Raw genomic sequence first — 60,948 nt, 5'->3', positions numbered from 1 at the left:
TCTTTATTTATTTTTTTTAAATAGAAAGGGACACATGAATTTTTATCAAATCATTGATCTAAAAACAAAGCCCATGGTAACAGAATGCTATTCTATATTTTCTAGTAATGCTTTATTGCTAACATTTTCTTATTATCCTAAAAAGTACTTACTTCTCTTCTGATTTTATGATAACATAAAATCATTGGTTGAAACAGTATTATGGCTGTTTCACAGCTGATGATTTATTTTGGGACTGGAGTCATGTCTTTTAGAAAAACATGATTTTATATTCATAGATGTTGATTTCTTAACTAAATCTTTTAATTTTTAAAAATAATATTTTAATTCTTTCATTTGCTTGAATGTTGGAATCATTGATAAACGTATGCTTAGTGCTTAGATGTCATTGTATTTAGGACAATAAATTTCATATTAATAATTCAGGGATCCCCATCTAGTTGGTCCTAATAAATTGTAAAGTCTCACTGATTGAAGTCTGGGTGGATGTTGTGTTATGATTCCCTCTCTCTCTGTGGCCAATATTTTATTTTTAATTTTTGGAAGTTCAAAGATTTCTTACAGATCCCAGAAACCAGGAACAGGGAAAGGGAATCAGTGAGCCAGGGCAAGGGCAGCCCTCTGACCCAGTTCACATGTGAACAGGATGCGTGCATGCATGCTAAGTTGCTTCAGTTGTGTCTGACTCTTTGTGACCCCATGGACTGTAGTCTGCTAGGCTCCTCTGTCCATGGGAATCTCCAGGCAAGAATATTAGAGAGGGTAGCCATGCCCTTCTCCAGGGGATCTTCTGCACTGCGGGATCGACCCCATGTCTGTTACATTGGCAGACAGGTTCTTTACCACTAGTGCCACTTGGGAAGCCCGTGAATAGGGCAGTGAGAAATTATTATGTATAAGGCGGTTGGGGTGCAGGTCACTAACTTTATGTGGGTTTAACTCCAAGCGGTCATTTTAAAAGGTGCCTCAGGAAAAGCAAGTGGGAATTTAGCACAGGAGTTCTAAACTAAGATCCTTATTTAAATGTCCAGACTCTGGGTCATTAATACTGTAAAATGCCTAAGCAGCAACTCAAAATAGTTGTTTTCTCATTTAGCTCAGAAATTGAGGGCATGACATTTGGGTGAAAATTGATCAGGGTGCGGCCAGTATTTTATATGGAAGTTCAGTTCAGTTCAGTCACTCAGTCGTGTCCGACTCTGTGACCCCATGAATTGCAGCATGCCAGGCCTCTCTGTCTATCACCAACTCCCGGAGTTTACTCAAACTCATGTCCATCGAGTTGGTGATGCCATCCAGCCGTCTCATCCTCTGTCGTCCCCTTCTCCTCCTGTGTCCAATCCCTCCCAACATCAGAGTCTTTTCCAGTGAGTCAACTCTTTGCATAAGGTGGCCAAAGCACTGGAATTTCAGCTTTAGCATCAGTCCTTCCAGTGAACACCCAGGACTGATCTCCTTTAGAATGGACTGGTTGGATCTCCTTGCAGGCCAAGGGACTCTCAAGAGTCTTCTCCAACACCACAGTTCAAAAACATCAATTCTTCGGTGCTCAGCTTTCTTCACAGTTCAACTCTCATATCTGTACATGACCACTGGAAAAACCATAGCCTTGACTAGACGGACCTTAGTTGGTAAAGTAATGTCTCTGCTTTTGAATATGCTATCTAGGTTGGTCATAACTCTCCTTCCAAGGAGTAAGCGTCTTTTAATTTCATGGCTGCAATCACCATCTACAGTGATTTTGGAGCCCGAAAAAATAAAGTCAGCCACTGTTTCCACTGTTTCCCCATCTATTTCCCATGAAGTGATGGGACCAGATGCCATGATCTTTGTTTTCTGAATGTTGAGCTTTAAGCTAACTTTTTCATTCTCCTCTTTCACTTTCATCAAAAGGCTTTTTAGTTCCTCTTCACTTTCTGCCATAAGGGTGGTGTCATCTGCATATCTGAGGTTATTGAGATTTCTCCCAGCAATCTTGATTCCAGCTTGTGCTTCTTCCAGCCCAGCGTTTCTCATGATGTACTCTGCATAGAAGTTAAATAAGCAGGGTGACAATATACAGCCTTGACGTCCTCCTTTTCCTATTTGGAACCAGTCTGTTGTTCCATGTCCAGTTCTAACTGTTGCTTCCTGACCTGCATATAGGTTTCTCAAGAGGCAGGTCAGGTGGTCTGGTATTCTCATCTCTTTCAGAATTTTCCACAGTTTATTGTGATCCACACAGTGAAAGGCTTTGGCATAGTCAATAAAACAGAAATAGATGTTTTTCTGGAACTCTCTTGCTTTTTCCATGATCCAGCGGATGTTGGCAATTTGATCTCTGGTTCCTCTGCCTTTTCTAAAACCAGCTTGAACATCTGGAAGTTCATGGTTCACACATTGCTGAAGCCTGGCTTGGAGAATTTTGAGCATTACTTTACTAGCGTGTGAGATGAGTGCAATCATGCAGTAGTTTGAACATTCTTTTACATTGGCTTTCTTTGGGATTGGAATGAAAACTGACCTTTTCCAGTCCTGTGGCCACTGCTGAGTTTTCCAAATTTGCTGGCATATTGAGTGCAGCACTTTCAGAGCATCATCTTCTAGGACTTGAAATAGCTCAACTGGAATTCCATCACCTCCACTAGCTTTGTTTGTAGTGATGCTTTCTAAGGCCCACTTGACTTCACATTCCAGGATGTCTGGCTCTAGATGAGTGATCACACCATGGTGATTATCTGGGTTGTGAAGATCTTTTTTGTACAGTTCTTCTGTGTATTCTTGCTACCTCTTCTTCATATCTTCTGCTTCTGTTAGCTGCTATTAAACTCCATTCCCTATGAACACTTCTATCCTTTCAAGTGATTATAATGTTTTGATGAATTAAAAAGCAGTTCTCACAAAGATGTGTAACTGGAAAAGAAATTCATTCATTCATTTATGGATCAGTGAACAAATCCTTGTTCAGAATGGGGCACCACACCAAGTCATAGCTGTCTTAACTGAGGTTGCTCTCCCGCAAAGCATGGACTTTATTGGTAGGGAGTTTTATTCCAGGGAATAAGAGTGGGAACTGAAAACAATGAAACAGGAAGGAAGAAAAGTGTTCCTGAGCTGACTCACCACTGTGGTCAAGGAGGGTTCAGTCCCACTGTGCACCTTCCAAGAAGCTGTATAGGATGCCCCTCAGAATTATCCACCTTCAGGAACCCTCCTACACTGTTGGTGGGAATGTAAATGGATATGTCCACTATGGATGTATGGAGAGCAGTACGGAGTTTCCTTAAAAAACTACACATAGAACTACCATATGACCCAGCAATCCTACTCTTGGACATATATCCTGAGAAAACCATAATACAAAAAGACACATGTAGCCCAATGTTCATAGCAGCACTATTTACAATACCAGGATATAGCAACCAAATGTCCATTGACAGATGAGTGAATAAAGAAGATGTGGTGTATATGCACAATGGAATATTACTCAGCCATAGAAGGAAAAAAATTGGGTCATTTGTAGTGATGTGGACGGACCTAAAGTCTGTCATACAGAGTGAAGTTAAGTCAGAAAGAGAAAAACAAATATTGTGTGCTAATGCATATATGTGGGATCTAGAAAAAGGGTATAGAACCTATCTGAGGGGCAGGACTAGAGAAGTAGAAAAGAGACATACAGACACAGAGGAGAAGAGGAGAGTGGGACGAATTGAGAGGGTAGCACTGACATGTAAACGTTCAGTTCAGTTTACTCGCTCAGTCACATCTGACTCTTTGCGACCCCATGGACTGCAGCACACCAGGCCTCCCTGTCCATCACCAACTCCCAGAGCTTACTCAAACTCATGTCCATTGAGTTGGTGATGCCATCCAACCATCTCATCCTCTATCGTCCCCTTCTCCTCCTGCCCTCAGTCTTTCCCAGCATCAGTTTCTTTTCCACTGAGTCAGTTCTTCATATCAAGTGACCAAAGTATTGGAGTTTCAGCTGCATCAATCCTTCCAATGAATATTCAGGACTGATTTCCTTTAGGATGGACTGGTTGGATCTCCTTGCTGTCCCAGGGACTCTCAAGAGTCTTCTCCAACAACACAGTTCAAAAACATCAATTTTTTGGTGCTCAGCTTTCTTTATAGTCCAACTCTCACATCCATACATGATTACTGGAAAAACCATAGTTTTGATTAGATGGACCTTTGTTGGCAAAGTAATATCTCTGCTTTTTAATATGCTGTCTAGGTTGGTTATAACTTTTCTTCCAAGGAGCAAGCATCTTTTAATTTCATGGCTGTAGTCACCATCTGCGGTGACTTTGGAGCCCCCCAAAATAAAGTCTCTCACTGTTTCCATTGTTCTCCCATCTATTTGCGATGTCCAATAAGTAGTGAGAATGTTGGGACTGGAATCTTTGCAAGATATTTGAGCTAGAATCATAGATTCAAAGTCACTGGCATATGGGTGGCACTGGCATGAATGAGGTCCTTCAGATCACAGAGTATAAGAGAGAAGTAAGGAAGAAGAGCTTGATGGTGCCATAGGGCACACTAACATTTCAAATGTGGAACGAAGATAAGCCCATAGAACAGAAAGTAAAGGAAGATGAGAGTGATACAAAGAACCCCAGGAGATAGTGATACCTATAGCCAGGAAGGGGAGAGATTCAGGGTCTAGTGGAGTGGTATGAAACAGTATGGACTTCAGAGTCAGACAGCCTTCATTGCCAGTTCATGTTCTCAGTTCAGTTCAGTAGCTCAGTCGTGTCCGACTCTTTGCGACCCCATGAATTGCAGCACGCCAGGCCTCCCTGTCCATCACCAACTCCCGGAGTTCACTCAGAGTCACGTCCATTGAGTCAGTGATGCCATCCAGCCATCTCATCCTCTATCGTCCCCTTCTCCTCCTCCCCCCATCCCTCCCAGCATCAAAGTCTTCTCCAATGAGTCAACTCTTCACATGAGGTAGCCACAGTACTGGAGCTTCAGCTTTAGCATCATTCCCTCCAAAGAAATCCCCGGGTTGATCTCCTTTAGGATCTCCTTTAGGTTGGATCTCCTTGCAGTCCAAGGGACTCTCAAGAATCTTCTCCAACACCACAGTTCAAAAGCATCAATTCTTTGGCCCTCAGCCTTCTTCACAGTCCAACTCTCACATCCATACATGACCACAGGAAAAACCATAGCCTTTCTAATCATTGCTAATTGTGTGATCTTGAAACCAAGCAGGACCCTGTGGGGCTCTTGGGCATGAAAGCCTTTTTGTCTCCCATTTCTTGTAGGTAAGACTCCAGCCTCTATGACTTTTCCCGAGTTCCAAAGGGCAGATTCAAACGATTACTAGTCAAGGGAGAAACAGTCAAGAAACCATCTTGAGGCAAGATTAAAGGAACTGGAGAATCTCAACAAAATTAGGAGAGCAAACTCCTCTTAGTCTCTTCGGAGACTGAGATTAGGGACTTCGGGGCCCTGCACACACCCTAATCCTTATCAGCAACCCCATCCTTGTCATAAAATCCTCATTAAATCTTCCTGGATTGGAACACAATTTTGTGAGGCATGAGCCTGCTGTGTCTCCCTTTGCCTGGCAAAGCAATAAAGCTATTCTTTTCTACTTCACCCAAAATTGTCTCTGAGATTCAACTGGGCACCAGTGCTGAGATTTTGGCAATCTCAGTCAATTTATTTGGCCTTCCTATGTCTCACTTTATTTCCTAAAAGTGAGGAACATTTACCAGTCTGTTTCCTCCTTTTGAAAATGGAGACTATACTAGTACCTACCTCAACACTGTTTTGAAGATTAAATGATGTATAAAAGTGCTTGGCACAGATACATTTCTCAAGTGTGGTAGCTATCATATTAATATATATTAGAAGTATTTTCTCAGGAGTGTCTGGAGATTCAGATCAATCAGAAGGATGACATTGAAAAAGTTTGGAAAACATCCCCTGGACTGCAATTCAAGGAAGTCTTTGGGAACCTTGATGAGCTTCCACAGTGTGGTGCAGGTAGAAGCCAGAATGGTGGGGGTGGGGGTGGGGTGGAAAGCCGTAATGAGTGCGGAAGGGGACTGGAGAGGGAAAAATGGATTGTGAAGAGGTAGGCGATGATGGGCATACAGGAATGCACTGTACTCTTCCTCTAGTTTTCTGGATATTTGAAGAGCTCATAATAACGATTTTTAAAAAGACCAAAAATCTATCCATTCACAGAAAAGACAGAGACATGCTGACAGCACGTTGCAGAATTGAACCTTTGGAAAGTAACTTGGTTTAGATCCAGTCATGAGGGCGAGCCTCTAGTTTTCTTTAAAAAAGGAAAAGAAAGTCTTAAACTTCACTCTCTCTCCCTCTCTCTCTTCCTCTCTTCACCATGAGATTACACATCAGGAAGCCAAGCCAGCACTTTTTTGGTGGTCCAGTGGATAAGAATCCATCTGCCAATGCCAGGGACATGTATATTATCCCTGGTCTGGGAAGATTCCACATGCTGTGGAGCAACTAGGATCACAAGCCATAATTACTGAAGCCACTGAAGCTGGTGCGTCTAGAACCTGAGCTCTGCAGCAAGACAAGCCACCGCAAAGAGAAGCCCACACATGGCAACAAAGAGTAGCGCCCCCTCGCTGCAACTGGAGAAAGCCCTCGCACAGCAAGGAAGACTCAGTGCAACCAGAAAGAGAAAGAAAGGAGAAAAAGAGAATCCAAGCCAGGAAGCAGTCATCACCAGGAAACTTTCAAACCTGCTGGCACCTTGATCTTGGAGTTCCCGGCCTCCAGAACTATGAGAAATAAATTATCTGTTGCTTAAACCACCCCGCCTATATAGTATTCTGTATATAGTATATAGCAGCCCAAACAGATTGACAACACCTAAAATTATGTGTATATAACTTTGATGAAAATGGAAACCAAATTTTGAAATGACCATGCATCGACAATAAATTAAAAGGATGATTAAAAAAAAATTTTACTTTTCCTCCAAAATATACACTTGATAGAAATAGCAGAAATAGTAGAGGACTCAGCCTTTGCCTGAGGGAGAGAAGCTGTCTGTAGCCAAAGTAGAAAGATTTCCAGAGGGTAAGATATTACCAAAGGGAAATTCAATTGTTTGTACCTATCAATCAAACTCAAGGTATGTATGTACCAATCTTCACACCAGTGTGGGCTTTGGAGTTAGATTGCTCTGTTCAAATCCTGGCTCCACCAGTTGGCAAACCATGAGATCTTGGTGACATACTTTACCACTCCATGCCTCAGTTTTAGAAATTTATAAAATAATGGTAAGAGCTCATACTTCATGTGGTTGTTATGAGCTAATCCATCAGGTAATGCATAGAAGGTGCTTAAAATAGTGTCAGAAACATAATAAGTGCTCAAAAATGCTTTATTTCTTTTTATATATAATTCTATCTTTAGCTATGTAAGCTAACACTTTTCCACTTAAAAAAAATCTTATATGAATTTTTTTTCCCTAAGGGAATTCAGAAGTGATGCAATCTTTCTCACCATCGCCCCTCTCAGGACAGAGGCAAGTATCACAGTGACATTTCTCATGACGCATACGCTTACACCCACCACCACATACATACACATCACAAAAACACATTTCCTCCACCCCAACCATTACTGAAGCTGTCAACCTTCAAAAGTTTCTATTCCACCTTCAAAACTGTCAGAGAGATTTGTGGTAGGTGCCCAGAGATAGGTCCATTCAAGTGGGAAACAGATCTTTTTGGCCTAATCCAAGTCCCTTTGGGGGGTAGGCATTCACACAAACCCTTGAAACCTGGCTGGATGGAGTCAAGTGTGGAAAGGAAGAAATTCTTTCTAATGAGTAATCCCATGGAGCACCTATGCTCGTGATTTGTGACTATTCACATGCCAACCCCTCTGCCCCCAACTGTGAAGGGAGGATTAAGCTGAAATGGATGGAGTACCTTTTATTTTCATCAAAGAAATGTGCTTATTGAGTTATACTATTTCTCATGATGGTCAGCCTGTTCCTCTGGTGTGGCATGCTCACTCGCCTTTCCTCACCTTACAAATCCTATCTATCCTTTAAACTCAAGTCGTAAGTGTGAGGAAATAAGTCAAGGAAACTTTTTTCCCATTGATGTAGGAATCACACAAAAAAGTTCCCCTGAGACAGACATCCCTTCATTGATAAAGTTCTCAAGTGTGGTAGCTATCGTATTAACAGCTAGGGAGGATTGAGCTGAAATTGAGCACCCTGCTAGTCAGGATAGGCCATGCTGTGCTGCAGTGACACGTTAGCCCCTAGTTCTCAGGGCCCAGCCCAGAAAGCTTTCTCTCTTGCTCAAGGAGCACTTTCAGCATGAGTAGCCAGTGGTGGGGCACAGGGTGTGGGGAGGGTGGTGGTGGAGCTCTGGCTCGTACACTGGTTCAGGGACCAGTCTGACAAGCTCAGCTTGTCCCTGCAGCACAGGAGAGAGAGCAGGGAGTGGCTGAAGGGTCGCTGAGTCTTGTCACTCACTGCTTAAGCCTTCAAGTGACACAAGTCACTGCTTACATTTTATTGGCCAGAACTACTCACACAGCCCCATCTAACTGCAAGAGGACTGGGAGGTGTGGTCTTCTGAATGTCCAGGAAGAACAACAGATTTGTATGTGGGTGAGAAAGGGCAGAATCTATCAAAGTACATACACATTCCGGCCGCTGGGTTTGCTGCTCAAAAGTGGAGGAGTGACGTGAAGGATCGTGGGTTTTGTTCTCAGAAACAACAGAGACGCTGTTGAGTCTTTTGGGGGGCTGGCAAAGTATACTCAGACATGTCTGGCCTTTGGCTAACCTAGTCTTACAATCCATGGAAGCCTGAACCCTCAAATAGATGGCTGAGAATGGGCTGTGCTACCATATAGGTTTATTAGGGCCTTCAGCAGAGGAAAGCCAGGATCACCCAGTCCTCAGTCATGGGCCACAGGAAGAGTTCCGAGCTCCAAAACCAGGGCGCTAAGGCATTACTTTTTTGGTGGGTAGTTTGTCCTTTACCATAACATTTGGCTTCCATTGGCAAACAGTGACTCTGAGCAATAATAAATCAGCTGTCCAGTAGTTTAGATGATGAAATTTAAATGTAGGCAAATGCTAATTTATTCATTTATGCTTGTCTAACTGCTAAGACATGGAAATATACCCTTTCTTGAAAACAGAAAATAGCAACCAAAGTGCCCTTGGCAAAGAAGTAGCTCCTCTCTTCCCTAACAAGTAACTTCCAAATAGGACCTGAATTGGCTTTGAATATTTACATTAAAAGTTTAGACAAAACAAAACAAAATATAAGTTAAAAATATTATTGAAAGATGAACCAGGAATGAAGGAAGTCTGATCAGGGTGGGTGGTGTTGTTAGTAGAAAGCATCTGGATAATTTCATTACCTAAGTGAGCCAAGAATTCTAGTGGTGTGGAATCTTTAGAGGCAGTGTCCTTTCTGAGCAGAATTCTCTGTTCTTTAATGACATGATTTTTTTCTTTTTTGCTATTAAAGAATGTTAGTGAGGAGCACATGCCCTGCCCAGTAGGAAACCTACCTGGAGTGATGTGCGGGCCCCCTCCAGTGTGTCAATAAATGATAACACATCCATCTGATTTTTTTTCTTTTAAATTACCTACAGCCTGGGACCCTAGGGGTCTCAAGAGAGTGTTAAGGGGGTCTATAGACCATTTACTGCTGAAATGACTAGAAATGTAATTTCTTTCTTTCTTCACTTTTAAACATGTGAATTTGAAGCAGTCTATTCTAGATGAGACTCTGAAGCTGATCCCATGCAAAAAATGAGCTGTAACCCCAGCTGACTGCATTTTATGTTTTCACCAGGGCTTTTCTTTTCCATGTGGCTGGCAGAAAGAATACATTTAACTGAGCCTTATTATTTGTGAATTATCCATGTCAGTATTCTTGCAGACCTAAAAATAAAACCTCAGCAACTACTTGAGCTGCAGACATCTGAGCTGGAGGGGTTGACCTTGGGCCTAATCAGATGGAAACCTTGGCCAGTGGAGAGAGATAGAAGTTATGATCTGATGGGCAGGCATGGCTCCCATGGTGAGGAAAGTTTGAACTGGGGATGGATTTCACAGGTGACCAGTTCATTCATAGATTATTCCTAGTACTAACTACTTTTGCTCCCTTTGTAACTGAGGTCTAGAATAAATTCTCTGAAAGCAAAGACTAATAGTTCATGATACATCTGCTTATGTTCCATTCCAAGGCAAGTCACAGGGCTGTTTCCAAGGTACATTCCAACAGTGGAGATGATGGGGGAGGGAGGGAGGGGTTCTGAGCAACGATCTAAACCAGCATAGCACAGATGGGGTGCACAGAAACTGCCCCTCCACCCACTCTGCAGCTCATAATGTGAGTAGGGGCAAGTCCTGGGGTAGTGGGGAAGGATGGAGAAAGAGTTTTAGGGGTCCCATGTGGACCAGCTGTTCTGTTGAGCTGGAACTCTACACTGCATGTTGTAGACATGAACAGCACTTGGGGGACCAAACATTTTTAGTCTATATAGTAACTATTAATATGCCAAGTCTATATTTATATCAATGAGTGTCATTTATTGAGCTACTACTGTGCCCTGTGCTAAATGAATTTCATGCTCATTTTAGAGGTCAATCAGCTTCTTCTCCGGAGGGTCACACAGTGAATATTTCAGGCTCTGCAGGCCATGAGGCCTCAGCTGCAAATAGTTGACTCTACTGTTGTGTGGACACAGCAGAGACAATACAAAATGAACAAGTAGTTCTGTGCTCCAATATCGGCTCACGCGTTGAACTCTGAAATTTAAATTTTATACAATTTTTGCATCATGAAATACATTTAAAAATGTAAAAATTGACCTGGGAGGGAGGCTCAACAAGGAGGGGATATATGTATACATATAGCTGATTCACTCTGTTGTACAGCAGAAACTAACAACATTGTAAAGCAATTATACTCCAATTAAAAAAAATGTGAAAACCATTCTTATGTTGTGGGCTGTTAAAAAAAAAAAAAAAGGTGGTGAGCCAGATTGGACTTAGAGTCCTTACTGTGCTCATCAACCCCTGCTTTATCTCATTAAATCATCACAGTAAACCTCATGAGGTGAAGGAAATGGCAACCCACTCCAGTATTCTTGTCTGGAAAATCCCCAAGGACAGAGGAGCCTGGCGGGCTACAGTCCATGGGGTCACAAAGAGCCGGACACGACTGAGGGACTAAGCACAAACCTCGTGAGGTAGTTATATTATCCCTGTTATAGATGAATATTTCAGAAGTTTCCAGTCTCTGGCAATCAGATACTCTCATACCAAGAAGTTAGTGGGATGTTTTTTGGTTTGACTAACAACATGTTTGTAATATGTTACAGAATAATACAAAATTTCAGTGTTTTCTGAGGATATTTTAAATGTCACCTAAACCGCAGAAAGAAAATCCATTTATCTTTCTTTTTGGCCACACCATGTGGCATGTGGGATCTTAGTTCCCCCACCAGGGATTGAGCTGGCACTCCCTCCACTGGACTGCCAGGAAAGGCCCAAGAAAATACATTCATCTTATTTTTCATGTTGTGTTGTGAAAGTTGCATATTTGTGTGGGACTCTTTGCAACCCCATGGACTGTAGCCTGCCAGGCTTCTCTGCCCGTGGAATTCTCTAGGCAAGAATACTGAAGTGGGTTGCTATTTCCTTCTCCAGGGGATCTTCCTGACCCAGGGGTTGAACTCACGTCTCCTGCATATCTTGCATTGCAGGAAGAGTCTTTACCGTCTAAGCTACCAGGGAAGCCCACTGAAGATGCTTAAATTATTTGACTATGCTGCTGCTGCTAAGTCACTTACTTATTTTAGACTTCTCCTCCATTTAATTGTGTTTTGTTTAATGTTAAAATGTACTGATTTCTCCTGAATATGTTCTGAGGAGGAAGGAGGGTGGTTGTGAGGAATGGCCAGTGATGTGCAGACAGATATGAATGCATGTGCATACACACACACCACACACACACGCACACACACACACACCACACATACACACACACCACACACACACGCACACACCACACACACACACCACACACACACGCACACACACACCACACACACACCACACACACACGCACACACACACCACACACACCACACACACGCACACACACACCACACACACACACACCACACACACACACACACACCACACACACAGACACACGCACACACACTTTCTCCAGAGAATCAATTCCCTTCCTGAATTTGGTAAAGCCTGGAAAGCATACAAAAGGAGATTTTTTTGTCTTTCACATACTCAGTATGGCACATTACTAACGCCTCAGTGAGTTTAAACAAAACAACTGGACTCATAAGAATTCATATGTATTTCCAGCATATTACATTTTGTACTGTAATAAAATTCCTTTATAATATGGATTTTTTGGTTAAATGGGTTTAGTTAGAATATAAGTCAAATAATGTTCTCTGAAACACAGTCTCTGTATACAATAGAGATCTGACCCACCTCAGATATTAGTTTTAGCAGCTAGAATACTCCTATATTAAAAAATCTGAAACTTCATACTTAAATAATAGGCAATTAAAAAATTTCAGAATGCATCCATTGCATATGACCATGGCGTTTAGATCTTAAGGACTACAGATAATGAATGAGCAGATAAGGACTACAGATAATGAATAGCTACAATTTGCATATTTAAAAACAATGTAACTTTCCCAGCATGGCTGTGTCTAATTGCATATCACAACATCAGTGGGTAATCGTGCTTTCTATGAGAGAAATTTGTTCCAAAGTCAAAATGTCATCTTGCTGTCAAATAATCCCACTGATAACTATAAACAGAGCTGGAGAAATTGGGCTGTGACTGAGAAGATGTGATACGAATCCTGTTCATTACAGAGGCATGACTTCCATTGTAATTATGTACCTATCATAGCAGTTTCCTTCTGCCATCTCCTGCTTACCTGCTGCCACACACACAACTCATTAACATTCGGTTAATACGGGACCATCCATACAGTTAACCTCTGAGCAAACTGAGGTCATTACTTCATTAAGATGGATTCTGTAATGACACAGCAACTTGCATCATGGATTAATATTTCCCTTTTCTTCATTTATGGCTAAATAGTAATTAGTCTAACACCTGGGTTCCATTATATTCTTGTAGGTCGGATCTTGTGTTGAGAATTCAATTGGCTTAGAGGAAACTTCAGAAACCTTTTGCCAAGGAAGAGCTACATTCCTCTCCAGCTATGTCTACTCTAAAAAAGTAGAAAAATATTTGGCATCAGGTCTGGTGATGAATATGAAACTCACTGGTGATGTGAAATGAACCAAAGGAACATATGGTCTGGAAAGTCCATTGCGGTCTTTGAAAACTGAGATTAGATTAAACTAGATGAAAGTTCTAACCGCTTTATTGCAATGAGAAACTTGAGTCTGAGTTCATCCTGGTGTTTCTACCCAAAGAGTACAGATCTCCAGTTGGGTTTTCATTTTCACAGTCCTTTAGAGCAACATCTCATTCCATTGTTAAACTGATGTCAACAGCTGCATTCTAAATAGAGAAGTGGTTAGTTTTCCTAAAAGAAGTTATTTGACTTTTTAAGTTGAGAATAGAATTACAGCAAGACATTTAAGAAGAAAGCGAATTTCACTTAAAAAATATATCTCATTATAAAGAATAACAAAATTCAGGGAGAGGCAGCAAGACAGCTAAAGTTTCTGAGAATCTAATCTATTAACCTTTGGTGTCTGTGCCCATTAGTGTCCCCTCCCCCCACCCCCCGCCAACAACTCTGGGATATTGTTTAGAAATTCTGCAATAATTAGTGGACCATTTTACAAAGCTTTATTTTATGCTCCTTGACTGTCTTTGGAATGAAAGTTTGAATTAACTTGGCATGCTTACAGTGTTCACCATGGGTGGTTGAATAAAATTCCTAAAGACATGAGAGCAGCAAAAATCATAGATCCAGGCCATATTTCAAAGTAGGTACTTTCTCTGGGGAAATTACTCTAGAAGATGGTCCTGATAGTTTTTTTTGAAACTCTGCAAGGTTATTGTACCAGTTAGAGATGAGGAAATGGAAGCTTCTAGAGATTAAATGTTCTGCTTAAAGCCACACACCCAGAAAATAATGGAGTCAGAATTTAAAACTGGGTCAGCCCCAAAGAGAACCAAAACTCTTTCCATTATGATATATCTTACCAGGCTATTCATTCATAAAACATCCAAGCAGAAGACGACAACAACAACTGCATGCTTATCTCAGAAAGAAGAAATAAAGGCAAATACTAAGAGGCAAGAATTTAAAGTGAATAAAATCAATTGAATGTATGATTATATACCACAGCATGCACCAGACTTATATAGAGCATTATTTAACAGGGGTAACTTTTAGTGCTCTAAATAGATATTCAGGTATCTTCTAAGTGCCAAGATTTCAGAAAGGATAGACTATACTTTATTTTTCAGAACCTGGAGTTTCACACTTACACGGTTTCAAATTTTTTTGGTTGAGGGGGTTCATTGCATTAGAAAGTTGCAACCCTTTGAAAAGTATAGTAGTGCAGTTCATCAACAGGTTATGCTGCGAATATTGCACCACATAAGAAAAGAGGGCGTGTCGGTCATCAGTTTATTGCTTTTCAGCTTCAAATCCATCCATTATTGCCTGCTCTGTGAAAGTGGAGTTGTTGTTTAGTTGCTCAGTCATGTCCAGCTATTTACAATTCCATGGACTGCAGCACGCCAGGCTCCCGTGTCCTTCACTATCTCCTGGAGTTTGCTTAAACTCATGTCCATCGTGTTAATGATGCCATCCAACAATTCCATTCTCCATTGCCCCCTGCTCCTCCTGCCCTCAATCGTTCCTGGCATCAGGGTCTTTTCCAGTGAGTCAGTTCTTCCCATCAGGTGGCCAAAGTATTGGAGCTTCAGCTTCAGCATCAGTCCTTCCAGTGAATATTCAGGACTGATTTCCTTAAGATTGACTGGTCTGATCTCCTAGCAGTGCAAGGGACTCTCAAGAGTCTTCTCTAGCACCACAGTTCAAAAGCATCAATTCTTTGGCGTTCAGCCTTCTTTATGGTCCAACTCTCACATCTATACACGACTACTAGAAAAACTACGGAAATATTTGAAATATTTCATGGAAATACTTGAAATATTTCTCCCGTGCCACTGGCATGATGTTCATCTTGTCGGTAGAGGGCACTAGAGGGATACTGGATGGGGAGAGGGGAGAAGGTTTGTCTCCTTTCGTTTCCTTCCTCACCTCTTTCCTCCCTTTCTTCTATTTTGGTCCTGGTCCAGAGTGTTCTCTCAGCAGGGGTCTGCTCTCGTTGTGACTTCTGTCTTACAGGTTGGCAGCACAGGGTGCAGCTTTCTTCAGTACTCAGTTTCTGCAGGTGGTTCAGCAGGTAAAGAATCTGCCTGCAACGCAGGAGATACAGGTTCAACCCCTAGGTCGGGAAGATCTCCTGAAGGAGGAAATGGCAACCCACTTCAGTATTCTTGCCTGGGAAATCCCATGGACAGAGGAGCCTGGTGAGCTACAGTCCGTGGGGTCACAAAGGCTCAGACACGATAGAAGCGATGGAGTATGCACGCATGCAGTTTCTGCAGTGAGTGGCTGCTCCAGCATCGGCTCCTTTAGTGAATGGTTCCTCCAGTGCTTGGCTCCAGCAATGAGCGCATGACAACCGACAGCATCCAGCAGCTTCCTCTGGTAGCTCCCTGTGCAGCTTTGCACCTCCCTGTGAATGGGTTCCTCTGGCCTAGGAGGGTGGGTCACTAGCAAGTTCCAACAATAACGGCCCCTCAGCACCTCCCCTCAACCCACTGAGCGATGACTGTACTCTTTCTGACAAGATACACAGCTCAGCCCTAGGAGAGGGGGAGCTCTGCCTTGGAACCTCTATTTTAGCCCTAAGCATGGTCACTGCTCCTTATACCTAGATCAATTCCTATATGCTTTTGAGTTTTCGTCACTCCTTACTGGTTATGCCCCATTACTGTAATCTTCTCTTACAGTTAAACTTTCCTTGTTAAAATTACTGTGTGATTTCTGTCTCCCAGTTGGACACTGACTGATACAGTTGAGTAGCAGCGCTTGAGGAGTGAGGCAATGCCTGGATACTGCAGAGATTTTCAGTTCTGTAGGATGTGTATAGATAGGCTTTGAGAACTTGGGGGCAAAGAATGTTTTGTTATTGGATATATTTTGGAATGGAAAAATGATTTGAAGTAAGATGAATTCTTGGTGGGAACATTGATTCTCTGCAGTGTGATTTTCCCATCTCATTTAGAGAAAAAGCCAAAGTCTTCACAGTGGCCTACAAGGCCTGTCGTGGCCCGATCACACTCTCAGTCTGACCTCACCTCCAACCCCTCTCCTAGGGCTCACTCCAGTGGCTCCAGCTACACTGGTTTCTTCGTGGTCCTCGAACACCCCCAGTGTACCCCTGCCTTAGTGTCTTATACCTGCTGTGCCTTCCTGGGGTACATTCCTCAGGTACCTGCTCACTTACTTCATGCTTCCTGCCAGTCTTTTCTCCATTGTCACCTCAGTGAAGCCTTTCTTTTTAAGAAATATATGTTTATGGTTCTGCTGAATCTTGCTGGATGTGGGCTTTCTCTAGTTGCGGCAAGCGGGGGCTACTCTCCAGTTGTGGTATACAGGCTTTTCGTCTTGGTGGCTTCTTTTGTTGCACAGACCCTAGGTTCCCAGGTTCAGCAGTTGCAGTTGTGAGCTCATTAGTTTCAGCCCACTGGGCTTAGTCACTGTGTGGCATGTGGGATCTTCCTGGACCAGGGATCAAACTCATGTCCCCTTCATTGGCAGGTGGCTTCTTATCCACTGTACCACCAGGGAAGTCCACGCCTTTCCTTAAAGGAAAAAAAAATTCTTTTGGTTCCAATCTGAAGGATAGAACCTGTGCCCCTGCATAGGAAGATGGGATCTTAACCACTAGACTATCAGGGAAGTCCCAGTGGGGCCTTTCCTGATCACTCTCTTTAAACTTGAAACTTGACCTGGCACTCCCTATCCTCTATCGACCTTACCTTATTTATTCCTCACATGTCAACTTCTAAGATGCTACAAAATTTACTTATTTATTTTGCTTATTGTTTCTCTCATTCTCACAACAGTGAGGCTAGGATTACATTTTTTTTCAGTCCTGTATCCTCAATACCTAGAATTGTGCCTAAATACTTGTGGATAAATGAATGGATGAACTCCTTATATAATTACGTCAAATATAATAGAAACTTAACACACTTTATCTGTAATTTTTACAGATATTTGTATGTGTGTGTGTGTGTATCTGTTCAATTATATAAGCAGAATTAAATAGATGACAGACTTAGTATTATAGACAGCCTCTTTTTCTTGAATGAGGAACTACTGTGATTGACTTTCTTTTAAGTTATATTTTAAAATTAATGATTTCACAAAACTGCAAGGTATTGGTGCAAAAGCAGACATATAGATCAGTGGAACAGAAAGGAGAGCCCAGAAATAAACTCATACATCTACAATCAATTAATCTTCGACAAAGGAGGCAAGAATATACAAGACAGCCTCTTCCTAGCAAATGGTGTGGGGAAAGCTGGACAGCTTCGTGTAAATCGATGAAGTTGGAATACACCCTCCCACCATACACAAGAATGAACTCAAAATGGCTTCAGGACTTAAACATAAGACAGGACACAAGACAGGACATCATAAAACTCCTAGAAGTGATTGTAGGTAAAACGTTCTCTGACAAGTCATACCAATGTTTCCTTAGGTCAGCCTGCAAGGCAATAGAAATAAAAACAAAAATAAACAAATGGGATCTAATCAAACTTAGCAAGCTTTTGCACAGCGAAGGAAACCATAAACACAATGAAAACAATCTACAGCATGGAAGAAAACATTTGCAAATGATATAATGCACAAGGGCTTAATTTCCAAAATATACAAACAATTCAAACAGCTCAACAACAAATAATCCAACTGAAAAGTGGGCAGAAAATCTAAATAGATGTTTCTCCAAAGAAGAAATACAAATGGTCAATAGGCACGTGAAAAGATGTTTAATGCTGCTAATTATTAGAGAAATGCAAATCAAAACTACAGTGAAGTACCACCTCAGACCAGTCAGAATGACCATCATTAAAAACTCTACAAGTAAATTCTGGAGTGGGTATGGAGAAAAGGGAACTCTCCTACACTGCTGGTTGGAATGTAAGTTGATACAGCTGTTATGAAAAACATTATGGAGGTTCCTCAGAAAACTAAAAATAGAATTACCATATAACCCAGCCATTCCACTCCTGGGCATCAGTTCAGTTCAGTTGCTCAGTAGTGTCTGACTCTTTGTGACCCCATGAATTGCAGCATGCCAGGCCTCCCTGTCCATCACCAACTCCCGGAGTTTACTCGAACTCATGTCCATCGAGTCGGTGATGCCATCCAGCCATCTCATCCTCTGTCGTCCCTTCTCCTGCCCTTAATCCCTCCCAGCATCAGAGTCTTTTCCAATGAGTCAACTCTTCACATGAGGTGGCCAAAGTACTGGAGTTTCAGCTTTAGCATCATTCCTTCCAAAGAACACCCAGGACTGATCTTCTTTAGAATGGACTGGTTGGATCTCCTTGCAGTCCAAGGGACTCGCAAGGGTCTTCTCCAACACCACAGTTCAAAAACATCAATTCTTCGGTGCTCAGCTTTCTTCACAGTCCAACCCTCACATCCATACATGACCACTGGAAAAACCATAGCCTTGACTAGAAGGACCTTTGTTGGCAAAGTAATGTCTCCGCTTTTGAATATTCTGTCTAGGTTGGTCATAACTTTCCTTCCAAGGAGCAAGTGTCTTTTAATTTCATGGCTGCAATCACCATCTGCAGTGATTTTGGAGCCCCCCAAAATAATGTCAGCCACTGTTTCCATTGTTTCCCCATCTATTTCTTATGAAGTGATGGGACCAGATGCCATGATCTTTGTTTTCTGAATGTTGAGCTTTAAGCCAACTTTTTCACTCTCCTCTTTCATTTTCATCAAGAGCCTTTTTAGTTCCTCTTCACTTTCTGCCATAAGGGTGGTGTCATCTGCATACCTGAAGTGTTTGATATTTCTCCCAGCAATCTTGATTCCAGCTTGTGTTTCTTCCAGTCCAGTGTTTCTCATGATGTACTCTGCATATAAGTTAAATAAGCAGGGTGATGATATACAGCCTTGACATACTCCTTTTCCTATTTAGAACCAGTCTGTTGTTCCATGTCCACTCCTGGGCAAATATCCAGATAAAACTTTAATTGTAAAAAACACATGTGAAAAAAAAAGATAATGCATCCTTATGTTCATAGCAGCACTGTTCACAATTACCAAGACATGGAAACCATCTAAATGTCCATCAAGAGATGAATGGATAAAGAAGATGGGGAACATATATGAAATGAAATACTACTCAGCCATATAAAAGAACGAAACACAGAAAGTCCCCTATATAAGAACAATTCCATTCCAAGAGCATGTTTGTAAGGCCAACAAAGTTAGTCTAGGTACCCAGCTAACCCAATTTGCTATATAATACTGCTTCCCCAGGACTTCCCTGGTGGCTCAGACAGTAAAGCGTCTGTCTACAATGTGGGAGACCTGGGTTCGATCCCTGGGTCGGGAAGATTCCCTGGAGAAGGAAATGGCAACCCACTCCGGTACTCTTCCCTAGAAAAATCCCATGGACGGAGGAGCCTGGTGTCCATGGGGTCACAAAGAGTCGGACATGACTGAGCGACTTCTCTTTGGAGCTCGTGGTAAAGAAACTGCCTGCCAAAGGGAGGTTAGATGTAAGACATGTGGGTTCAGTCCCTGGGTCTGGAAGATCCCCTGGAGAGGGGAATGCAGTCTACTGCAGTATTCTTACCTGGAGAATCCGGTGGACAGAGGAACTTGTTCATAGCCTGTTCAGAGGCTACAGTTCATAGGGTCACACAGAGCAGGACACAACTGAAGTGACTTAGCACAGCACAATAGGTTTATAATACTTTCCACACAAATAATATATAAAACACAAAGACAAAAAATAAAGAAAACATTTTTAATCTTACAGAAGAGTACCTTCAAAAGCACAGTGGTACAGTACGATAGCTGGCATACAAGGGCTGGCCTTGAGTGAACAGGCAAGAAGAGTTACTGACTAGAGGAGGTGGGAGATGGTAGAGCTGAAGGATCATCAGCAATGGGAGATGGAGGGCAAGCTGCAATTTTACTCACACCTGACATTGATGGAACACATGTTCACATCTTTGAAAGTTCACAACGTGAAGATTTGTATGTAGGGGACTTATTGTAATGTCGTCTGCAGCAGCATGGATGCAACTAGAGACTATCACGCTGAGTGAAATAAGTCAGAAAGAGACAAACACCGTAGGATATCATTATATGCGGAGTCTAGAATATGACACAAATGAACCCATCTGTGAAACAAAAGCAGACTCATGGACATAGAAAACAGATATAGTGGTTTCAAGGGGAAGAAGGAAGAGGGAAGGAATGAGCGGGAGGTTGGGGTTAGCAGAAGTAAGCTATTATAACGTAGAATGGGTTAACACCAAGGTCTAATGTATAGCACAGAGAACTAGGTTCACTATCCTGTGATAGACCATAATGGAAAGTAATATTAAGAATGTACATATGTGCATACCCGAATCACTGTGTACAGCAGAAATTAACAAAACACTGAAAATCAACTATGCTTCAATTAAAAAAAAAGAAAAGTAAAATTCGTGATTTCAGTGGAGTTTGTCATTTTTGCCCCCATCTGTTATTTCCCTTCTCAACAGCACCCCAGTTTTGCTTTGATGGACTATTGATTAGTGACATAATGACTCCTGACATAAGCCAGATGGCTGGAGGTATTTACATTCCTGAAAAGAGTGATATAAAGACCCCAAATGGCCAACACTATTTACTTCTGCAGCATTTCTCAAAGTGACCATTCATCAGGTCTGGCTAGCTCCTATTTTCTCTGAGGTTGTGCTGCTGCTGCTACTGCTGCTAAGTCGCTTCAGTCGTGTCCGACTCTATGTGACCCCATAGACGGCAGCCCACCAGGCTCCCCCGTCCCTGGGATTTTCAAGGCAAGAACACTGGAGTGGGTTGCCATTTCCTTCTCCAATGCATGAAAGTGAAAAGTGAAAGTGAAGTTGCTCAGTTGTGTCTGACTCTTAGCGACCCCATGGACTGTAGCTCACCAGGCTCCTCCATCCATGGGATTTTCCAGGCAAGAGTACTGGAATGGGGTGCCATTCCCTTCTCTGGAGGTTGTGCTAGGTCCTGCCCTTTCTGAGTGTTTAGTCCATATTTTGTTCCATTTTGTGAGTTACCCTCTCTTCTTTCCATACAGTCTTTTTCTGTTTAAGTTCCCCAAGCAGTTTCTATTTAACTGATAAAATTATTTCTATTTGCTAACAGATTATCTTAACTGATAAAATTATTTGTTTTGTCATTAGAGGAGAACCTGTATCTTATTATACAGATTGAAAATAATATGCCCAGAACACTTATTCTGTAGAAAATATGCCTTTAAAGATACTGAATATTGAACATAAAATGACAACTTTTGATAGTGTATTTCAATCCTGATAGACTAGAGGCATTTAGGCACATGAGATCAAGAAGTAGGAATGATGTAATCTCTGCTCAAGTTATATTAGATACAACATATTATTTTTTGGATGCCTCCTCTAGAAATCTGGTGATTTCTTGTCACCACCGGTAGTTTTAGAACACGTGATTGATAGACTTAGATGCAATTATAGGAGAGCTTAGTAGTAGAGGAATGAGAATCTGCAGTGAATTTATGCAGCAAAGTGGCATGTTACAGACTGTCTTGCCACGCAGAGAGCATCTTCGCTCTATAATAGCTAGAATAAATTTTAAAGAATAACGGAGACATGCTCCACATACCTCATCTCCAAAACAATAGCAAAGTATACGCTGGCTTAATGAGAAGTTTAAAAAATCTGCTGGTGATGAGGTTAAGAAAGTTGGCACATTTTTCAACTCAAATTAACTCAAGACATCATCATAATAAATAATGTGAATCATCGTTGAAATGTCATAAAATCTGGAAAATAAAATCTGATACTTATAAAAAACCGAGTATTAGGAAAAAATGTTCCTTTTTTTTTTTACTGAGGAGTAATTGACAGATAACATTATGTTAGTTTCAGGAGTACAACGTAATGATTTGATATTTGTATATATTGCAAAATAATACATTCTTGATAACAGAGGCGTTGTTTTCAGAACAAAGAACTGATTTTTTTCCCTGAAAAATTGATAGAGACGCTCAGCTGATAGTGCATATAAAATAAACTTTTGGGGGTGTGTGTGTGCATTCAGTTGTGTCTGACTGTGGCTCCATGGACTGTAAACCGCCAGGCTCCTCTGTCCATGGAATTTTCCAGGCAAGAATACTGGAGTGGGTTGCCGTTTCCTCTCCAGGGGATCTTCCCGACTCAGGGATCGAACTCACATCTCTTGCATCTCCTGCATTAACTGGAGGTTTCTTCCACAACTTTTAGTGGGTTAGCTCCTATTTTAATAATAATGGTTTTCAAAAAAGCCCAGGACTATACAAACATGTGTGTGTGTGCTAGTTGTGTGTTGTGAGTTAATAATAAATCTAAGAAGCGTTTCAAGAGAGGTTGCCTACAGTTGCTAGTACAGGTTTGGTGTGATGGTGCCTGTGTCCTTCCTCCTGGAAGGTCTCAACAAAGATTTCTGCACCTTCGACTTTCACTTGAATCCTGCTTATCAGGGTGTCCCGTTCTACTTTCCTCCAAGTTTTCCAAGGACGCTGCTTCCCTGGCTACTCCCAGAGGCAGTTCTGGTCTGATACTGCACCCTAACCTTTAGTACTGCATCTGCACTCACCTCTTCTGATCTGAAGTTGTGGTCTTTCCTGGGCTGTGCCTCAAGTGTCCACGGTGGGGAGAGCAAGGGCCCAAGAGGCCAGGGAGGCTGAACTCTGTGGTAGGCTCTGAGTGGGCACCTGAGCTCCTCCCAGCAGCTTGACACCCTTCTTGACAATGCTACTGACAGAAATGTGACTGGGATCAAGCAGTGGTTAGTGTGCATTAGAATCAGCTGGAGGGTTGTTAAACCAGATTGCTGGCATCCACCCCCAGAGTTTCTGATTCAGTAAGTCTCAGGTGGGGCCTGAAATTTGCATTTCTAACAAACTTGCAGGTGATGCTGCTGCTGCTGGTCTGGGGACCACACTTTGAGAACCACTGCTATAACCTACCCATCCTCAGCTTATGATCAGCACAAGACTAACCTTGTTTCATTTATATCACTCACTCACATTCCCCTCCTCTTCATATTCTTTCATCCAGAAGCTCTTGTGAATGCGTCTGTAAAACAGAGTTTCACAAAACCCATGCAGTTGCTGTTTTTGTAAAGAACATAGCTGCAGCCATTTATTATGTGTTGTTTTGTTGGCTACTTTCAGGCCGCAATGACAGAGCTGAGGAGTTGCAACAGACTAAAAGATTATCTGGCCCTTTATTGGAAAGGTTGCTGACCTAGAAATGTAACCTATGTGTCCTAATATCGCCAAATATCTAGCAATACTCAGATTTCCTTGTAAAATTTTTTTAAACTATTGGTTCATTCAAATCAGGGTTCAAATCAGCTCTATGTATTTGCATTGGTTGTGTCTTTTTATGACTTTTAATCTATCAATTCCCTAGTCTATTCTCAATCTACTCTCTTTCTCTGAGTTTTTTTTTTCCCCCTAGATTTCACATGTAAGTGATATCACACAGTATTTATCTTTATTCAACTTATTTCACTTAGCAAAGAGTCGGATATGACTGAGCGACTGATCTGATCTGATTTCACTTAGCATAATGCCCTCAAGACTTATTCATGTTGTTATAAATGGTAGGGTTTCCTTCTTTTTAATAGCTGAATAATATTTCATTGTATCTGTATGCCATATTTCTCCCTTCCCTCAGCTCTACTCAGGTATAATTGACAAAATCACAAGGTATTTAAAGTATACAAAGTGAGATCTGATATATGTACATGTCATAAAATGATTTATCCCATTGAGTTTATTAACATATCACTTCACATATTAACTATATTTTTTGGTGAGAACATTTATGTTCTACTCTCTTGGAAAATTACAGTTATGTTTATTGTACAACACAGTGTTATCAGCTGTAGTCACTATGTTATACATTAGATTCCCAGCCTTTGTTAATCTTATAACTGAAACTTTCCACCCTTTTGCCAGCCTCTCCATATGTCCCCCACTCTTCAGCACCTGGAGACCACTTTTCTACTCTCTCTTGCCACATACCTGTCAGGCTGATCTGCTCTGGCAGGTTTCTTCCTGCAGCCAGGGTTCTGATCTCCATCCAGTCTCTGTTTATAGACTTTCTCCATATTCTAAGTCAGTGATTCTCAAACCTGGCTGTGTATTCTCAATTCTGGCTGTGTATCAGAATCCCTGGTGGAGATTTTTTTTTTTTTTTTAAACAGTAAAGTCTCTGGGGATGGGTCCCAGGCATATAGATTTAAAAATCTCCCCAGGTGATTCTAACGTGGAGCCTGAGGTGCGAATCAATGTTTCAAAAGCCAAAGTTTGCATTTCAGTATTGCTAAGGGGATTTACTCCCTCAAAAGCAGTTGTGCAAAAGGCCTGCTCTTAATCTTTTGAACTTGGGAGTTCCTACTGTTTGTGTAGCTCCGAGTTCTGTCTTTTCCTAGTGCTCAGATCTTGGAGGGTTGCTTGGTGACCAAGTGGAAGGACTGTTTCATTTCACCATCTTTCACAAGATAAATAATCCCCCTATTGCAGTACAAGCTGAAAATAGAGTTTTCCCATTAGGTGGAAACTTGGCTACCAGAATACACCCTGTGCTATTGGGTGGCTGTTTTTTTTTTTTTTAATGTTCAGATGGTTTGCACTGGGTGTTGTTTCTGGTTATAAGCAGTGGATGGAGTTTTTAGGCCCATCAGGACAGAGGCAGCAAAGTCTGTGCAGACGTCAGCCAGAAGGAGGAAAAGAGGAATGGGAAGGCCAGTTGCTGTTGAGGATTTTAAAGGCTTTAAAATATTGCCAACTGAGAAACGAGTTGTGCTGCTGCCCAATTATCCTTCCACCTTCTTTGGTCCACTGGCTCTGTGGGATCCGTGCACAGAAAGAAACAGATGATTCTCGGGCAGAGATTTGGAAATCAACCTTTAGATTGGCCAAATTCTAACATTAAATATGCTGAGATCCATCCCTCTTCAGTTTTTGGAGGCATCTCTTTCTGTACTGAGCACCTTGTTTAAATGCTTTTATAAAAAGGTGACATAAACACATTTCAGATTCCCTTCTGTCTCCTAGATCAAACAAATATGTATTGTTCCCAAATCTTTCCCTTGCCAGAAGGAAAAGAAGAATCCTATCTGAAAAAGAGAAAAAAATATTGACTCTAAGATCCTGCCTAATTTAAAATGTGCTTGTAAAATCTGTCAAGCAGGTCTCTGGAAAGAACAAATGTTAAAGTGCTTAAAGGCTTCTGTGTTCCTGAAGAGGCATTTGGAGGTAAACCGGTGAGGTATTAATCGAAGCATTGTTGGCTTGGACGGGTGGCATGCAGGACTCATTTTGTGGCATTGCTCAAGTCAGGGCTGAAAGGAGGGAAGAGTTCCTGCACAGCAGAATCGAGACGAAGTCAATGATCACAGCCTAGAGACAGGGTCATCCAGGCATTCCAGGGAAGACTTCTGGTGGGTTCCTTCATGGGGAAGAGACACACCCCTTGGAAATCCCTCACCTCAGAGAATTTCTTGGTGGAGCCTCGTTGTTTTCAGTCTTCAAAAATACCAGGCCAAGGGGTGTGTGTGTGTGTGTGTGTGTGTGTGTGTGTGTCTGTGTGTGTGTGTGTGTGTGTGTGTGTGTGAGACACATAGGAGAAGGTGGGAGGATATAAAAACTTGAACAAGGAATTGACTTTGTTGTCCTAAGAAGGAGAAAGGACTGAGCATTTGCTTAGCATTGGCTATATTTTTGGTGCTTTATATGTTACTGTATTAATCTTCATAATAATCTCTGTGGTGGATATTAAGCAATAGTAAAGTTATTAATCACAAGAAATTTAAAATATTTATTTATTTACTTTTGGCTGCACTGGGCCTTTGTTGTTCTGCATGGTCTTTCTCTAGTTGCCATGAGCAGGGGCTACTCTTCGCTGCGACATGCGGGCTTCTCATTGCGGTAGCTTCTCTTGTTGGCAGAGCAGGGGCTGCAGGCACGCGGGCTTCAGTGGCTGCGTCACACAGGCTCAGGAGTTATGGTGCTCTGGCTCTAGAGCACGGGCTTAGGTATTGTATGGCATGTGGAATCTTCCTGGACCAGGGATCAAACCTGTGTCCCCTGCACGGGCAGGCAGATTCTTTTCCACTGTGCTGCCAGGGAAGTCCCACAAGAAATTTTAATATGAAACTAGAGCTGGAAGTGAATTTGATAGATGGAAAATTTTCTTTTCCTCTTTCTCCATTTCCCCTAAGGACATCAGAGCAGAATGGCTTTACATAGCTATGGATAGCCTGGTATTAGTGGAATGCCTGTTTGTTTTGTCTTTCTGTTGCTCCAAATAATTTCTTTAGGAAATCCTTCTTATGTCTTAACAAAAACCTCTTCCCTCTTCTCCCATTTCCCTGATAGGAACCAGACTCACTAACATGGAAAATATAGGTAACTGCCTTCTTCAAAGAACAATGGTGAATGTAAATTGGTTCTCTTAAATCATGGGCTGTCAAAGAAAATAACTCCCCTGGACAAGACAGCCCCAGGAACCTCTTTTCCCTCCCATTTTATTATATGAGTGGTTGAGAAAGGGTGTTTTCTCTAAGACTGGGAAAATATCATAACATTCTGGCTTATAAAACCTCTGCGACATGGCCTGACTCCAAGGCTGGTCTTTATTTTTTCAATAAAACCTAAGATTCTTCTTGACCAAACATTTTTGTCTATCTTTGAACCCTCAAGGACTTTGACAACTGAAGGCGGGTCTAGACCCTAGAGCTCTAAGTATTATTTTGTAGATGCAAAATTTGAGGCTCAGGGAATATACAGTGTTAGTTTGCTAGGGCTGCCATAACAAAGACCACCGACAGGGTGGCTTAAGCAGCAGGAATTAATTCTTACAGAAGACCAAGGTCAAGGGGTCTGCAAGCGTGCCTTCTCCTGAGGCCTCTCTCCTTGGCTTTTCGATGGCCACCCGCTCTTTCCTCTGTGTGAATGTGCCCCTGGTGTTTCTCTCTTTATAAGGACATTAGTGGTACTGCCACCCTGATGGCCTCTTTTAAGCTTAATTACCCCTGTCAAGGCCCAAGTACAGTCAATTCTAAGGTATGAGGGATTAGGGCCTCAACATGATTTGAGGGGAACACAATTCAGTCCATAGCAGTCCCACGTGTGTGTGACTGTGGAACTGCCCTTTTAATATCACCCTGAGGTTGTAGGGTCATTTCAGAGATAAGGCATTGTGGGTCCAAGAACCTGTATTAATGTAGGTTCCTAAGTCTTTTTACGTCATTCTCCAGCAAGTTTTCAGGATTCGTGAAGTGTTTTAGAGATAATCAAGATGTCTTCCTGTACTCTGTTACTTTGCTGGTCTGATTCTGATGAAGACTGTATCTAAACCCACCCGACCCATATAATCACTGCCCCCACATTCTCCACTCACAAATATTATGTGAACTTGGTAAGTACAAATCTAATAAAACTCAGCTGACCTTAGACATTTCACTTGTTATACTTGATTACAAATAAATTGTTCCATCAAACCAGCATTAGTTCTCAACAGCTGGGTAACACTTTACCTCAAAACCCAAGTCTTAAAACAACGATGAACATTTATTATATTTCTCAGGTTCAGTGAGTTAGGAGTTTGGGGTGTGTTGACTTTGCTGGGTCAAACTGTGTCCTTCAGAATTCCCTTTCTAGTATGTTTCTAGATAGGTGGGCATGTAGAGATGCTGTCTTGTGAGAGCTGGAGGATAGAGAAGAAGCGTAGCCATTTTGTAGCATACATATACCTCCTCCCAGTTATTTAATACAATGAATCTGGATGCTGCTGGGGAGGGATTTTGCAATGTAATTAAAGTCTTTAAGTTAGGGAGATTATTTTGGGTGGGCCTGACTTATCCAGTTGGAGGGAGATTATCCTTTCCTTTGTGGGCATGAGTCAAACAGTTGGAAGGCCTTTTAAAAGAGGCTTAGGTGAGAGAGGGCTAGGAGGAAAGAGAGAGAGAGTGTGCCCACATGAACACGAGAGAGACACTTCCATCTGTAGGTGACATCCCTACCTGCATCCATGGAGTTCCACCTTGCTTGCTTTGCTCACTTACTTACTGTTTGCTTTTGATCTTCTCTTCCTGCCTGTAAATGAACAGCTTTGGTCTGTGTGCCTGGGATTTCGGTTTGCTTGTGACTGTTTTTTCCTGATTGCCTGGCTTCCTGATGGACTTCAGACTTGCTAAGCCAGCCCCCACAATTTCATAAGCCAATGCCTTAAGTCCATATATTGCCTACTGATTCTGCTTCTTTGATTGAACCCTGACTTATATAGAACGGTTTAGCTGGGCTGTTCTGGCTTGGGGTTTCTCCTGAGGCTGTAGTCAGAATGTTGGTCAGTGCTACAGTCATCCAAGGCTTGACTGGGACTGGCAGATCTTTTTCCAAGATGGCTCATTGATACAGTTGGCAAACTGGTATAGGCTGTTGGCTGGATGCCTCAGTTCTGTGCCGCAGAGACCTCTCCATAAAGCCACTTGAGTATCCTCAGGACACTCAGAGTGAGTGACCCAAAGAGCAAAGCAGAAGCAGACATGTCTTTTATTATCTAGCATTAGAAGTCACACAGCATCACACTGGTTCTGTTGGTCACCCAGACCAACCCTGAAACAATGTGGAAGGGGAAAGGGCCAAGGGTGTGAGTACCAGGAAGCAAGGGTCAGTAGTAGTCATCATGCAAGCTGGCAACCACAAAGTTCTTCTCAATTCCCTTTTTCGGGGTTATGTAGGCATAGGTATAATAATATAATAGATAAAAAGCTTTATATAAAAATTTAAATCTTTAGCTATAATTAATACATTTAAAATAATTACTTAATTTAAAGATAATTTAAATAAAAGTATAAATATGTATTTTAAATAAAAAAGTAAAGGATTAGTAAAGTGAAACTCTTATACTTATTGGCCAGATTCAACAAGTGTAGAGGTGGTGAATTTTGCCGCATCTATTTCCTTTACCACAACTTTTTTTTTTTTTTGGCTAAAGCATTTTAGAGCAAATTACTGAAATTGGGTCATTTCACCTGTACTTTCATTTGCATTTCTAGTAAGTTTATTTTATTTTTAAAATGTAACCTCTGAGCTATGATCACACTCAACAGAATTAGCAATTCTTTAACATCATCAGACGTCCAGTCCATATCCAAGTTGTCCTCACGTCTTCTTACTGTTGGTTTGTTTGAAACAAGGGCTAAGCAAGGATAAAACAGTGCATTTGATTGTATGTTCACCAGGTTTCTTTTAACAAATACATTTCCTCCTCCTTGTTTCTCCACAGCATTTCCATTTTTTCAGTGCTTCCTAGCACTGGTGAGTTTCAACCCATTACAGTTACCATTTTTTCTGATTTCCTTTAAGCCAGTGGGGACCCATTTGAGGGCTTCTATTTACCTGTGATGTACATTCATTCATTCATTGTTGAAGCTTCTATCAAAAAGGTCTTCCTGGAATGAGTAATTTATCCAAGAAGCCCTTTTCCTTTTAGTGGGAAATGGTAAACAAATTGCTTTTATGGGTGCTCATCATTACTGCAATATTTTGGAAGGTTATTTTATAACCCACTTAATAAGGCAGCAAATAAAAATAGCTGGATGTTCCATTTCTAATTTAATATGATCTGAACATAGTGTAATACACGTTAAAGAAGCAGAGACCACTGAAGTGAAATTTCAGACAGGAGGTCTCGAAGGTGGAGTGGGTTACTACCAGGTGACATTGCAGATAGAGTTCTTAGAAGTCAAACTCAAGCGAAGGCCCACTCGAGGCAAAACTGAAGTTGACGTCATTCTTTTTTTTTTTTTTAAATATTTATTTATTTGGCTGTGTCAGGCCTTCACTGAGGCATTCAGGGTCTTCGTTTATTGCATGAGGGCTCAGTAGTTGCAGCTTGGAGCTCAGATCCTGCGGCACATGAGATCTTAGTTTCCCCATCAGGAATCAAACCTGCATCCCCTGCATTGGAAGGTGGATTCTTAACCATTGGACCACTAGGGAAGCCCTGGCCTTATTCTTCTGACACCGCCCAGCTTCCTTATCTGTGTCCTTTCACCTTTTCCTGTATCTTCATTTCTTCTGACTCAGCGTTTTCATGTACTGATTTTTTTTTCCTCTCAGTTAGGAAAACCCCTTGACCATCCTCTAATGGAAGCAGTATATAGTAGGGGAAAAGTGCAAGAGGGTTGCAGCAAGGAACTGAGTTTCAATCCTGGCTCTCTTTTTCGGATTTTACAAAAAGGGCACCCAGACAGAGACTGCTGAACCCCAAATAGCACATAATTAATGGAGAACTTTCAGGCCTTCTATCTCTGGTTAGGAAGATCCCCTAGAGAAGGAAATGCCAACCCACTCCAATATTCTTGCCTGGAGAATCCCATGGACAGAGGAACCTCATGGGTCTTGAAGGAAGACATTTCTAGCTTAAGAGTACCTTCCAGATGTCTCCCAAATTCTACCTTTTAATTATTTAATTCTGTTTGATAAGAACTCTTCATCAAGTTTTGCCCCAGAGAAAAAACCCTTTCCATAGGTATTAAAAAAATCTTAAAAATTTTTCCCAGTGTAGAAAGGCTTTTTGCAGAAAGACTCAGAAGATGGAAAATCATACATCCCATGATTCCAGGGGTTAAAGTGAAAAAGACTTTTTTTTTTTTTTGCACTAGAGTAAATATGTCAAGTACAGTCATATTTGCATATGTTGTATTTTAAAATCACGCTTAAAATTGCCTCCTGTATTCTGAATCTGGAAAGTAGAAGGCAAGGAGGTCACCTGTACAGCTGGTGCAAGTAATGGAATCCCCCCAGGCACGTTTAGAAACTCCAAACTAATATGACAGACAGAACACTCCATCTGTTGGTTGCCCATTGAGATGAGCACCAGATCTACAGATACTTTAATATGGGCGGTGTGTCTTGAGAATAACCATTTATATTAAGTATCTTTCATTTTTACTTCCTTCTCATCTAAGTGTTTTAGAAGTAGTCACAAATATGAACTCCATAGGCACACATGTGCTGGCAAGTGAATATAATATTTCAATCTTAATTATACTATATAAAGACAAAGTGGGAACATATTTTGACACACGTTGCTTTATAAATCATGCCTACTGAAAAGTGTTTAATAAAAGCTTGGTGGCAGTTAATTCATGATATTCAAAATAACTGTGAGCAGCTCCATGAAGAATGTTTGAGATAAGGAAATGTAATAAACTATTTCTGAAACATGCTCTCCTTTTAAATACTTTGGATCATTGAAGAAAAAACGTAGGTAGTTCAATTCAGTTCAGTCACTCAGTCGTGTCCGACTCTTTGCAACCTCATGAATTGCAGCACGCCAGGCCTCCCTGTCCATCACCATCTCCCGGAGTTCACTCAGACTCACGTCCATTGAGTCCGTGATGCCATCCAGCCATGTCATCCTCAGTCGTCCCTTTCTCCTCCTGCCCCCAATCCCTCCCAGCATCAGAGTCTTTTCCAATGAGTCAACTCTTCATATGAGGTGGCCAAAGTACTGGAGCTTCTGCTTTAGCATCATTTCTTCCAAAGAAATCCCAGGGTTGATCTCCTTCAGAATGGACTGGTTGGATCTCCTTGCAGTCCAAGGGACTCTCAAGAGTCTTCTCCAACACCACAGTTCAAAAGCATCAATTCTTCAGTGCTCAGCCTTCTTCATAGTCCAACTCTCACATCCATACATGACCACAGGAAAAACCACAGCCTTGACTAGATGGACCTTAGTCAGCAAAGTAATGTCTCTGCTTTTGAATATACTATCTAGGTTGGTCATAACTTTTCTTCCAGGGAGTAAGCGTCTTTTAATTTCATGGCTGCAGTCACCATCTGCAGTGATTTTGGAGCCCCCCAAAATAAAGTCTGACACTGTTTCCACTGTTTCCCCATCTATCTCCCAGGAAGTGATGGGACCAGATGCCATGATCTTCATTTAGGTAGTTAAACAGATTTTTAAAAGTGGACTATAAATTATAACATAACTGAATACAGGTGATAGGATAAGTAAGGTTATTGCAACTTCCACTAATAACACTTAGCATCAATATTTTTAACTAATTTCAGTGTCCCTCACCTGGAGCAGCACTTCGCCTGCAGCAGTTCCTAACAGAGATCTGTCCTTTAGGACACAAATTTGGGATCTGTCCTGTGGGTCACAGGCAATTTGTGATTAATAATAGTTCCCATCAAAGTTCTGGTAAAAGTTTTGAAATGAATCACTCACTAGGAATTAGAGCAAACTCAAAGTGATCTGTACAACGAGGTCATACAGGGACGTGGGACTCACTATTTCTTCATGTGATGATGTGAGCTGGAGGAGGGGGAATGCAAACCATGTGTAGCATATTCCATCTGTGCCAAAGCCCTCACTCTTAGTGCTCCTGTGAAGGTCATCCAAAGTGGGCGTGGCAGTGGCTGTAATAAGGCTGGGAACTGCCACATGCTTGTTGAGCAAAGGTTGATCATGGTGCTGGAGACCCTTTGTGGGCTGGATCATACAATCCCCCTTGCTTCTTGCTTAGCTTTTAATGGTTCTCCAAGATAGATGATGCTTAATATTTTGAGAGGCCCTATGGTTTGTCAGCTAAACCTCTTTCTACAACACTTGTATGAAGTGTAATCTCAAAAGAGAGTGCTTGGCTGCCCAGAAATGTATATTTTCTTGGACTATTGAATAAGGATCCAGGATAAGCAAAGTGTGACATCAACAAAAGTAAAAAATAAAGTCATAAAAAGTAATAATGGGCTCTTTCTTGAGCTCTTTCTAAAATATGCAATGTCATACATCCATTAAATGCGTTGTGTATACATTTATCCTTACAAGACTCCTCTGAGGTATTATTAAGAGGTTTTATTATCTACGTTTTACAGATGGGATAACTGAGCCTGAGGGAGGTTAGGACCCTTTCTCAGGGTCCCAGCTGGTAAGTGATAGAACCAGGTTTAAACCCAAGTCTTCCTTACACCAATGGCCATAGTCTGGCTACTCTGTTCTATTATTGCCAAGTAAGGGCAAGGCTTCCAGTTTTAGAGATGCAATAAAAATGGTAATTCTATACTAATATTGATTTACACTTTTAAAGCTTATTACACATTACAAAACTTTTCACATATACTGTCTTTGTTGTTGTTCAGTTGGTAAATTGTGTCTGACTCTTTGTGACCCCATGGACTGCAGCATGCCTGATTTCCCTGTCCTTCACGATCCTGGAGCTTGCTCAGACTCACGTCCATTGAGTTGATGATGCTATCCAACCATCTCATCCTCTGGCATCCCCTTCTCCTGCCCTCAATCTGTCTTCAGTTCAGTACAATCACTCAGTCCGGTCCGACTCTTTGTGACCCCATGGATTACAGCACACCAGGCCTCCCTGTCCATCACCGACTCCCAGAGTTTACTCAAACTCATGTCCATTGAGTTGGTGATGCCATCCAACCATCTCATCCTCTGTTGTCCCCTTCTCTTTCTGCCTTCAATCTTTCCCAGCATTGGGGTTTTTTTCAATGAGTCAGTTCTTTGCATCAGGTGGCGAAGTATTGGAGTTTCAGCTTCAGCATCAGTCCTTCCAATGTATATTCAGGGCTGATTACCTTTAGGACGGACTGGTTGGATCTCCTTGCAGTCCAAGGGACTCCCAAGAGTCTTCTCCAACACCACAGTTCAAAAGCATCAATTTTTTGGCACTCAGCTTTCTTTATAGTGCAACTCTCACATCCATACATGATTACTGGAAAAACCACAGCTTTGACTAGATGGACATTTGTTGGCAAAGTAATGTCTCTGCTTTTTAATATGTTGTCTAGGTTGGTCATAACTTTTCTTCCAAGGAGTAAGCGTCTTTTAATTTCATGGCTGCAATTACCATCTGCAGTGATTTTGGAGCCCCCAGAAATAAAGTCTGACACTGTTTCCCCATCTGTTTGCCAGGAAGTGATGGGACCAGATGCCATGATCTTAGTTTTCTGAATGGTGAGTTTCAAGCCAACTTTTTCACTCTCCTCTTTCACTTTCATCAAGAGGCTCTTTAGTTCTTCTTCACTTTCTGCCATAAGGGTGGTATCATCTGCATATCTGAGGTTATTGATATTTCTCCTGGCAGTCTTGATTCCAGACTGTGCTTCTTCCAGACCAGCGTTTCTCATGATGTACTCTGCATAGAAGTTAAATAAGCAGGGTGACAATATACAGCCTTGACAAACTCCTTTTCCTATTTGGAACCAGTCTGTTGTTGTTCCATGTCCAGTTCTAACTATTGCTTCCTGACCTGCATGCAGATTTCTCAAAAGGCAGGTCAGGTGGTCTGGTATTCCTGTCTCAGATTTTTCCACAGTTTGTTGTGGTCCACACAGTCAAAGGCTTTGGCATAGTCAATAAAGCAGAAATAGATGTTTTTTTTTTTTCCTGGAACTCTCTTGCTTTTTTGATGATCCAGCGGATGTTGGCAATTTGATCTCTGGTTCCTCTGCCTTTTCTAAAACCAGCTTGAACATCTGGAAATTCACAATCTAATAGTTCATGGTTTAATAGTCTTACTGACTATGAAAGCAACTGAAGAATACCTGCCTATGTTTAAGATCTATGTATGCGTGTATGTGTGTGTTTTGAGAAAGAGAAAGTGCATTCTATTCCCTGTTACTGAGAATCTGAAAACAACATGGTAAATTGTTAAAGTTTCAAAGATCCTCATTTAGATTGACCTGAAGATAGTTAGGTATTTCCTCATAAAATAAGAAATAGAGCCCAACCCTGACTCTTTAGACATGACCCAATCTTTTCAGTTCTTGATTGATTGAGCATTCCTGGAGGACCATGCTTGTGCTCCAGTTGGTCCTAAGTCTAGCATCTGTGAACCTTAACCCTCAGGTGATGTTGCCCCTGACCTGTGGGCAAAAGGCATCAGTGGCTCTGCTCTAAGGACCTGGCCTGGGAGGAGGAGAAGAAGAGGAAACATGGGGGAATGACAATTGGGAACTTTTCAAAGTATTACTTTAGGGATCATCCATTCAGTATTTCAAAAATATTAATTAGGCCCTTGTGTATGTATTAACCATTTTGGGGAATAAAAGATAAGTTCCATGAACTTAACCTTCAAAGATCGAGTTGTAGAGGCTCCTGGTGTTAAATACTTACATGTGAAATAACTTGGAATGCTAGACCACAAGTTCAGCTTTCCTTTCCTTGTGACTACTCACTCATGCATCCCCCAAGTCCATGCCCATGATACTTGTCAGATTGAGCCAAATGACTGTACTCTGAGAAGAGCTGGCTCAACTTTCTGCCTGGAGGGGAAAATATAAAGCCATCTGGGAGAGGAGGAAAGAATTCCAGAGAGTAGAGTTCATGGAATGTTACATGAGGCACTTGGTCTCTTCCCCTTTCTCCCTTTCGTAGGGGTTCTTGACCTGTTCTGTCTGCAATCCCCACCAGCCTAAGGGGTTCCCAAGAGTGGTGCATGAGGTCTGAAGGGTGATTCTAGAACCTGAAGCTCATGCCTACTTCTTGGCTGGAGCTCCCATGAAGACTAGGGCCTTGCAGATGTGCCTTGCCTGCGTATGAAAGGGATGGAAGGGGTGCTGGGTTCGCACTACCATGTAACATGGCAAAGATGCTTGAGTTTTTCTATGGGCCCAGAGCCCACCTGTGCAAGTGAGTGGAGCAGTGGCTGGCTAGTTTGCAGTCTTGCCTTTTACCCAGGGTGTAGAGTCAGAGGGTGGAGAAGGAAATGGCAATCCACTCCAGTATTCTTGCCTGGAAAATCCCAGGGGCAGAGGAGCCTGGGGGGCTATAGTCTATGGGGTCGCAAAAGAATCAGACACGACTTAGCGACTAAACCACCACTACCACCAGAGTCAGAGGGTAGGAAGAGAAAAGCTAGAAAAAAGACTTGGATGATATTAACTGAGACAGTAACTCCTGAAGTGGATTAGAAGAAACTGCTGGACTGTGCAGAGTTTGGTGGATTGGACTACATTTAGTTTTCTTACTGTCAAGTGGGAGTGAAAGTTTGTCAAAGAAAAGTGTGTGCAGACATAAAAATGGACAGAGCACCATGTTTTTACGCAGAGATTTGTCATTGTCCAGTTCATAGCATTTACACCAGCTTTGTTAAATCTACAGTGATGCAGTTATTGAAAGCCAGGCTTGGTTGAAAAGAACATCGTTTCTAAATTCTAGGAGGTTCTCTTTAAATATCACAGGCCCCACATTTGGAGGGTTGCCCTTAGTGCTTGGAAGGAGCAGAGAGTTGGAGAGGAAAAGTGCAAAGGACCTGGCTCAAGGGCCTTTGTCCACCTTCTGCCATGATGGTTGAAGAGTCTTTAGGGAAATAATGATAGAGGGGCTTCCCTGGTGGTCCAGTGGCTAAGACTCCACACTCCCATTGCAGGGGCCAGAGGTTTGATCCCTGGTCAGGGAGCTAGATCCCACATGCTGTAACTAAAAAGACCCCGCATGCTGCATCTAAACATCCTGTCAACTAAGACTCAGTGCAGCCAAATAAATAAGTAAATAAATAAACATTAATAAAAGTAATCAGAGGTCTTTAGGGAAGTCCTGGACAGCAATCCCATCACTAGGAACTAGGCTCTAGAGGCTCTTGAGATCAGTGCTAGAAAATAAGTGGAGTTACTTCTTCATTTGATGTTTGAGTCTTAGTGTGGTTGATGTTTTGGTTCACAGGCTTGCAGTGGCTCCCCTGAAGGGAGGATTAGGCAGTCTCGCCCCGTTAAGCTCTGGCACCGCCATGTGATCCATTTTGACAAATGAAATGTGTGCAGAAATTGAGGGGGACTCTTTCGGGCTGAAATGTTAAGAAATATGGCTAGTCATGCTTGAAAATGTGTTATTATTGTTCTTTCATTTATTTGTTTTTATTTTTAGCTGTGCTTGGTCTCTGTTGCTGTGGGCAGCTACTCTCCAGTTGCAGTGAGCGGCAGCTACTCTGTGGCTGCAGAGCTTGGGCTTCCCACTGCGGTGGCTTCCCTTGTTGCTGCTCACAGGCCGTGGAGGGCACGGGCTCAGCAGTTGTGGTGCGTGGGCTTAGTTGCCCCGAGGCATGTGGCATCTTCCCAGACCAGGGATAGAACCGTGTACCCTGCGTTGGCAGGCTGATTCTTCACCACTGGACCATGAGGGAAGTTTCTTAAAATTTTATTTTTAAATTAAAAAATAACCTCTACCTTTTATCCCTGTGGGAGCATGTGTTGAGACAGAGCTCATGTCAAGTGACCAAGATGGGCAGAACTCCCATGTCAATTTATGGTGAGTGAGAAAGAGTGAAGTTATTGCAACTTTTGGCTTTTCACTGCACTATAAACTTTCCTTTTCTGAGCAATATATAGTGTGAAAGTTTTATCCCCATGAAACAGTCTATATAACTCCATTAGCAATAATTATCCTTAATTTAAGTTGAAGAGTGTAGTTGGATTAAATTTCCAGTCTCAGGAGGAAGCATGTGCCCAGGGTTTCCACAAGGCTTATTTACTGCCTTTTCAATGGCACCTGTTACTTTCTACTCCTGTTACAGTTGTTGATAATACACTTTAACTCTTTCACTAGGATGATTCCTTGACGAGAGGAGGCAGGTCTGCGTCACTTCTCAATGAAAGTTCATTCTTTGCAAAACTCACGTGAGGTCATACCATAGTAGAAACGATGAATAGAATCTTGGTTCATCTGAAACCACTGAAAACAGAAGCACAGCAGATGTTTTGGAGGTAACGGTTTCCTAAAATACAAACAAATTCTTCTTGTTACATTACAGAGATAGTTGTCAAGTAGAAAAGAACCTTCCTCAAGCATGCTGAATGGAAGTTTTTGCAATTATAAGCTCTTCAGATAAAGGGAAAAAAAAATCATTCAGTTCAGTTCAGTTCAATCACTCAGTCGTGTCTGACTTTGCGACCCCATGAACCGCAGCACGCCAGACCTTCCTGTCCATCACCAACTCCCAGAGTCTACCCAAACTCATGTCCACTGAGTCGGTGATGCCATCCAACCATCTCATCTTCTGTCGTCCCCTTCTCCTCCTGCCCTCAATCTTTCCCAGCATCAGGGTCTTTTCAAATGAGTCAGCTCTTCACATAAGGTGGCCAAAGTATGGGAGTTTCAGCTTCAACATCAGTCCCTCCAATGAACACCCAGGATTGATCTCCTTTAGGATGGACTGGTTGGATCTCCTTGCAGTCCAAGGGACTCTCAAGAGTCTTCTCCAACATCACAGTTCAAAAGCATCAATTCTTCTGTGCTCAGCTGTCTTTAAGTCCAATTCTCACATCCATACATGACAACTGGAAAAACCATAGCCTTGACTATGTTGAGAAAGTAATGACCTTTGTTGGCAAAGTAATGTCTCTGCTTTTGAATAAGCTATCTAGGTTGGTCATAACTTTCCTTCCAAGGAGTAAGCGTCTTTTAACTTCATGGCTGCAATCACCATCTGCAGTGATTTCAGAGCCCCCCAAAATAAAGTCAGCCACTGTTTCCACTATTTCTGCATCTATTTGCCATGAAGTGATGGGACCGGGTGCCATGATCTTAGTTTTCTGAATGCTGAGCTTTAAGCCAACTTTTTCACTCTCCTCTTTCACTTTCATCAAGAGGCTCTTTTGTTCTTCTTCACTTTCTGCCATAAGGGTGGTGTCATCTGCATATCTGAGGTTATTGATATTTCTCCCGGCAGTCTTGATTCCAGATTGTGCTTCTTCCAGACCAGTGTTTCTCATGATGTACTCTGCATAGAAGTTAAATAAGCAGGGTGAGAATATGCAGTCTTGACGTACTCCTTTTCATATTTGGAACCAGTCTGTTCCATGTCCAGTTCTAACTGTTGCTTCCTGACCTGCATACAGATTTCTCAAGAGGCAGGTCAGGTGGTCTGGTATTCCTGTCTGTTTCAGAATTTTCCAGTTTGTTGTGGTTCACACAGTCAAAGGCTTTGGCATAGTCAATAAAGCAGAAGTAGATATTTTTTCTGGAACTCTCTTGCTTTTTTGATGATCCAGAGGATGTTGGCAATTTGATCTCTGGTTCCTCTGCCTTTTCTAAAATCAGCTTGAACATCTGGAAGTTCATGGTTCACGTATTGCTGAAGCCTGGCTTGGAGAATTTTGAGCATTACTTTACTAGCATGTGAGATGAGTGCAATTGTGCGGTAGTTTGAACATTCTTTGACATTGCCTTTTTTTGGGATTGGAATGAATACTGATCTTTTCCAGTCCTGTGGCCACTGCTGAATTTTCCAAATTTGCTGACATATTGAGTGCAGCAGTTTCACAGCATCATCTTTTACGATTTGAAATAGCTCAACTGGAATTCCATCACTTCCACTAGCTTTGTTCATAGTGATGCTTTCTAAGGCCCACTTGACTTCACATTCCAGGATGTCTGGCTCTAGGGGAGTGTGAGTGATCACACCATCATGATTATCTGGGTCATGAAGATCTTTTTTGTATAGTTCTTCTGTGTATTCTTGCCACCTCTGCTTAATATCTTCTGCTTCTGTTAGGTCCATACCATTTCAGTCCTTTATTGTGCCCATTTTTGCATGAAATGTTCCCTTGGTACCTCTAATTTTCTTGAAGAGATCTCTAGTCTTTCCCATTCTATTGTTTTCCTCTATTTCTTTGCCTTGATTGCTGAGGAAGGCTTTCTTAGCTCTCCTTGCTATTCTTTGGAACTCTGCGTCCAGATGGGTATATCTTTCCTTTTCTCCTTTGCGTTTCACTTCTCTTCTTTTCACAGCTATTTGTAAGGCCTCCTCAGACAGCTATTTTGCTTTTTTGCATTTCTTTTTCTTGGAGATGGTCTTGATTCCTGTCTCCTGAACAATGTCATGAACCTCCGTCTACAGTTCATCAGGTACTCTATCTATCAGATCTAGTCCCTTAAATCTATTTCTCACTTCCACTGTATAGTCATAAGGGATTTGATTTATGTCATACCTGAATGGTCTAGTGGTTTTCCCTACTTTCTTCAATTTAAGTCTAAATTTGGAGACAAGGAGTTCATGATCTGAGCCATTAGCTAACATTAATATTTACTTTAAGTCAAATACTGTACGAAGCCTTTTACACTTACATCTTCAGAAAAACCCCACAAGCTAGGTGTTTTTATGATTTTCAATTTCCAGATAAAGACAATTAAGAGCAGAGAGGTTAAGTAACTGGCCTAAGGTCACAAAGTAAAGTGGTGAATCTGAGATTCAAATCTAGTCTGACTCCAGAAATATTGCTCTAGGCACTATCTTGGACTACTTAGCACACAGCAGAAATGTTTGTTATAACAAACTTTGACAACAAAAGCTAAATAGAGGCATAATAGTGCTTTTCTTAATATTTTTACATTTCTGTTAATTACCTTTTTAGTCATACAAATGGTCTACAGCAAAAGAGCCAACTCTAATTAAAGTGTGAATTAGCTGGTCATTCTAGCATGTGTCAAAAGATAGAATTTACACCGTAGATTTGCTTAAAGTCAGTTCTCCTTCAGGATGTCATTTGAATACTATTAACAATAGAGACTATAAAAAAAAGTCTGGGAGAGCCCAAACCAGAAAATCATCTTTAAGGAAAATCTTTAAACTATAATTTCCATGAACATTGGGGTACATAGGTCTCTTTTGCTTATGGTTTTTTCAGGGTATATACCCAGTAGTGGGGTTGCTGGTCATATGGTAGATGTGTTCCTAGTTTTTTAAGGAATCTCCATTCTGTTCTCCATCATTGCTATATCAGTTTACATTCCCATCAACAGTGTAGGAGGGTTCCCTTTTATCTACATCCTCACCACCATTTATTATTTGTAGATATTTTGATGATGGCCATTCTGACTAGTGTAAGGGGATACCTCATTGTAGCTTTTTCTCTTATAATTAGTGATGCTGAGGTTCTTTTCCTGTGTTTATTGACCATCTGTATGTCTTTTTTGGAGAAATGTCTGTTTAAGTTTTCTGCCCATTTTTTGATTGGGCTGTTTGTTTTCCTAATATAGAGTGGTATGAGCTGCTTCTATATTCTGGAGATCAATCCTTTGTCAGTTGTTTCATTTGCAATTATTGTCTCCCATTTTGAGCCAGAAGCTCAAAGCCAGAAGCAACGTAGATGTCCATTGACAGATGAACGGATAGAGAAGATGTGGCATATTTATATGATGGAATATTGCTCAGAAATTAAAAAGAATGAATTTGGGTCAGTTCTAGTGAGATGGAGGACCTAGAGCCGGTTATACAGAGTGAAGTAAGTTAGAGAAAAACAAATATAGTATATTAACGCATATATTGGAGAAGGCAATGGCACCCCACTCCAGTACTCTTGCCTGGAAAATCCATGGACGGAGGAGCCTGGTGGGCTGCAGTCCATGGGGTCGCTAAGAGTTGGACACGACTGAGCAACTTCACTTTCACTTTTTACTTTCATGCATTGGAGAAGGAAATGGTAACCCACTCCAGTGTTCTTGCCTGGAGAATCCCAGGGACAGGGAAGCTTGGTGGGCTGCCGTCTATGGGGTCGCAGAGAGCTGGACACGACTGAAGCGACATAGTAGCAGCAATGCATATATATGGAATCTAGAAAAATGATACTGATGAACCTATTTGCAGGGAAGGAATGGAGACACAGATGTAGAGAAGAGACTTGTGGACACAGTGAGGGAGGGAGCGAGGGGGTCAAATGGAGAAAGTAGCATCAACATAAACACATTATCAGGTGTAAGATGGTTAGCTGGTCAGAAGTTGCTGTGTAGCAGAGGGAGCCCAGTCTGGTGCTCTGTGATGACCTGGAGGGATGGGATGGAGGCAGGGGAGGGAGGCTAGGGAGGGAGATGTATGTATAATTAGGGTTTATTTGTGTTGTATGGCAGAAACAAACACAACATTGTAAAAATTAAGAAAAAATATATTTAAGTAAAAAATAGAAAAAAACATAATTTTATACATTTTGGAAATGAACGACAAGCCCACTAAGCTTTGCCAGGCCATGGTCAGTCGTGGATACTAAGTGGTTAAACCCTGCCTTGCATTTGTCATATTATGTGAATTATGGGATGCGAAGTGACAGAATTTATGCAACCTTATGAAACATTCCAGAGCAGTGTAGCATTTAAGTGAAGATATTTTAATGGCCCAATTTTTTCAGACTGCTTAAGGATAAAAAGTGATTTCACAGGATTTGTTACTATTAATCACTGCAACTCTAGTATTTAGTAGATGGTGGGCAGGTGTTTTTAGGATTATACTAATAACAAAGGAAAACAACAGATAGGTTTTAACCAGTCTAATTATAATTAGACACAATTAATGTAGCATTTAAATTTAGAATAAAAGGGCAAGGTTAACATATTATAAAATATTATAATTAATGTGTTAAATGTAGACACAATAATCTTCATTTTGTAATTAATAATTCTGCTTACCGTAAGTCATTAGTAACAGATTCAAACTAAGCTCGGGAGAAAATGAAAAACATCATTGCTGAATTCCTGGTGTCTAGAAGGAGGCAGGATGAATCATATTTTAAGAGACCTCTGAAAAAAGTCTGTTTTAAAAAATGCCAAGACTTGAGTTTGTTATTATTCTCCTGGGGCACACACTTTGAAATGATATTTTCACACAAGATGGAATCAAATTTGAATCCTGTCACAGGCACAAAATGCAGAAAGTCCAGATCTCACAGGGAGTAACATTTAAATATTAAATGTTTGTGTCCGAGGCAGAGATGACAAGAATAAAAACCATCCCATTTCAAGTGAAATCTCTGTCTGCTTTGTTTTTTAAACTGGGTTAAATTAGCATTTCTGTTCAGATTGGCCTGAATGAATATAAAGTAAATATGATAAGCAGCAAAGAGTTTGAAATTACAGGGTTCACATAGTCAAAATGCTTCTCCATTTCATGGAAGGCTCTTCTTTTCATGGAAGCATAGGATTGTTATTTATAGGCTGTGGGACCAAAATGACTGATGGGCCCATCAGTCAAACTGGATGCTTAGTGCAGTGAGAAAGACCAAAGAGATAATTAACTGAAATTTTTACTTTCTGATAAATTGTTGGCGTCAGATAAGTAGTCTTAGGGTCTTCACTGTTCGGCCCTTTCCTCCATTTTAGGACCTATATTTTACGCATGTCAGATTATCTTACATATGTCACTGGGTGTCCTGAAGAGCTCCTGCTTTAGGGAGCTACCCTTTCCTTATATGTTTAAATAAGAGAAGCCAGAGTCCCCGCATCCCATATGTTAGAGTATTTGAGGAACATACAACAAAGAGGCCACTTTCCCTTCCTTATGTTCTAAACTAGTGGAGGAAAAAAACCCCAAATGATTGTATATCATGTGTATATTCGAGTGATTGTAGAAATAGGCCAAAATATCTCTTAGCAAAAAAGAAGTCGTTGTAAATAAGTCCAGGTTGCTGTGTAGGGCACTCTGCCATGTGATCTAGTGGATCCAATGGTATCTGACATGTCTCTGTAGATCAAAAACTGATCTACAGTGAAAGTGAAAGAGTTTTACAGTGAAAGTGAAAGAGGAGAGTAAAAAAGTTGGCTTAAAACTCAACATTCAAAAAATGAAGATCATGGCATCCAGTCCTATCATTTCATGGCAAATAGATGAAACAATGGAAACAATGAGAGACTTAATTTTTTGGGGCTCCAAAATCACTGCAGATGGTGACTGCAGCCATGAAATTAAAAGACGCTTGCTCCTTGGAAGAAAAGCTATGGCCCACCTAGATGGCATATTAAAAAGCAGAGGCATTACTTTGCCAACAAAGGTCTGCATAGTCAAAGCTATGGTTTTCCCAGTGGTCATGTATGGATGTGAGAGTTGGACTATAAAGAAAGCTGAGTGCAGAAGAACTGATGCTTTTGAACTGTGGTGTTGGAGAAGACTCTTGAGAGTCCCTTGGACTGCAAGGAAATCAAATCAGTCAATCCTAAAGGAAATCAATCCTGAATATACATTGGAAGGACTGATGTTGAAGCTCCAATACTTTGGCCACCTGATGTAAAGAACTGACTCATGGGAAAAGACCCTGATTCTGGGAAGGATTGAAGGCAGGAGGAGAAGGGGACAACAGAGGGCAAGAATGTTGGATGGCATCCCCAAGTCGATGGACATTAGTTTGAGCAAGCTCTGGGAGTTGGTGATAGACAGGGAAGCCTGGCGTGCTGCAGTCCAAGGGGTCACAAAGAGTCAGATACGACTGAGCTACTGAACTGAACTATAGATCAAGATGTATGTAGCACCTTGGCAGCCTCTACAGGTGAACTACAGCATATATTGCCTTCAGAAATTTGGAGCAAAACTCTGCTATCCTTTGTAGATGACTATTTTTCTTTGGAGAAACAGCTTATGGCTTATAACTAGGTTTTACTAGCGACTCAACACTTAACTATGGGCCGTCAAATGAGCCTGAGCTGCCTGTTATAAACTGAGTGTTGGCTGTCTCCCCAAATCATAAAGCTGGGCCTGCAGTACAGCTTGAGAAGTCCTGAAAGGACAGGTGAGTTGAATGAACAGATGGCACAGATGCTCATGGCCCCCACTCTTGCTATTTTGCTTCCTCTTTATCAACTCACATGAACAGCCTCATAGGAAGTTCCCCATGGCTAATGTTGACTGAGGAAGAATAAAATTCAGGCCTAGTTTATAGATCTGTATGATATGTGGCCCAAACCAAAGCAGATAGGTCAGTAAGTACTATTAGCCCCCTCTGAGGTGGCTCTGAAGTACAGTAGTGAAGGAAAGTCTTACTGTTGGATAGTAATTCAAGGAGTACATCTAGTTATTTTTCCTGGAAGAAGGGATGCCTTGAGATATGGCTCTTTGCTGATCCATGCATGCATGCATGCTAAGTTGCTTCATTTGGGTCTGACTCTGTGCAACCCTACGGATCTCTGTTCATGAGATTCTCCAGGCAAGAGTACTGGAATGGGTTGCAATCCTCTCCTCTAGGAGATCTTCCTGACCCAGGGATCGAACTCGCATTTTTTATGTTTCCTGCATTGCTAGTGGTTCTTTACCACTAGCGTCACCTGGGAAATCCATGCTGATTCATAGACCATGGCTAATGGTTTGATAAGATGGTCAGTGTTATGGGCTGGAATATGTTTGCCTAAGAAGCAACACAACTGGAAAATTGATGACAAGGAGAGGTGTGGATAGATCTTTCTGAATGGTCATAGGGCATGAAGATGTGACTGTTCATGAAAGAGCAACCTCAGTAGAGGAGAATCTTAACAATCAGATGGAAAATGTGCCCTGCTCTGTGTACGTCAATCAGGTTCTTTTCCTAGTCAATCCATCCTTGCCCAATGGGCTCATGAACAAATTTGCCATGGTGTCAGAGATGGAGGGTATGTATGAACTCAATGACATGGACTTCTGCTCACTAAGACTGATCTGTTTACAGTCACTGCTGAGTGCCCAACCAGCCAATAGCAGAGACCAACTCTGAGCCCCACTATGTGGCACCAGTCCCCAGGAGGATGAGACCTGGTGATGGGTTGATTACTGTACATTGGACCACATCCATCTTGGAAGAGGCAGTACTTGGTTCTTACTGGAAGTGACACTCTTGATATGAATTTGTTTTCCTTGCCCTCAATGCTTTTGCCAAAACCACCATCTGTGGAATTACAGAGTCTGATTCATGTCAAGGTATTCCCACAGCATTCCTCCTGACCAAGGAACTCATTTACTAGTAACTGAAGTGCAGCCATGGACTCATGCTAATGAATTTCACTGATCTTACTGTGTCCCTCATTGTCCAGAGGTCACTGGTCTGTTAGAATGCCAGACTAGCCATTTGCTGATTTAGTTTCCATGCCAGCTGGATAGCAACACCTTGTAGGTTAAGCAACACCTGGAAGGTTAACACCAACCCTCCAGGATGTGGTATATGCTTTAAATCAATGACCAGTATATGATGCTATTTCTTGTATTACTAGGATCCATGGGGCCAGGAAAACACTGTGAAAGTTGGGAGTTATTCCTTTCACCACTGCCCATCATTGTTGTTGTCAGTCACTAAGTCATGTCTAACTCTTTGAGACCCTATGGACTGTAGCACACCCAGCTTCCTTGTCCTTCATCATCTCCTTGAGTTTGTTCAAACTGTCCTTTGAGTTGGTGATGCCATCCAACCATCTCATCCTCTGTTGCCCCTTTTGCTCCTGCCCTCGATCTTTCCTAACATAGGGTCTTTAGCCACTAGTTATTGAAGTTCAGCATGGGGCACCAGTCACACTTGGGTTTCAGGCATGTTGTCACAGATCTATTGGCACATCTTGGTAGTACAAGGCAGCAGCCAAACCCATAGCTCCTCCAGCTCCTGCTGGATCGCCTCCTTCAGCTTCTCGGAATCCTGGGCCAGGTGTATGTGTGGTTCCGTATGTGTGGTGAAGAGCACCAGCTCCTTCTGTAGACCACCTGTGTCCCTGAGGTCAGAGGTAATAAGGCATGAGGGCTCCAGTTTGTCCTTGCTCTCCCCTTTTCACACCAAGCTCTTCCTCCCAAAAGGTGGTCCTGAGGCTCTACAGAGACTTCAAGCCCACAACAATCAAGGAGACCAACAGCCTTCCATAGAATTCCTCAGCAGCTCCCACTATTATATTATATATATAAGCTCCCATAGTAAATCCCACGTGGCGGTTCTGCTTGTCTGGCAAAATCCAAGTGACACAGCATCCCTCTGACAATTTCCAGGGGAGAACTTGGTCTTCTTACTCATGTATTGGTCTATTTCCTGCTTCTCAGAATTTTCAAATTCACTGTTGTCTTGACTCCTGTGTCTGTCCTCCTGTTTATGTCCTGAGTCAGTCAAAATGCAGAGCATGGTGACTTCTCCTTCATTTACCTCAGACACTGCTCACAAAAGCAGGGAATTTCATAAAAATTTCATGGTTAAAAATGAGAATTGCATTGAAACAAAACACCTATAGCAGATGACTTAAAAACTGCTTATTTTTCCCTCTTGTTTTGAAAAGTCCAGCTCCCTGGCGCTCTGCCAACTGCCAGTTTCCTCTTCCTCCTTCTCTCTTCTCTTTGCCTCTCTAGTCTGCAATCCCCTCCTTGCTTCTGGCAACTCAACATTCCTTTCGTTAAAATGTGTGGAACAATTCAGCTCTCTCATTGTCTTGTCCTTGATCACGCTATTGTGTGTTTTCCCTTTCATAACCAAAGAGGCCATCAGAGAAAAGAGATTTCTCCTGAAGAAGTTTGCTGCCAGTCTGTGCCCCCACCTCCACATGGTGAACTCTCTTACATTAGCTCTCAATGGAAAGGGACACCATGCTCTCTGTCATCCTATCACGGATTTACTCTAAATCAATCCTATAAAACCAAAACCTTAAAAGAAAGATTGGCAAAATGATTGTATTAGGAGATGTAGGTCCTGCTAAGGAAGAGCCTTGAGAGCGTTTTGAATTGCAGGCAGTTTGTACCAGCTGTGGGTTGCAACCTTTTTTCCCCTGGTGAGTTGTTCCGGATGTCATTGTGTATAAATTTCAAGCTACTCTTCTAGAAGCTTTCACTTAGAAAGTTAATATTTCACTTTTTTAAGAGTAAAAAGGAAACCCCAGGCTGTGTTTTGGCATGTGAAATTCTGTGCAAATTGTAGCATGTCTTTCTCCCCTTTGGAGATATATGTATTTACCAATTTAAAAAATACAATTTAAGTAAGCAACAGAAGTATAGCAAGGTGGGTATTTAAATTCAGAGAAGGAGGTGAAAAATACAGAAAATTGAGGAAAGTGGGAGAGTTATTTTTTAAATTTATCCAAACTTGAATATAAGCACCTTATTTTAGCAAAAGAATGACTTGTTGTAGCTATGATGAGTTTATCATTATATTATGAATTTTAATATGGCCCCACAACTTTCCAGGATATTTGAAAAAAGACTCTCCAAACTGAGAGACTGATAATGTTTCATTGCCTCTTTACTATTTTTGTGCTACAAGTTAAGTTATAATAAAGTTACATTAAAGTTTTGATATTTTATTTTGTTAAATTAAAATATAAAGCGAAAGGGAAACTCAACCTCTTTTTGATTGGAGAGATTTTAATCACAGATTTTTATGCTCTCAGTATGTGATGTCTTGTCTGCCTCTTTCTTCCCCGACACTGAAGAGCAGAAAGAGGAGTTTTGAGGGAGAGAAAGCCTGAGGGAAATGCCTTCAGTAGTAGCTGTGCAGAAGGACAGACAGAAGACCTTGTGGGCTCAGTATCCATAGTGCTCCTGGCTTGGTACCCAGAGCGCTGCACGTTCTGTTCCCATGGTACCCTGGCATCCAGTTGACTTCATGTCTCTTTAGTGGTGTGACCAGAGCCCCAGGACTCAGAGTGTGAAGAAAGCCTATCAGATTCTTCCTTAGGAGTCCGTTCATCACAGTTGCTCTAAAGCAATAGTTTCTTAACCTTACCTGGTTCATGGAGGTCTGGAGATTTTAAAGACCCTTTCCAGAGTGAAATGCACAGACGTATACGCACAGCAAATTTGCAAACAACATCAGAAAATTTGTAGACCCCATGAAAGCTATCCAAGAGCTAAGGTAAAATCCCTAATTGGAATCATTATCTACTGGATAATTGTATGGGCCTTCCTATTTTTGAACATAGAATAAACTTTTCCAAAAATTTCTGGCTTTGTCCTGAGTGGCACTCAGCTTGTCTGGAACTTAGAGGAGGAAAATATAGACTCATATACCCTTACAGCTGTTTAACTCAGGCTGAATGAATTCTAAGTGAGGCCAGCCACAGAAAAGCCACATTTGTCTCTTCTTTGCTGCTGAATTCTAGGTGCATAAATGGTACCTGGGCTTCCCTGATAGCTCAGTTGGTAAAGAATCTGCCTGCAATGCAGGAAACTCCTGTTTGATTCCTGGGTCAGAAAGATCTGCTAGAGAAGGGAAAGGCTACCCATTCCAGTATTCTGACCTGGAGAATTCCATGGACTATATAGTCCATGGTGTTGCAAAGAGTCAGACATGACTGAGCAACTTTCAGTTCACTTCAAATGGTTCAGTTCAGTTCAGTTCAGTCGCTCAGTTGTGTCTGATTCTTTGCAAATCCATGGACTGCAGCACGCTAGGCCTCCCTGTACATCACCAAATCCTGGAGATTGCTCAAGCTCATGGCCATCGAGTTGGTGCTGCCATCCAACCATCTCATCCTCTGTTGCCCCCTTTCCTCCTGTCCTCAATGCTTTTCAGCATCACAATCTTTTCCAATGAGTGGGCTCTTCACATCAGGTGGCCAAAGCATTGGAGTTTCAGCTTCAGCATCAGTCCTTCCAATGAATATTCAGAACTGATTTCCTTTAGAATTGACTGGTTGGATCTCCTTGCAGTCCAAGGGACTCTCAAGAGTCATCTCCAATACCACAGTTCAAAAGCATCAATTCTTTGGTGCTCAGCTTTCTTTATAGTCCAACTCTCACATCCATAAATGACCACTGGAAAAACTATAGCTTTGACTAGATTGACCTTTGTTGGCAAAGTAATGTCTCTGCTTTTTAATTTGCTGTCTAGGTTGGACATAGCTTTTCTTCCAAAGAGCAAATGGTACTTCAAATGGTATTTCCAAGGTGCAAATGGTACCCAGTAAATAATTGTTGAAAGCTTTTGCTTTAGAGTATAAGTTTACAGTGGGCTTCCCTGGTGGCTCAGGTGGTAAAGAATTTGCCTGCAATGCAGGAGAGCCAGGTTCAATCCCTGGTTTGGGAAGATCCCCTGGAGAAGGGAATCGCTACCCACTCCAGCATTCTTGTCTGGAGAATCCCATGGACAGAGGAGCTTGGCAGGCTACAATCCAAGGGGTTGCAGAGTCAGACACAACTGAGCAACTAAGCATGTACACACACATGTAAAGTGGGGTGAGAGAACAAAGTGGGCTGTCGTGTGCTCATGGAGTAAGAGGAGTGCACTTGGAACTTGAATGATGGGTAAGATGTATAATTGGGTGTGTGGACCCTCAGAGAGCCTGGGCTAACCCATCAATAAGGGACTCCCACCCTCCTCTACTCACTAATCGTGGAAGGAAACCTGGATTATATAAGAAATTTGAGCTGTGGGTAAGGCTGCTGGAGGGCAAGGAAATTAGGGAGTTCTTGAAATAGAGATGATCCAAGTGTTGAGGAAGAAAGTCTAGTCACTGGACAGGGAAAGCATGAATGCTCCCTGACTGAGCTAAGTGTCCCCAGTTTGGAGTAAATTGGAAAGACGGGTTATCTGATTTCAATCCTTTATCCTACTTCAGTAAAAGTGGACAAGGTTAGAGTTGGGGTTTCTGAGGGAGCAAGCAATTTGCAACCCTTTCCATCTAAATTCTGAAACAATTGAGAAATAGACACAGGAGTCCGACTGGAGTAACCAAATAACTTCATTATTAATAGAGCTCGGTTAGTGAAAGTGGCTTGAAATGTATACCCAAATGGACTCATAACACTTGTCACCTCCCCACCCCCACAATCTCCAAGGTCATGGGGCTCGCTTGGGGAGAGTCAGGGCAGACTATTGAGGTTTAAATCCCAGCTCTGCCACTTAGTAGTTCATTTGCTGTGGAATCCTGGGCAAAGCGTTTGCTTTCCCTCTCTGTGCCTTGGGCTTTTCATCTGTAAAATGGGGATGATAATTAGAGTAGTCCCCAACATATGAACAAATAAGAGCACATTCCTAAGTCCAATTTGCTTGTAAGTCCAACAAAGTTTAGCCTGGATACACAACTAACACAATTAGCTTTGTAGTATTGTACTGTACTAAGTTTATAATACTTTTCACATAAATAATACATAAAAACCAAGCAAATATAAAAATAAACAACAACAAAAAAACCCCATGTATAATGGGGTTCAGAGTACAGCACAGTTCTCTGAAAAGTACGGTAGTATAGTACAACGGCTGTTTCATCCAGGGACTGCTATCAAGAAAACAGGCCAAAAAAAAAAAAAAAAAAGAAAACAGGCCAAGAATAGTCACTAACTGGAGGAGGTGGAGGAGGTGGGAGATGGTCGTGCTGAAGGATCTAGATATTTTTAAGGCTCTTGATAACACGTTGCTCTGGGGAGGAGTCATTCTGTTTAGCTTCCTCTATCCCCTAGCCCAGAAACTTGAGAAGGTACCCATACATTGTTGGTAATTTTTACATTTTAAAGCAGGTAAGTAGAAAAAGCAATGCCATTTTAGAGAAGGTAAGCAGTTGCACAAATATCCTCTCTGTCCGAGACTCCAAATGACCTGCTTTCCTTCACGCAGCCCATGACTCAGTGGCAGGAACAGCAATAAGACTGGCCTCGGGGCCAATTCCCCAGGGGGAGCAGAGCTGGGGACCAGGCTCGGGGGGCTGGGTTCAGGCTTCAGGGATGCGAGGAGAGGCACTAACTCTTTCTCCTCCCAGGCTTGGGAACATCCAGACACTTCTCTGAGCACACTTCTCCAATCTGCTTTCAGCCGACTTTCACGTTCTCGAGTTTAACCTTGTCAGGCTTGATGATCAACAAGGTTGCAATGAGTATTCATAGAAATCGGTACAGAAGTTAATGTCCAGATCTGCATGAAACGCAGGCAGGAATGAAGACAGTGACACTTACCAACCTTGACAGAAGGGACAAAAGCCTAAACTCTACAAGGAAACGTTTGTAGCCCTCATCAGCGCGGCGCTGTGTATTGCAGACAATACACGCACTTTAAAATCTCAGGATCTAAGCATTATGGAAATGACAATGACAACTTGAGGAGAGCTGTTGTCATTGTGAGAAGATTCTTGGAAACATGCACTGCTTTTCAGCGTCCTTAAGAATCCCTTTGTCCTTGGTTTCAGGTACTTTCTTCTGTAAATTAATAAGACATATATCAAATTCTTCCCGAATCTTTGTAGTTTCTGGATATTTATGGTCAATTATTAATAAGTAGAAAAATGGAAGGAGGAAGAGAAAAAAGACAAATTTTACAGATATGTTTTGCTTTTTCTATACTTCCCGAAAAATTGTAGTAATATGGCACACACTCATATAATGTAGAGGATAATCTCTGTTTAAAGCATGGTGAAGAATAAATGAATTCATGGTATACAAAGTGAAAGAAATCCCCCTTAATGAATGTGCTCACTAGAAAAAATGTGCTCACTAGAAAACTTCCAATTTTCTGGCTTTAGTTGGCTTTGGGTGCTCGGGTTTTATGTCATACATGGGGGAGGGTATCTGCTCTTTTGTGCTTCACTGGTATGGGATGGATTATCAATGTGTCCCAGATGCATTATGTTATCAATGCATCCAATCCACAGCTGGAGGAATCCTTCTTAGGATTCTAACTAGAATTGAGCATTTACAGGAAAGATAGCTTTTAACTCCTTTACCTTATCTTTTTTTCTGGAAATGGTGGGGAGGGTATTATCAAAATTGTAGAAAATACCTTCAGAAAAGAAAATATGTCAAAATGCATTTTTAGTCACATGATGAAAAGACTCTAAGATAATTATTACAATCAATAATAACTATTATTATTCACATGTCTGCTTTTTCATTGAGTGATGGCAACCGTATGGGTAGACGGTATTGTTATCTCCATTTTATAGACAAGGAAACTGAAGCTTGGAGAGAGTTAGGTGGATGGCTCACGTCTGTACAAATAGTGAATAATGAAGAGAAGATGTAAACCTTGATCTTCTCTTCTTTAAATCTTGATGAAATGATTTGCTTTCTTTGTTACTTCAGTTCCCTTGGTTTAAGCCAGGGTGTATAAATGAAGTATTCATGCTTAAATATTATTTTATTTCATCATTATTGTGCTTTTGCAAAAGATGAATGGGCTTTAGTCTTATAGGTCAAATGTTGCATGTGTTTCCAGGTAAAAAGTAAAGAGCCAGGAAGTGTGAAAATAAGACCTGAGCTTTGGCCATTCGGATGTGACGATTATAGACCAGTCTAGTGGAAATGCCATGGGCAAAGAAGAAAGCAAGTATAAGGTAGGAAGGCATGTGATTACAAGTAATAGAAGAATAGAAATATCTGACCGCAGTGCCTTAACCAAACAGGGGTTTTATTTATTTTTTCTTATAAGAAGTCCGGAGGTGGGCAGTCCGTGGCTGGGGAAGCACCCACACAATGCATCAGAGTCCTAGCTCCTTCTCTCCTTCTTCTGCCATCCTTAGTGTCTGTCTTCAGGTGTGTTGCCTAATGATTGTGAGTTCGCTTTTCTATCTCTAGCTCCAAATACACATTCTATACTGGAAGAAGTGCCCACCCTGTTTGCCTCTGAGTCTATCTTTGGTGTTTGGAAAGGGATGCTGTCTCCAAAGACTTCCTTCTGCATCTAGAGTTAAGACCTGGGTCTCAGGACTTCCCTGGTGGTCCAGTGATTGAGACTCTGCTGTGGGTGCAGGGGAAATGGGTTTGATCCCGAGTCCGGGAAGATTTCACATGCCCTGGGGGCAACTTAAGCCTGTGTGCCACAATGACTGAAGCCCATATACTCTAGAGCCTGTGGCTGCAACAAGAGAAGCTACCACAGGGGGAAACCCCTGCACTGCAAGTAAGAGTAGCCCCCGCTCACTGCAACTAGAGAAAGCCTTTGAGCAATAATGAAGACTCAGTGCAGACAAAAAAAAAAAAAAAAAAAAGCAACTGTGTCTCAGGGCTACTCTAACGGCAGGGGAGTCCAGGAAGGAGAATTTTTCAGCTTGGTTCACTTCCATACTGAACAAAATTATGTACCAAAGAAAAAATAAGGGAAATGGATGTTCAGTGAAAAAATATATAAGAAACATACAATTCTTAGATTTTTGCGTTTTGGTTGGAGAGGTCAGGAGTGAGTGTAAATGGACAGTGATGATTGAAAAATCACTTAAACCAATTGCTCAGTTGGGAGAGGCTACTGACCAGGGCTCTTGGGCATTGAACTTAAGTGTATTCAAATGGATGAGGAACTAATTGGTTCAGCCTGGGCTTGACTCACTGGTAACCAGCGCTGCCTAGTAGTGTCTGGAGTGATGGTGGGAGGCTATAAGAATAAGGGGGAACCAAGTCAGGAAATGGCCAGGGAGGATCAGTACGGGGAGAAAAATATCAGCATTTATGGGGCATAATTTTTAAGGCCAAGTTAAACAGTCAAAGTGACTTGTCTACCTTCCCAAGAGGCAGTATCTTGCCTGTCTCAAAGTGGTTTGCAAGTTGCTCACTGACAACAGATGGGCATCTTAGGAAACTGGTCTGTTTCTCAGCAGAAAAGCCCCCCATGCTGCTAGCTTTTTGTTTTGGTGGTAATGTAAATGATTACAAGAGCAATACAGGCCTGGGGCTAGATTTTGAGCAAGAAGATGATGATTACGCAATGCTGCATCTCCTAGGAAGGTTGTATTAATATTTTGCTACATTTCATTGCTTGCAGAACCTACATCTTGGAGCTGTTTGTCCAGCCACTAATTGCCTTCACATCCCCTCTGTGTTGAAGAAAATGAAGATGACTAGCATCTGGTGACTTGCTGGCTGGTCCCTGGGCAGTATACACATGGCCACAGAATGGCAAGGCTGCCTGGGGTCTAGGTCTGTGATTCTGTCCTCCTTACCCCTGTGTTCAGGCCATCAGTCATATAGAAGTATGTGAAGAAAGCTGAGTGCCGAAGAATTGATGCTTTTGAACTGTGGTGTTGGAGAAGACTCTTGAGAGTCCCTTGGACTGCAAGGAGATCCAACCAGTCCATTCTGAAGGAGATCAGCCCTGGGATTTCTTTGGAGGGAATGATGCTAAAGCTGAAACTCCAGTACTTTGGCCACCTCATGCGAAGAGTTGACTCATTGGAAAAGACTCTGATGCTGGGAGGGATTGAGGGCAGGAGGAAAAGGGGACGACAGAGGATGAGATGGCTGGATGGTATCACTGACTCGATGGATGTGAGTCTGAGTGAACTCTGGGAGTTGGTGATGGACAGGGAGGCCTGGTGTGCTGCAATTCATGGGGTCGCAAAGAATTGGGCATGACTGAGTGACTGAACTGAACTGAACTGAACTGAGAGTCCACTGCTACAGGAGCTGCTTGCCCTCAAGTGGCAGCTGGGGCCATGCAGATCCAGACTGCAGGTGATCTGGCTAGCGTCTAGCCTATGGAGTAATGTGTGGGAATGTTGAGTCTCAGGCTGGGCTGAAAGATGATCAACAGCTCTCATGCGGAAGGAGAAGTCAGGAAGGAGACCTGAGGCCCAGAAGTCCAAGGTGAGGAGGAGAGTCCTGTGTTTAGATATGTTAATCAATAGCAATAGCAGGGAAGAAGATCTAGTTTGCAGAAGCCAAAGTCTAGGAAGACCAGAGCAATTAAGGGCTGAACCAAGGGATGAATGCTGGGCCCTATAAGAGAAGGCAGAGGGCTTCCCTGGTGTCTCAGATGGTAAAGAATCCGCCTGCAGTACAGGAGACCTGGGTTTGATCCCTGGGTTGGGAAGATCCCCTGGAGGAGGGCATGGCAACACACTCCAGTATTCTTGCCTGGAGAATTCTATGGACAGAGGAGCCTGGCCGGCCACAGTCTATGGGGTCACAGTCATACACAACTAAGCTACTGAGCACAATCCTGAGGTAGGGGCAGGTGGTGTGAGTGCTGGTGGTAGTTGGTAGTGGTCTGGGTGTAAAAAGGTGCTGGGGTCGGTATTGAAAATGGGTAAGTCTGGTTCTCCCAATACTGTAGCTTATCTGTTTTACAGCAGTGGTCTGAGTTGGCCACTGTGAAAGTGTGGCACCTGTGCGTGGCCAGCAGGGTCTGCACTGTTGCAGTCTGTCTGAGTGGATTGTTGGAAGTTCTGCCATTATTAAGAAAGTATTATATTTTTTAATTTCTTTGGTGCCAGATGTGGTTCAATCTCTATATGCGTCCTCCTTTTCCATTGTTTAAAATGGAGATATTTCCTACTTCATGGTTCCTGGGAGAGATGTTATGAGTCTAAATGAGATTATGTGGTCTTGGAATTCCACTGAGGAAATAGCTATGTAAATTCAACGTATTGTTATTCATGACATGTGTGGTGGAGCTGAAAACTCTAGCTACTACCCAGTCATGCAGACCATAAAATTAGACTTCCTATACTGTGCACAGTAATTCTCTTTCTTACAGTAGAAACCACAAACCAATTTTGCCTTACAGAAATGTGCTCCCATACAAATTTTTTAATACATGTTTTAAAGACTGGCTCAGTTTTACCATGAAGTTACATCTGAGAAGAGTGATGCCATCTAGGAAATGTGTTTTACATACAGGGCCATACATGTTTTAGATGCTTACCAGGAGCTGACTATGAAGATCATTAATCCAAATGACCTCACAGTTTTCATTTTTACATCACTAGTTCAATTAAGAAATAATTTTCAATAATATAATTGCAAATGTAGTACATTTCTGATCCTACTTATATCCAGGCTGTAGGCATTATCTGACTTTTTTGGATTACTCTTTAATTCTTTAACAGTTGCAACATTTTCTTTGCAAGTGCATTATGGGTAATTTATGTTGTTTTGACTGTTTCTTTGACGTAATTTGCAATTCTGCACCCAGAGTTAGATAAATGGCACAGAAATACAGAGGTTATCTATGTAAAATGATTCATATTTCAAAATAGGGACTTCTGTAAAATAAAAAAGTATACATTGCTATTAATCACACTTTTTATATTACTTTTTTCCCTCAACTGAGATTTGTTGCATTTACTATAGTAACATATTTCCAAAACACATTAGTTAAATGGAGCTGAAAATCATGCATGCATATTTTATGGAAAAAAAGTGCAGATATATTTTCAATTTTAAGCTATAAACTATGGCTTTTCTTGGATGATTAAAATATTCTGGCCCATTTAAAATGAGCTACATAATAAAAGTGATGTGCAATAATAATTTTATAATGCTTAATAATACAAAGTGCTTTATCTGAAAAAATGCCTTCTAAAAGGTTTTATGCATAATTCAAGCACTTCTGCTCTGTATAAAAAACAAGTGAGTGATCTGGAAGTGGAATTAGAAGTTGAAAAGAATTGAAAAAACAATTAAAAAGCCAGACTTGGAGTTTTCTGCCTCTGTTTGGTAGAATCAGGAAGCAAGGACACATTAAAAGGTTTTATGTTGACAACTAAGGCAAGTAGGGCAGAGTGACAGAGTAGAAAACATTAGGTCCAAACTTTCTCTAATACAGGTTTTCTGGCTTAAAAAAGTGGGTACAAAGGGTTATTGAAGTTTATTGAATATGCTTCTTATTGTCAATTCATGTCACTGAAGAGAGTTTGCCCTTGCACACACAAGAGAGGAGCTTTTAGATCTTCAACCAGACACCTGCCAGTACTACCTTTAACATGCAAACTAGCCAAGGGATTTTGCCTGCTTCTAGTCACCATCAAAGCACAGAAGCTGGGGAAAGACTGCACACATCCTCCCGACACTGACCCAGAGCATCCCTGATGAAGAGGTGAGAGAACTGTTAGGTGTTTATTAATGAAGGTTGGGCTATTGCCATTTAAAATGGTCCAGAAGATGAAATAATTTGGAAAGAAACTTCCGGTATGAAAAGAGGTGTGGAAAATCAGTTTCAATAGGAACAGATTAATTACTAACTCAAAAGAAAACCATGACCCACAATATTTTTTAAATTTGAAGGCATGGTAAAAAAATGGTGGATTAAAAAAATTACATATTTAATTAATGACTAGATGGTCAAATATAACAAAATTCCAAAATATCCTAATTGTTTCAGTAAGAAAATTTGATATATAGGTTTTATCTTCCCAACACCATAATTCTGTTTGGGTGAATTTTTGTTTGCCCTTGATGAAGGTTTTGGTTGTATTGCTTTGGACTGGGCAGTCTTAAATCTTTTGTTTTGACTCAACTTCTCATGACCTAATTTCTAAAAGGACACAGTTATAAATTTGGTCTTTTCAAAGATTTTTTCTTTAATAATGTAATTTTAAAAAGGCATAAATAAAGCATGAGTCTGCTAAACATGGTCTAGATACAATCTCATTTGGAGGCAGGGTTTTGTGTGTGTGTGTGTATGTGGCTTACTTCATTAGAGCCATAGAAAATTTGGACAGAGTTTTGCAAATGCCATCCAGAACCTTGTTTACAAGAAAAGTTGGTTGCTCTTGTTTCTACAGCCTTATTGTTGTTGATGCTGTTTAGTCACTAAGTCTCTTTGCTACCCTGTGGACTGCAGCATGCCAGGCTTCCCTGTCCTTTACTATCTTCCGGAGTTTGCTCAAACTCATATCCAGGGAGTCAGTGATGCTATCCAACCATTTCATCCTCTGTCTCTTCCTTCTCCTCCTGCCCTCAATCTTTCCAAGCATCAGTGTCTTTACCAATAAGTTGATTCTTCACATCAGGTGGCCAAAGTATTGGAGCTTCAGCTTCAGCATCAGTCCTTCCAATAAATATTCAGGACTGATTTCCTTTAGGATTGACTGGTTTGATCTCCTTGCTGTCCAAGGGACTCTCAAGAGTCTTCTCCAACACCATAATTTAAAAGCATTGATTCTTTGGTGCTTAGCCTTCTCTATGGTCCAACTCTCACATTTATATATGACTACTGGAAAAACCATACTTTAACTATACATCACTTTGTCTTTGCTTTTTAATATGCTGTTAAGATTGTCATAGCTTTTCATCCAAGGTGTAAGTGTCTTAGTTTTGTTGCTGGAAAAGGGATGACAGACCATTTCAGTATTCTTGCTTTGAGAACCCCATGAAAAAATGGTATGAAAATGGCTTTATTCTATTCCTGCTCTAAAAGTTTTAATGGCAACCATGTCCTAATGCATCAAGTTTAATTTGATGGGTGGTGGGTGGGAGAGCTTTGGGGATAAAAGGGGAGAAGAAAGGGCTATATAGATACAACTCTCTTTACCTCCACACTTACCATTCTTTTGGATTTGGCCTTCTTGTTGACAACTTTGTATTAACGGGTCTTCAATCATCACTTCTTTGAGTGCAGTTATGACATTCTCTACAGCTCTCAACATAAGACAGAGTAAACAGTGACTCTCAACAAAGTTAGTGGAGGTGATGGAATTCCAGTTGAGCTATTTCAAATCCTAAAAGATGATGCTGTGAAACTGCTGCACTCAATATGCCAGCAAGTTTGGAAAACTCAGCAGTGGCCACAGGACTGGAAAAGGTCAGTTTTCATTCCAATCCCAAAGAAAGGCAGTGCCAAAAAATGCTCAAACTACCGCACAATTGCACTCATCTCACATGCTAGTAAGGTAATGCTCAAAATTCTCCAAGCCAGGCTTCAGCAATACATGAACCATGAACTTCCAGGTGTTCAAGTTGGTTTTAGAAAAGGCAGAGGAACCAGAGATTAAATTGCCAACATCCTCTGGATCATCAAAAAAGCAAGAGAGTTCCAGAAAAACATCTATTTTTGCTTTATTGACTATGCCAAAGCCTTTGACTGTGTGGATCACAATAAACTGTTGAAAATTCTTAGAGAGATGGGAATACCAGACCACCTGATCTGCCTCTTGAGAAACCTGTATGCAGGTCAGGAAGCAACAGTTAGAACTGGACATGGAACAACAGACTGGTTCCAAATAGGAAAAGAAGTACATCAAGGCTGTATATTGTCACCCTGCTTATTTAACTTCTATGAGAAATGCTGGGGTGGAAGAAGCACAAGCTGGAATCAAGATTGCTGGGAGAAATATCAATAACTTCAGATATGCAGATGACACCACCCTTATGGCAGAAAGTGAGGAAGAATTAAAGAGCCTCTTGATGAAAGTGAAAGTGGAGAGTGAAAAAGTTGGCTTAAAGCTTAACATTTAGAAAACTAAGATCATGGCATCTGGTCTCATCTCTTCATGGGAAATAGATGGGGAAACAGTGGAAACAGTGGCTGACTATTTTTTGGGGCTCCAAAATCACTGCAGATGGTGAGTGCAGCCATGAAATTAAAAGACGCTTACTCCTTGGAAGGAAAGTTATGACCAACTTAGACAGCATATTAAAAAGCATTACTTTGTCAACAAAGGTCCATCTAGTCAAGGCTATGGTTTTTTCCAGTAGTCATCTAAGGATGTGAGAGTTGGACCATAAAGAAAGCTAAGTGCAGAAGAATTGATGCTTTTGAACTGTGGTGTTGAAGAAGACTCTTGAGAGTCCCTTGGACTGCAAGGAGATCTAAGCAGTCCATCCTAAAGGAGATCAGTCCTGGGTGTTCATTGGAATGACTGATATTGAAGCTGAAACTCCAATACTTTGGCCACCTGATGCAAAGAGCTGATTCATTTGAAAAGACCCTGATGCTGGGAAAGATTGGGGGCAGGAGGAGAAGGGGACAACAGAGGATGAAATGGTTGGATGGCATCACCGACTTGATGGACGTGGGTTTGGGTGGACTCTGGGAGTTGGTGATGGATAGGGAGGCCTGGTGTGCTGCGGTTCATGGGGTCACAAAGAGTCAGACACGACTGAGCAACTGAACTGAACTGAAGTCAGTAAATATTTGATGATCAACTTTACCTTAGAGAAAACTACATTGTCCATTTCTGATATAATCTAAATGGGCAAGAAGTTTTTGTTTTATTGGAGTGTCAACAATAGCAACAACCCCCTCCC

General features: G+C 41.6%; 1 long non-coding RNA gene across 1 annotated transcript; it reads left to right on the top strand.

The window, feature by feature from the left end:
• The first annotated feature begins 1,890 nt into the window (after positions 1-1,890).
• On the top strand, positions 1,891-6,785 carry LOC138437462 (uncharacterized). Its single transcript, XR_011255972.1, has 2 exons — positions 1,891-5,982; positions 6,352-6,785. It is a non-coding gene; the product is annotated as an uncharacterized lncRNA (long non-coding RNA).
• The last annotated feature ends 54,163 nt before the right edge of the window (positions 6,786-60,948 follow it).

Source organism: Ovis canadensis, chromosome 3 (genome assembly GCF_042477335.2).
Source record: "Ovis canadensis isolate MfBH-ARS-UI-01 breed Bighorn chromosome 3, ARS-UI_OviCan_v2, whole genome shotgun sequence".
NCBI lineage: Eukaryota > Metazoa > Chordata > Mammalia > Artiodactyla > Bovidae > Ovis > Ovis canadensis.
The sequence above is the reverse complement of the archived record's forward strand: the minus strand, read 5'-3'. Positions and strand labels throughout refer to the sequence as shown.